Here is a 72,089-nt window from a genome sequence, read left to right as displayed (position 1 = left end):
CTGCCCTTACTGGTGCCAACATGGCACTTTCTTGCAGTAGTCTTTTTGCTATGGGGAAAGCCACTACTTATGCCTGAGATTGGTAACATGGAATCTTGCACCTCTAGGAGTCTGCCAGGTACTTGTGATCTGGATTGGATACTGCAGTCTGCCCAGTCAAGATTCTTCCACTTTGGTATATATTTTTCTTACATTTGTACCCCGCGCTTTCCCACTCATAGCAGGCTCAATGCGGCTTACATATTATATACAGGTACTTATTTGTACCTGGGGCAATGGAGGGTTAAGTGACTTGCCCAGAGTCACAAGGAGCTGCCTGTGCCTGCAGTGGGAATCGAACCCAGTTCCCCAGGACCAAAGTCCACCACTCTAAACCACTAGGCCACTCCTCCACTTCATATAACCAAACAAATTCCCAAATGCAAATTAACACAAGCTCTCTCTAGTGGAGGAGTAGCCTAGTGGTTAGTGCAGTGGACCTTGATTCTAGGGAACTGAGTTTGATTCCCACTGCAGCTCCTTGTGACTCTGGGCAAGTCACTTAACCCTCCATTGCCCCTGGTACAAAATAAGTACCTGAATATACCATGTAAACCACTTTGAATGTAGTTGCAAAAACCTCAGAAAGGCGGTATATCAAGTCCCATTTCCCTTTCCCTTATGACATCACAATATCAGAAGTGAGCCAAGTATCGGGCAATCAAGCCATTGTGACATCACTGATGAGGTTGGCTCTTATTGGTGGAATGAGTGGAGGAGTAGCCTAGTGGTTAGTGCAGTGGACTTTGATCCTGGGGGACTGTATTGGGCAATCAAGCCATTGTGACATCACTGATGAGGTTGGCTCTTATTGGTGGAATGAGTGGAGGAGTAGCCTAGTGGTTAGTGCAGTGGACTTTGATCCTGGGGAACTGAGTTCGATTCCCACTGCAGCTCTTTGTGACTCTGAGCAAGTCTCTTAACCCTCCATTGCCCCTGGTACAAATAAGTACCTGAATATACCATGTAAACCGCTTTGAATGTAGTTGCAAAAACCTCAGAAAGGGGGTATATCAAGTCCCATTTCCCTTTCATCCTACATTTTATCTTTTACCTGACCTCTTACCCTTTAGAAAATACTGTCTTCAATATTCTTTCCCAAATATTAACAAAATTTGTTAATAAACTAGACTGTTAAGAGTAGAATTGTCTTTGGTATCAACTCTGAAGATGTGAACTAAAGGTCCATTGGTTCCTAATGATTTTTGATCAATGTTGGGTCCAGGGCACTGTTGATTATAGTTGGAGAATTGGTGAAATAGACTCTTTCTCCCATGGATGTTTGTGTTAGCTATGTGACAGTCTTAAGATGTTCCACTTATCAATGTTGGAGGGTCAAGAGCATAATGCTTAAAATTTCAGTAATTGTTGCCTTAGATGAAAATCTGGGTATGTTTAAGAAATATTCTGAATCTAGAAGTATATACTCATCTGCTAGTGAATACTTGAAAGGTATTAATCCGCAAAAAATTCTTTTCCGGAGATGGGAAGGCAGTAGAACGAGAGGACATGAAATGAGATTGAAGGGGGGCAGACTCAAAATAGATGTCAGGAAGTATTTTTTCACGGAGAGGGTGGTGGATGCTTGGAATGCCCTCCCGCGGGAGGTGGTGGAGATGAAAACGGTAACGGAATTCGAACATGCGTAGGATGTGCATAAAGGAATCCTGTGCAGTAGGAATGGATCCTCGGAAGCTTAGCCGAAATTGGGTGGCAGAGCAGGTGGGGGAAGAGAGGTTGGTGGTTGGGAGGCGAGGATAGTGGAGGGCAGACTTATACGGTCCGTGCCAGAGCCGGTGATGGGAGGCGGGACTGGTGGTTGGGAGGCGGGAAATACTGCTGGGCAGACTTGTACGGTCTGTGCCAGAGCCAGTGGTGGGAGGCGGGGCTGGTGGTTGGGAGGCGGGAAATACTGCTGGGCAGACTTATACGGTCTGTGCCAGAGCCGGTGGTGGGAGGCAGGACTGGTGGTTGGGAGGTGGGGATGGTGATGGGCAGACTTATACGGTCTGTGCCAGATCCGGTGGTGGGAGGCGGGACTGGTGGTTGGGAGGCGGGAAATACTGCTGGGCAGACTTGAACGGTCTGTGCCCTGAAAAAGGCAAGTACAAATAATGGTAAGGTATACACATATGAGTTTATCTTGTTGGGCAGACTGGATGGACCGTGCAGGTCTTTTTCTGCCGTCATCTACTATGTTACTATGTTACTACATAAGTACATAAGTAGTGCCATACTGGGAAAGACCAAAGGTCCATCTAGCCCAGCATCCTGTCACCGACAGTGGCCAATCCAGGTCAAGGGCACCTGGCACGCTCCCCAAACGTAAAAACATTCCAGACAAGTTATACCTAAAAATGCGGAATTTTTCCAAGTCCATTTAATAGCGGTCTATGGACTTGTCCTTTAGGAATCTATCTAACCCCTTTTTAAACTCCGTCAAGCTAACCGCCCGTACCACGTTCTCCGGCAACGAATTCCAGAGTCTAATTACACGTTGGGTGAAGAAAAATTTTCTCCGATTCGTTTTAAATTTACCACACTGTAGCTTCAACTCATGCCCTCTAGTCCTAGTATTTTTGGATAGCGTGAACAGTCGCTTCACATCCACCCGATCCATTCCACTCATTATTTTATACACTTCTATCATATCTCCCCTATATGTAATACAGCCTTCAAACAGATCTATACCAACTCTAAAATAAATAAATAAATAATAAGAAATAAATTCAAGCAGAGCAAAGCTTATTTGGTAGCTTTCTAGATAGTACAAGAAGACCATTACATTAGAAACATATCGATGTGGAAGTAGTTTAGATTTGTATATCACAAATATGCTAAAATACGATTTCAAAAAGAAAGGAAAGGTAAACATCCCTCTGAAACCCTCCAAAATAAATCAGAAGCAAGGTGTAGGGATGAGGTGGCAGGTTCCAAACCTGGGTCAAATGTAGCTGGGAGTCAAAGTATTGGTAAAAATATATACGGTTTTATTATATTATATCCAGAGGTATGGTACAACAGATCAGACTCCATACTAGACGTAAATCACAATTGCACTTTGTAAATCTGAAAGATTACAACTACTTCACCAGGACTGTACTAAAAAGGCACTAAAATGACACCCTCAATTGTGTCTCTGATGCTGACACTGCATCATGGAGTACTGAGTAATAATATGCAAATACGTGTAAAGCAGTTTATTACTATATACATTTTATAATGCATCTTATGATGAACATTGCAAGCTGTGTTATAGCTCAAAAAATAACCCCAGTTAAAGGTGAGGGTTTTTATAAGCACAATATACTGGCTGAAGGTGCAGGCAAGGGCAGAAGCAACTGAGGACTGCTCCTGGCCGAGGATCCACTATACCAACAGGAACATCCTGGTAGGTCCACATGGGGTTGGGGAGTCTTTAGGGTGTGGGACTTTTGAACCTTGGGTGTGTGTAATGTTCAGGAAGGTAGAGAAGGTGATCGAGGGGAAGGGGGTGAGTGATGTTTTCTGGTGGGAAGGACAGCACCCCAGCTCTTTTAACATGCAGCCTGGGGGTATTGGACAACGTTTTGAGGTCCAGTGTTCCAGAGACACTAGAATAATGCTGCATGTGAGGTGCCTCGTAAGCAGCATTATCCTATATAATAAAACGCACCTCCAACATTCTGACGCTGACTGCATGGCTGAGGCATTCCTGCTCTCTGTGTCCATCTCCTGAATTGACATCACGTACTTCCGGGTTCGTCACAAGCAGAAGTGACCAACCACACGAGGTTTCTCGGCTTCAGAATGTTGGAGGTGCATTCTATTAAATAGGATTGGTCACTTCCTTGAAGCACAGCCAGAGCTCAGCGTCCTGCACAGTAACGCTCAGACACCAGAGAGAGAGGGGGGCTGACACCAGAGAGGTGGGGGGATGTATCTCTGTCACACACACTCTCTCTCTCTCTCTCTCTCTCACAGTCAATGTCTTTCTCTCTCTCACTCTCACACACTGTCTCTCACACACTCTGTCTCACACTGTATCACATTCACTCTCTATGTGTTGCACAGTCACTCACACACTCTCTTGGTCTCATACACTGTCTCACAGAGAGTCTGTGTCTCACACACACTCTCTCTCTCTCGCACACACAGTATCTGTGTGAAACACACTCTCTCACACACTGTGTCTCACATACGCACTTGCACACACTCTCATTTTCATACACACACTCTCTCTCTCACAGACACACTCACACCCAGACTCACTCTCACTCACACACTCACATTCATTCTCTCTCTCTCACACAGTCACTCTCACATACACTCTCTCAAACATACACCCTCCGAGGAAAACCTTGCTAGCGCCCGTTTCATTTGTGTCAGAAACGGGCCTTTTTTTTACTAGTTCATTAATAATGGGAGTCAGCAACCTGCAGTACTGAGGCTGGTTATTCCAATGGTAAAATCACCCTTTTTACAGCTCCTTGATAACTACCCCCTTAATTTGTAGTACTTACATATACAAGTTTGTAATATGGAGCAGCTGATTATATGTGGAAGTTGTGGAATCCCCGAATCCTACATCCAGAACTGCTAGATCCATGCCATTCATGTTTTCAATGCATATATTCCTAAAATGGCTTCTTCCATAATGCACCTGCTTGAAAAATACATGTGCACTCTTCCAGGTATTTTAGAAAAGGCCCTGCATCAGCAGATCTTTTTTTATAAATTCTACTGGAACCAAGCAGACCCACAACTCTATGTTGTATTTACACTGGGACTTTTTATGTTAAAATGGATATCCTGAAATCATGACTAGTTGCGGGGTCCCAGGGACAGATGTGAGGAGCATTTTACTATATATATACTAGTAAAACAGGCCCATTTCTGACACAAATGAAACGGGCGCTAGCAAGGTTTTCCTCGGAGTGTGTATGTTTGAGAGAGAGTGTGTGTGTGAGAGAGAGATAGAGTACGTGAGAGAGAGTGTATGTGAGAGACAGAGAGTGAGTGCGGGTGTGTGGCTCCAAGTTCCATGACACCCTCCTTGCCTCCTTCCCTCTCCTCCCCTCCGAGTTCCAGGCCCCCCTTCTGTCCAAGGTGCAGGCCTCCCTCCCTCTCCTCTCCCCTCCTCTCCTCTCCCTCTCTCTCCTCCCTCTCTCTCTCTTCTCCCCTCCGAGTTCTTGGCCCCCCCTTCCCTCCGAGTTCCATGCCCTCCTTTCCTCAGAGTGTGTATGTTTGAAAGAGACTGTGTGGGTGAGAGATGGAGTGTGTATGTGAGAGAGAATGAGTGAGAGTGAGACAGACAGAGTGTGTGTGTGTGTTTGTGTCAGAGAGAGAGAGAGTGTGTGTGAGAGAGAGAGAGAGAGAGTGTGTGTGAGAGAGTGTGTGTGTGAGAAAGTGAAGCCTTCAAGCCTTGAAGTATTCGTGCACTCTGTAAGGCTCCATCTCCTCAATTGATGACACATAGTTCCGAAACGTTGCAGGAATGCTTCAAGGCTTGAAGGCTTCACTTTCTCGGCTTCAGAATGCTGGAGGTGCGTTTTATTATATAGGATAATATAGACAAGCAGAAGAATCAGTTCTCACAGTCGAATCATCTTCTTCACAACCTTCAGGACCTCCTTGTTCCTTAGGGTGTAGATTACTGGATTCAATAGAGGAATCAAAACCGTATAGAACACAGCTATTACCTTATCTATTGGAAACGGATGGTTCCCTGATGGCCTAATGTACATATACATAACACATCCAAAAAAAAGAGACACCACAATGAGGTGGGAGGCACAAGTAGAAAAGGCCTTACGACGACCAGATGAGGATCGGATTCTTAATATGGTTCGTATAATGAAAGCATATGAGATGAAGGTAAAAGAGGCATTACTAAAGATCAATAGGGAGATATATACAGTAAGGACCACTTCCGTTGAATAGTCCCTCACACAAGAAAGTTCCAGGAGAGGCCCTGGATCACACAGGAAATGATTAATATTATTTGGGCCACAGAATGGTAACTTTGAAATTAATATTATAGGAAACAAAGACCAGAGGAATGCACCAACCCAGCAAGAAGCAGCAAAGAAACAACATTTTTTAGTACTCATTAAGACATTGTAGTGGAGAGGATGGCAGATGGCTAGGTATCGATCATAACCCATGACACTGAGAAGAAAGTGCTCAGTTGCCCCACAGCTGAAGAAGAAATAAAATTGTGTAATGCAACCTTTGAAAGAAATAGAGTTAATTCTAGACAGCAATCCAGAAAGCATTTTTGGAATAGTTGTGGTTGTGTACCAGATTTCAACGAAAGACAGGTTGCTAAGTAAAATGTACATAGGTTTCTGGAGGGAAGTGTTGGACCATACCAACATGATGATAGATATATTTGAGGTCAGTGTGAGCGTGTAGGTCACCAGGAGCAGTGTAAAGAGAATAGACTGTGCACCTCCATTGACGGTGATTCCATGAAGAATAAATTCTTTCACATAGGTTTGGTTTCCTCCTTGCATCCTGTAAATACTTAACCTGAAAGTCATAAGGAAAAAAATAATAATTAAGAATTCTTTTTAGTAAAGGGCGTTAAGACCTTAACTCAAGTTTATTGCACATCAAAAGGCTTCATTATTGATTTTTTTTTAACATACATATATAGGAGGGTGTGTGTCAATGTAGGAAGTGGGCATGGAAGCAGGGGTATGGATGAATTAATTAGGTATCACACTAACACCTGATTCTACAAAGCTACAAAATTCTACAAAAATTGCACGCACAAATTGTTGAAATTTGTACGTCAATGATAAACACTTTTCAAAAGCAGAACACTGACTGAAGTGACATGAAATCTGAATCACTTCAGAAAAGAAGAAAGAAGTGAAACTGCCCACATAGCAGGTCTACGTCAGAGTGTGTTGTCTGAGTGTGTTATCACTGTGATGCCTACTTGGGTTTCTGATCAGTGCTGAAACACTTCAGGTTTCCAAGTGGTTTTAAGCAGAGAATTGTGATTGCCGTGTCAGTCCATTCCAATATGTAGAAATAAGGGTCAACAAGCAAGTTATAGGCAATACCTTTTTCTAAATATTATTTTTAAATACTGAAATTACAAATTCACAAGTTTTCACTTGCTAAAGCAATACAAAGCAAAGAAAATGGAGTGGAGGAGTGGCCTAGTGGTTAGGGTGGTGGACTTTGGTCCTGAGGAACTGAGTTTGATTCCCACTTCAGGCACAGGCAGCTCCTTGTGACTCTGGGCAAGTCACTTAACCCTCCATTGCCCCATGTAAGCCGCATTGAGCCTGCCATGAGTGGGAAAGTGCGGGGTACAAATGTAACAAAAATAAAATAGATTCTATTGGAGATTCTACATGGAATGTTGCTACTATTGGAGATTCTACATGGAATCTTGCTACTATTGGAGATTCTGCATGGAATGTTGCTATTCCACTAGCAACATTCCATGTAGAAGGCTGCGCAGGCTTCTGTTTCTGTGAGTCTGACGTCCTGCACATACGTTCAGGATGTCAGACTCACAGAAGCAGAAGCCTGCGCGGCCACATTGGTGATCTGCAAGGGCCGACTTCTAGTGGAATAGCAACATTCCATGTAGAATCTCAAATAGTAGCAACAGTGGAGGAGTGGCCTAGTGGTTAGAGTGGTGGACTTTGGTCCTGGGGAACTGAGGAACTTAGTTTGATTCCCACTTCAGGCACAGGCAGCTCCTTGTGACTCTGGGCAAGTCACTTAACCCTCCATTGCCCCATGTAAGCCGCATTGAGCCTGCCATGCGTGGGAAAGCGCAGGGTACAAATGTAACAAAAATAAAATAGATACTATTGGAGATTCTGCATGGAATGTTGCTACTATTGGAGATTCTACGTGGAATGTTGCTATTCCACTAGCAACATTCCATGTAGAAGGCTGCGCAGGCTTCTGTTTCTGTGAGTCTGACGTCCTGCACATATGTGCAGGACGTCAGACTCACAGAAGCAGAAGCCTGTGCGGCCACATTGGTGATCTGGCTAGTGGAATAGCAACATTCCATGTATTTCTCATAGTAGCAACAGTGGAGGAGTGGCCTAGTGGTTAGGGTGGTGGACTTTGGTCCTGAGGAACTGAGTTTGATTCCCACAGCTCCTTGTGACTCTGGGCAAGTCACTTAACCCTCCATTGCCCCAGGTACAAAAAAGTACCTGTATATGTAAGCCGCATTGAGCCTGCCATGAGTGGGAAAGTGCGGGGTACAAATGTAACTAAAATAAAAAAATCAACGTCAATTTTATTTTGCGCCAAATGTAGAATTTAGTCCCCCAGCTATTAATACTACCGGTATGTAGTACACTTATTCATATCCATACCACTTTCCTGGATGCAGAAGGCATGTGAAACTGCATGCACTCAGTAAAGAATTCCCATTTTTTGAATAATTTTTTTTTTGTAGTGGATTTCAGGTGGTGATTTTTCAGGTCTTTTTGATCGTCTTCTTCTCTCTCTCTCTCTCTCTGATAAAAAAACTCATTTTTAAAATGGAGGTTCTAAATGGCCATGCACAAATAAAAAAACCTCCACTGACGTGCGGCCATTTCCTGTCTGAGGTGGTAAGCGTTCACACACTACTCATGCAGTAACGGGCAGTGAGTGGGGATGGCCATGCACTGCCCGATTACTCCTAGTCATGGCCCCCTCCCCATGCTAGAAAATACATTTATTTTTCAGGGCACGGAAAACGGCACCTGCTACATAACTACCGCTGGGCACCTGGGTTCGCCCACCCGTACTGCTGTTTCCCTGCATGCTACCTGCACAGTTCCCCTACCGCCCTTTGGTAAAAGGGACCCTTAATGAATTTAACTCTTGTGAACCTAAAAAAAGAACGTGTGTTGTGATAACTAACAACGATTAAAAGAAATGTGTAGAATAAATGGATAAAAATCATCATCAATTATTATTATTATTTGCTGCATTTGTATCCCACATTTTTCCCACCTCTTTGCAGGCTCAATGTGGCTTACATTATGCCGCAATGGCGATCGCCATTATCGGAATGAGAAATGCAGAATATTATTACATTTAACTAGGGTTAAAGTCCAAATGAACCAAAAATTAACCGTCAATTTTTGATTTGTGCTCAGTGTTTCAATGTTGCTGTATTTTTTAGTGTTTTATCTAGGCATCATTGAATTCAATTTATATAATTTAATTAAATTACTGCTAAGACTGAACATTGCTATGGAGCTGCAAGATATAATCAGTGATGCACACATGAACATAAAAGAGATTACCTGCTCTAAAGTACACGCGATTTATTCAAGATAAACAGGAGAAATTCTGCTACTTACTGTGAGTGAGTCTCCATGATGTAATGAATTTTTTGGCTATTGTCTTTTCAACTCTAGAAAGCAGATGGATAAAAGATTTGATTGGAAAGATGATGAAGTTGGCTTCTTAAGACCACATTTTCCAGTTTACTGAAGTCAGAAGCTTGCACGACAGTCTTTCATTTTCCACTCCTCTAACTTTAAGCTCATGAATCAGACTGAGACTCTCCTTCCTATTTCAGAAGAACTCAAATGGCAAAGACATTCCCCATCTCATCTTTATAAAGGTTTTGATCTCTTGTAGCACGGCAGTCCCAGAACAAATGAACTGCAAGTCTTAGATCATCAAAGATTCCTTAACTTTTAGAAGTGCTGTGCCCAGTGGAGGTCATTAATTCTTCTGTAATTATGTGCATAGCTTAACCCAGAAAATTGTTTCACACAGTACTAAATATCTGGTTGAAGATTTATATTTCACTAACTCTGGGACTGGGTACAAGTGTAGGTTGGGGAGTGAGCAAGTACAGGATCCAGAACTCTTCCCAAAATCAAAAATGAGTACACCACAAACTGACACTCATTTATGTCCCAGATGAATATCGGCTAGAACCAGCCAGCAAGTTACCAGTGTCCTTCCCTCCCTCCCACCTCTATGACAAGGCTCAGGCCCTCTCTTCCACCCCCAACAAAGCTCATATCACCCTCTCCCCACTTCAAGGCTCAGATCCTCCCTCCCTCCCTCCCTCCCTCCCCTCTGACAAGTTTCAGCCCTTTTTCCCCTCCCTTACCAGTCAGAATAGTCCCCATGAGTCTATATTCACCACATTGGTGATCCAGTGGGGCGAAGTGGGCAGGTCGGAAGTCCATTCATTCCTGCCCCTAATGGTTGTATCTTTAAAATGACCATCATGACCTCTACATTTTGGTAACCTTTTCAAGATGCAGCCGCTAGGGGGAAAAGCCAATGAGCCACCAATGAGATGAAAAAAGGCCCAGAAAGCCTTGTCTGTGGGGGAGGAAGGGAGAGAGGAAGAGCTTGAGCCTTGGAGGGGGGAGGGGAAAGGATCTTAGCCTTGTTTTGTGGAGAGTTGAAGGGCTTCAGTGCTGTCTGGGGGGGGGGGGGGTGGAATGGAAGGGTTGACATCGATAACATGCTGGCCAACAGTCAGTGCCAGCACCCATCATTGTGTACTACTGGCACCTGAATAACTCCCAACTCTTCCCTAATTCCACCCCTGCCCAGCTCAAAAATGGCTGTTTTGAGCCGATATTCCATGGCATCCTCAGCTAAGTACCACAGAATATCAGCAGTTAGCAGGCTCCATGTGATTTAAGTGGGCAAGAGTCTCTCTTGCTTGTTTAAATCGCTTTGAATATTGACCAGAATGTATCAACTGATAAATAGAGGACATTATTAAGTAATAGGGAATACTATTGTTCTATAAGGTGTACTGTCTGGTCATCAGTGTGTTCTTATTTGGAAACCTGACCCCTAGCAGTATTATAGAGAAACGATTTGGAACCCAATGTCAGAAAGGGTGGGAGCAAAGGGGACTGCGTCTTCTCCTTACCACAGGACCATTACACATTTTGTAAATCCAGGAGATAGGTGGAGGTCAGAGGGGAGGGTCCAGGGTAGAGAGATGGTTGGTTTGTGGATCAGAAGGAGGGATTTTATTTCATATAAGGACTTGGTGAGGGGATTCGGGGGATCAAAGGATCTGATCAGAGGATGGGATCGGAGATGGGATCTCATTGGGGGAATGAGTATCAGAAGGGGGGGTCTGATCAGGGATTGGAATCTCAGAGCATTAAACAGCATTTGAGGGATCAAAGATATCATGCAAGGGGGGGGGGATAATTGGAGGATTGGGAGGTTACACAGGAGGGTAGATCAGAGATTTGGGGGAGAGATCAGAGTGCCGTGTTCAGACGGCGTTTTGATGAGAGTAAGCTCTTGCATGGTTAAACACATTGGGCTGATAGTGTAAAAGGTCCATGGTATCAGTCCATGCATGTAACATGACACCCTGGGGTAACTTTCTGCAAAAGCTGGGCATTCCTTGTGCATTTACCACACTCACTTTGCACTTGCTGTACATTAATTGTCACGTTTATGACCGTTTCCTTGTCTGTGCTCACCTTGCCCCCTGGTGGCCAGAACCGGTGGCTGCTGTGAACTGTCACACATTCCAGACTTCAGCCCAGTCCGTTCCGGATCTTCCAGGCTGCCAGACTTGCTTTTCTTGTTTGTGCCTGAACAGCACCTGTAGCTGCCTTGTGATTCCTGCAGCTGAGCTTCTGAGCTGATGGTCTTTATTAATCACCTGGAAACTTCTGTGTTTGCCTTTGCTTTGTCTAAGGTCCCTAGTATGTGGGTGTACGCTGTGCACTTCTGCCTGATCCAGTTCTAGTCTGAGTTCCTTGTCTGGTTCTAGTTTGTTTGTGTGTTGTTAGCTTTGATTTTATTGCTTAGTTCCTAGTCTTGTTTCTGGTCTGCCTTTCCTTGTCTTGTGTTTGTGTTTCTTGCTTAGTGGCTGCTTGCAGCTTTCAGTCCTGACTCTCTCCTGTCTGTGTTTATCTCTTAGTGGCTGCCTGGCAGCTTTTAGTCCTAACTCTGTTGTGCGTTGCCTGTTGGTATCCAGCTCCTGCAAAGTCCTGCCGGCCGCCTGCACCCAGGGGCTCAACTCCTGGGGAACGGCGGTCAAGTGCAGGTGAAGCCTAGCTGTTTCCTGCTCTGCCTGTTCCAGCTTGTTTGCCTCTGCTGCATCTCCAGTCCGGGGTTCCAGTCCTGTTCTGCCCTGTCTCTGCCCTGTGGTTTGCCGCTCCTCGGCAGTGGTCCAAGGGCTCACAAACTCTGTGCTTCCATGAGAAGCCTGATATTAATTTTTGCTGTTAAAGCATGATAAATGCAAAACACACTTTAGAAAAAGAGCTCCACAAGGTTTTTTTTTTCTCTTAATGCTCTTTTCAGACAGGGCTTTGCATGAGGTATTAAGGGAGTCATTCTCCTTAATCCCATATAATTCATGTTCATTTAAAAAATTGTTGACTTTCTTCTTAATCGGTAGAACTTACATGTGTTGTAAGCTTAAGTGAGGGCTTAACACCTTCCAGTAAAAGAAATCCTTTAATGAAATTGAGCTTGTGCATCTTAGCAAAAGACCCACTTAGTGTAGCTATAAAATGGCCATATTTTCCATTTGTTCCAATTAGACTGTGACCAGTAGCATGTGACTCCTTATCGACATCTGGGTGGGAAGGGCTCATGTCTAACCACATGCTGATTGGTTAACACATGGTGATGCAATTACTCTGATTAGTGCTGGTCACGCCTACTCTCTGCTCCCAAATATACCCACAGTGCTAAAAAATATTTTCTATATTTAAGCACGTGGGAAGTACGTGCCGATCCCAAACTACTGCGGGACGCATCAGTGTGCCCGGCGGTGGGCATTTTTATCCTGCAGTAAGCACACAATAGAGCTTCTTGCAGCGTATTAAAAGGACCCTTTAATGCACAACCTGCACATAAAAAATAGAAAAATGCCTTATTTATTACCTTGGTACAAATGGGTTTAGCATGTGAGAAAGTCCCAAGTTAGGACACACTAAACCCAGACTTTGCCACAGCTTAGTAAAAAAAAAAAAATTCCTAAATAAATATATCTAGAATTTGATTAGCAGACAACATACGAAACTTACATTGCAACTCCCAAAATTAATAAGCACAGATTAACAAAAGTTAAAACAAATTGTAACATTTCTATAAATAAATAAATAAATAAATAACAATACTCCTGGTACTTGCCACTGTTATGTATCATCAGAAATCCACCTAAGGCAAGTATAACTCTCTGTCTAATACTTTCTTGAATATAAAGGAAAAGACATCAGAGACTCGGTAACAGCTGATGTCTGTTTCATTAGTGCAGCCGACCGCTTTGCTCTGCGTGAGCTTAGTTTAATGCTCACGTTGGCGAGTATCGTCATCAGTCATAAAAACCTCTATTAACATTCACTGTATTGGAATCTTAAATACAATATATTATCCAGTGTATCGTACAAAATTAGTACTTAGCTGTGGTCTATGCTGAGACTGTTGAGAATGCCCACGCTCAACAGCAAGTTCCTGTTTTGCTCAGTGCTCCATAAGGAGCTGGACCTCACGTCTTCTCACAGCAAACTGAAACAATAAAAATACTATCATGAGAGAAAGGAAAGTTCTTGGGACAATATAACTCACAGTTCTGTATCCTGCCTTTCAGAGCTACAGATTTTCCTTTTTGGAACCGCCGCTGCACATAGGAGCCAGCTCTGTGGGTGCTTTGGGTGCTTGAGCACCCCCAATATTCAGAGAATTCCTTGTATATGTCCAGGAAGGGATTATTTCCATTAGGCTTAGCACCCCCAATAATACTGAGAAGTTGTCCACTATGGGAACCGGTATTCAAAAAATGGTGGTGGAAATTTAACTGACTTCCTACCTACCATCAGCCAATCAGGAGGCATTAAAGTTTTAAAGGGACCTCCTCTAGTACAATTACGGACGCGATGTGAACCTGCAACTAAAGGAAGGCTTTCCATTCCACTCGGTTGTTTAGACCATGTGGTATTAAAGACTTCAATCGATAATTCCAGCGTTGTTCTTTCTGTATTAGGCATCTGTCTCTATCTCCCCCTCTGATTGACTTGGGGATGTGGTCGATCACCACACACTTGATATCCTCAAATTTTTTTTTTTTTAAATAATTTATTTATAATTTTTTCATTTTACAAGGATCACTTGCAAGAAATCCTCAAATTTATGTGAGTTCTACAAACTGTGTAGAACCATTGGAGCTTCTACACGAGAGTATTTAAGATTGTTTGTGATCGCTTAGTCTGTTCTTAAGCGGGCGGGTAGTTTTGCCTATATATAGCTTCAGACAAGGACACACCATTATATATACGAAATGGGTAGATTCGCAGTCCGTGTCAAAATGTAAATTATACACTCTACCATCTATGGGATTATTAAAGGTTCTTGTCTCCAACATCATGGGACAAAATTTACATTTAGTGCAAGGGACCTTTAAACTATTTGTTTATATGAACAACGGTTTTGGACACCGGAATATCACTTTGAAGTTACAATGTAAGAAAACAATGATAATGGGTAAAAACCAAATTGGCCAATCCAGTCTTCCCAGTTAAGATTCTACCACTTTGGTAGATAACCAAATAAATTCCCAAATGCAAATTAACACAAATGCTCTCATCCTGGGTTTGATCTTTTACCTGACCTCTCACCAACTACTGTCTTCCATAATCTTTCCCAAATATGAGCAACATTTGCTAAGATACTGGATTGTTAGGAGTGTTATTCTCCTTGCTATCAACTCCGAAGATGAGAACTAAAGGTCCATTGGTTCCTAATGATTTTTGTTCAATGTTGGGTCCAGGGCACTGTTGATTATAGTTGGAGAATTGGTGAAAGAAAGACTCTTTCTCCCATGGATGTTTTGTGTTAGATATGTGACAAGACTGTTATAGGGCCAAGAATATAACGCTTAAATTTCAGGAATTGTTGTCTTAGATGAAAATCTGGGTATGTTTAAGAAATATTCTGAACCTAGAAGTATATCCTCATCTACTAGTGGATACAGCCTTCAAAGATTTGAAGCTGTCCGGACCAAACAGATCTAAACCAACTCTAAAAAAAATATATAAGAAATAAATTCAAGTAAAACACAATTTATTTTATAGCTTTCTGGATAGTACAGTACATTAGGAACATATCGATGTGGAAGTAGTTTAGATTTGTATATCAGAAATATGTTTAAGTACGATTTCAAAAAGAAAAGGAAGGTAAACATCCCTCTGAAACCCTCCAAAATAAGTCAGAAGAAAGGAGTAGGGATGAGCTGGCAGGCTCCAAACATGGGTCAAACATAGCTGAGAGTCGAAGTTTTGGTAAAATATATATATTTTTTTATTATGTCCAGAGGTATGGTACAATAGAGCAGACTCAACACGGAGCCGTGTTTTGGCAATTAAATGCCTGCTTCAGGAATATTATCTCTGCTCCATACTAGACGTAAATCACAATTTGCACTTTGTAAATCTGAAAGATTACAACTACTTCACCAGGACTGTACTAAAATGGCACCTTGGTGCTATTGAATTGTGTCTCTGATGCTGACACAGCATTATCTTAAAGCAGCATGGCGTACAGAGTAATAATATGCAAATACATGTAAAGCAGCTTATTATTATATACATTTTATAATGCATCTCATGATAAACATTGCAAGCCAAGTTGTAGCTAACATAACCCCAGCTAAAGTTTGGTTTTTTTTTTACCGCAGGGCTACTTATAGGCACGATATATTGGCTGAAGGTGCAGGCAAGGGCAGAAGCGACTGAAGATATCTCCTGGCCAGGGATCAGCTATAACAACAAGAACATTCTGGTAGGTCCACAGGAGTTGGGGAGTCTTTAGGTTATGAGACGTTTGAGCTTGGATGCTCATAATGTTCAGGGAGGTGGAGAAGGTGATCGGGATGGGGTGAGTGATGTTTTGTGGTGGTTAGGCAGCACCCCGACTCTTTTAAGATGTGGCCTGATATCATTGGACAATATTTTGAGGTCCAGTGTTCCAGATCCACTGGAATAATGCTGCATGTGAGGTGCCTCGCAAGCAGCATTATTCATTTACAATGACAGCAACCTTCATTACTGAAATTGGTTATTCCCATGGTTAATCAAGGTGCAGTAAAAGCCCACTTTTTACGACTCCTTGATAAATACCCCCCTTAATTTGCAGCACTTACATGTACAAGTTTGTAAAGTGGAGCAGCTGATTACATGTGCCAGTTGTAGAATCCCCAACTCCTACATGCAGATCTCCTACATGCAGAACTGCCAGGTCCCCAACTCCTACGTACATCCTGGACTCCTACATGCAGAACTGCCAGGTCCATGTCATTCACTTTTCCAACGTACATATTGCTAACATGGCTTCTAGACACCAAGAAGTAGCTAGATCAACAGGACCCATGTGCCTAGTACATTTTCCAATCACTAGTCTTTTTAAAGGCTTGATTTGGTTTGCTCTTTCTTATGCTCCAACTATTGTTACATACAGACTCCTCTGAAACACAGTGTTGTGTTGAATCTCATCCACTATTAAATAACCATGTTTTATTATTCGTCTCCTTGGGTTTTTTTGGAAGTGTCCTGTTGATCACCCTACTTCTTGGTTTCTACATTTTCCCTCATAGTGGATCCAGTTTCTCCACTTCGGTGGTTGCTTTTTGTTTTGTTTCCTAAAATGGCTTCTGCCATAATGCACTTGCTGGCAAAATACGTGTGTACTCTTCCAGGTATTTTAGAAAAGGTTTTGCATCAAGAAATCTTTTTTTTTTAATTCTACTGGACTTGAGCTTCTCAATTGCAAACTCTATATTGTATTTACACTGGATCTTTTTATGTTAAAAAAACATGTTGCATTTACATTGGGAGTTTTTATGTATTGACTAGTTACGGGGTCCCTAGGACAGACTTGAGAAGCATTTTACTAACTATATATATAATACAGACAAGCAGAAGAATACATTTTTTTTATGATCGAATCATCTTCTTCACAACCTGCCAGACCTCCTTATTCCTTAGGGTGTAGATTACTGGATTCAATAGTGGAGTCACAACCGTGTAGAACACAGTTACTACCTTATCTAATGGAAACGGATGGTTTCCTGAAGGCCTAGTATACATATACATAATACATCCAAAAAAGATGGACACCACAATGAGGTGGGAGGCACAAGTAGAGAAGGCCTTACGGCGACCGGATGCGGATGGGATTTTTAATATGGTTCGTATAATGAAAGCATATGAGATGAAGGTAAAGAAAGAGTTACTAAAGACAAATAGGGCAATATATACAGTAAGGATCACTTCTGTTGAATAGTCCCTCACACAAGAGAGTTCCATGAGAGGCCCTGGATCACACAGGAAATGATTAATCTTATTCGGGCCACAGAATGGCAACTTTGAAATTACTATTACAGGAAACAAAGTCCAGAGGAATGCACCAATCCAGCTAAAGGCAGATAAGAACCAGCATTTTTTAGTACTCATTAAGACATTGTAGTGGAGAGGATGACAGATGGCTAGATATCGGTCATAACCCATGAAACTGAGAAGAAAATGCTCAGTTGCACCAGAGCCGAAGAAGAAATAAAATTGTGTAATGCAACCTTTGAAAGAAATAGAGTTAATTCTAGACAGTAAGCCAGATAGCATTTTGGGGACTGTGCTGGTTGTGTACCAGATTTCAACGAAAGACAGATTACCAAGGAAAATGTACATAGGTTTATGGAGGGAAGCGTTGGACCATACCAACATGATGATGGATAAATTTGCAGTCAATGTAAGTGTGTAGGTTACCAGGAGCAGTATAAACAGAATGGACTGTGCACCTCCATTGACGGTGATTCCATGAAAAATAAATTCTTTCACATAGGTTTGATTTCCTTCTTGCATCCTGTAAATATTTAACCTGAAAGTCATAAGAAAAAGAATAATTAAGAATTCTTTTTAGTAAAGGTCGTTAAGACCTTAACTCAAGTATATTGCACGTCAACAGGCTTTATTACCTTTTGCATGTGCTCTCCCACACGTTACTGATTTTTTAAAACATATATATTTAGGAGGGGAGGGGGTGTCCAGGTAGACAGTGGGCATGGAAGCATTAACTAGATAATGCACTAACCCCTGATTCTACAAAACTCATCAAAACTTGCACGCAGAAATCATTAAAACACTTATCAAAAGCAAAACACACAGGAATGACTTGAAATTTGAATCGCTTCAGATAAGAAGTGAAACTGTCCATGTTTCATCCGTATAGCAGGTCTCCCTCTGAGTGTGTTGTCCTTGCTGTCTCTGTGCTTTACCTGTATCACTGTGATGCCTACTTGGGTTTCTGATCAGTGCTGAAACATTTTAGGTTTCCAAGTGGTTTTAAGCAGAGAATTGTGATCGCCATGTTAGTCTAGTTCAATATGTAGAAATAAGAGTAATACCTTTTTTTTTTAAAAACAATATTTTTAAATATTGAAATTACAAATTCACAAGTTTTCACTTGCTAAATCAATACAGAAAAGAAAAACTAAGGGCCCTGTTTACTAAGGTGCCCTACGGTTTTTAGGGTGTGCTAAAAATGAGCACGTAATAACTGTATAGACGCTCATTGGAGCATTATGGGCATCTACACGGTTAGCAGGCTCTAATGCTTAGCATGTGTTAAAAACACTAGCTTGGCTCTAGCGTGGCTTAGGAAACATGGCTCTAAATATCGAAGAAACAAATATACAATTAAATCTTTCTTTATTAGGCTGAAATGTATTTGTCTCCTGAACAAGTATTTGAGCATTATCTAAGCTAGGACCACTCCCAGTGAGGTTATGTCGACAAATCCCATTCGCTTTGCAAGGGCATAGTCGGCATTTCCGTGTGGGAACCAGTAGCATGGCTTCATAAATGAGGCCCCTTATAAAGAGAGGATAACTCTTGAAAGCTTATCGAAGATGTATGATATTAATCAAATAAAAAAGATTCATGTACAAATTTGTTTGTATTCTGTGTGTATTTGATAAGGGGAGGTTGGTAAACATTTCTAAAATGTACAAATATATATATATATTTATTTATTTATTAGGATTTATTTACCTCCTTTTTGAAGGAATTCGCTCAAGGCGGTGTACAGTAAGAATAGATCAAACATAAGCAATAGGCAATTACAGCTGTAAAAATATTCAAGTAACAACAAAGTACGGCATGGTATACTACCCGCAATGACTACACAATACGTAGTAGAACATTATAATTGGAAGTGAAGAGATAGGCAAAGTTGTAACATAGAGATGAGTAAGAAAGTAGGAAGAGTTAGAAAGTAAGGTGATTGATTTGAAGAAAGTTGCACGTGAGGTCAGAGAGATTGTTAAATATTATTTCAGCTAGGGTAGGAGTGGATAAACATGTCCCGCTGCAGTATGTGCAGCCCGAGTCAATCCTTGTGTGTGTGAATGAGACTAGCAAATTAGTTACTTCTTCCATTAAAGGCTTGGTTGAACAGCCAAACTTTCACCTGCTTCCTGAAGTACAGATAGTGTTGTGTATTCTAAACAATACAATGAGAAGTCTTGTATTCTTTAATTTAATTTTAAACTTTCAAAAGAGTCATCTTGGAACGATGCTGGCTTTGCATAATTAGGAGGAAATACTATAAAGGGGTCTTTTACAAAATTTTAGCTTGAGTTATATGCAGCAGGGGCCCATTTTATTCCTATGGGCCCTGATACAGATAACGTGAGCTAATCGTTAGTAAAAGACCCCGTAAATGAATGCCTTCTGTTTGGTGTCCTGATGGGGCACAAGAAGTGCTTATTCGATAATAACATTTGTGCACCTGTGTTCATTTACAGAAAGCAATAGTAAGCACACATTGGGGTTCCTAAATGTACAGCACAACCATTACATAGTAACATAGTAACATAGTAGATGACGGCAGAAAAAGACCTGCATGGTCCATCCAGTCTGCCCAAGAAGATAAATTCATATGTGCTACTTTTTTATTTGTACTGTCCTCTTCAGTGCACAGACCGTATAAGTCTGGCCAGCCCTATCCCCGCCTCCCAACCACCAACCCCGCCTCCCAACCACCAGCTCTGGCACAGACCCTATAGGTCTGCCCAGCACTATCCCCGCCTCCCAACTACCAGTCCCGCCTCCCACCACCAGCTCTGGCACAGACCGTATAAGTCTGCCCAGCACTATCCCTGCTTCCCACCACCGGCTCTGGCACAGACCGTACAAGTCTGCCCAGCACTAGTCCCGCCTCCCAACCACCAGCCCCAGCTGTGGATTGCGAAGCATTGCAGGAAGAGCTTAGGAAGCTGAAGAACTGGGCATGCAAATGGCAGATGAACTTTAATGTAGACGAATGTAAAGTGATGCACATTGGGAAGAATAATCTGAATCATAGTTGTCTAATGTAGGGTCCACTTTAAGAGTCAGCACTCAAGAAAAAGACCTATGTATCATTGAAGACAATACGCTAAAATATTCTGCCCAGTGTGCAGCAGCAGTCAAAAAAGCAAATAGGATACTAGGAATTATTAGGAGAGGGATGCAAAATAATACCAAAAATATTATAATGCCTCTGTATTGCTCAATGGTGCGACCTCACCTTGAGTATCGTGTTCAATTCTGGTCGCCGTATCTCAAAAAAGATAGAGTGGAATTAGAAAAGGTTCAAAGAAGACTGATCAAAATGATAAGAGGTGATGGAACTGCTCCTGTATGAGGAAAGGCTAAAGCCCATGGCTAAAGCCCATGGCAGACATTAATGTGGACGCCTAAGACAGAATACAATGTGGCTCTTTTACTAAGGCACACCCAAAAATGGCCTGTGCTGGTGTAGGCACATGTTTTGGATGTGCTCAGGTCCATTTTTCAGTGAGCCTGCAAAAAAGACCTTTTTTTGTGGCCGAAAATGGACGTGCGGCAAAATTAAAGCCAGCGCACGTCCGTTTTCGTCCCGAGACCTTACCACCAGCCATTGACTTAGCGGTAAGATCTCATGTGTTAACCAGGCAGTAAACGTCAGAGTGCGTACACTGCCGATTACCATCGGGTAAGCTCCCCACGGTAGAAAGTTTCTACCACATGTTTTGGACGTGCATCAAAAAGAGAATTAACGCCTGAATCATGCGGTAGCCAGGCATTAGTTCCAATTTGATATGCGTTAGATGTGCATAGGCGCCTACGCACCGTAGTGAAAGAGCCACAACTTCTAGTATTCTGTACGGTGTGTGCATAAGTGGTATCCTTGACCGTGCCTATCACATGCTCTGCCTATATGTATCCCCCCTTGAATTTATGCTCAGTCCCCGGATTACGTATATGGCGCCTAGAGTTACATATGCAAATCAGCGCACATAGCCAATTTGTTTGCATTACTTAGTTGAGAAATGAGCTTATCAGTGCCAGTAAATGGACGTTAAAAATTGTTGGCGCTAATTGGCACTAATTAGAATTTACCCGAACAACTTGCTAAGTGTATTCTATAAAGTAATGCATGCAACGTCTACCGTTCATATCTCAAAAAGGGATATGGCAATGGTAGGAACACTAGGCGTGCTGTGGGCATTCCTAGAATTTACATGCAGTGTTATAGAATAACCCATTCCATGCCTAAAGTTAGGAGTCGGCATTTATATCAGGTTTTCATTGGTATAATTTCCTGTGCCTACTTTCTAGGTACGTGGACGTGCTTAGGCGTATTTTATAAACCGCACTTAACATTAAGCACAGTTTACAGAGTACACCTAAGCGTGCTTTTTATCGGTGTCAGGTTTTTTTTGCGCCAAATGTAGAATTTAGCATCATAACTATCAATACTATGTAGTACGCATTCATATACACGCCACTTTCCTGCATATTTACATGCACAAGGCATGTGTAACTGCAAGCATCAGTACAGATTGGCCTTTTTTGAATAATGTTTTGTAGTGGATTTCAGATGATGATTTTTCAGGACTTTTGATCTACTTCTTCTTTCTGTCTCTCTCTCTCTCTCTCTCTCTCTTTCTCTCATAAAAACTCATTTTTAAAATGGAGGTCATAAATGGACATGCACAAATTAAAAAAACATTGACGTGCAGCAATTTCCTGCCTGAGTCCTTACTGCTTCCTATTTCGAAGGTGGTAAGGGTTCACACATTACTCATGCAGTAACGGACAGTGAGTGGGAATGGGCATGTACTGCCCCATTACTGCTAGGCACGCCCCCCCCCCCATGCTAGAAAACCAGCGCCCTGATGCGCCCAGCAGTACTGCTGTTTTCCTGCATGCTACCTGCGCAGTACCTCTACTGCGTTTGATAAAAGAGACCCTTAATGAATGTAAACATCAGTTTAACTCTTATGAACCTAAAAAAGACCGTGTGTTGCGATAACTAACAATGATTAAAGGAAATGTGTGGAATGAATGGATAAAAACCATCAACAATTAGAGTTAAACCCGGTTGAACCAAAAATGAATTGTCAATTCTTGATTTGCAAAGAAGAAATTATTAAGAAACTCCAAACTGCACAAAACACGGCAGCCAGACTCATATTTGGCAAAACGAAATATGAAAACACCAGACCCTTAAGAGAGAAACTACATTGGCTACCACTAAGAGAACGCATTGCGTTCAAGGTCTGCACTCTGGTTCACAAAATCATACACGGTGAAGCTCCGGGGTATATGTCAGACCTCATTGACCTACCAACCAGGAACTCTACTAGTTTATCACGTACGTTCCTGAATCTCCACTATCCCAACTGCAAAGGAGTAAAATACAAACTAACATATGCATCCAGTTTCTCCTATATAAGCACGCAAATATGGAATGAATTACCAAAATACATAAAAACAACCCATGACATAATTAATTTCTGTAAATTATTGGAAACCTATCTATTCAAAAAAGCATACCACAATAATCTATCCTAATTGCCAGTTAACAAATTTACACTGGATCTACACAATGACCTAACTCTCTATTTCCTAATTGTCCGAACTAATTTTATCATGATTTGAAGTTCATATTCCTGATTGTTCAAGCTAAATTATCACGTATGAAGTTTAATCCAATACCTTTTATTTCTTATTATGAAAATGAACTTTCCTTAACTGAATACCTAATCCACTCTGTCTCCTCCACCTTAACTATGTATTTCTCTTTTCCGGAATTGGTGATCACCATTACGGAACAATGTAAGCCACATTGAGCCTGCAAATAGGTAGGAAAATGTGGGATACAAATGCTACAAATAAATAAATAAATTTGTGCTTGGCGTTTCAATGTTGATGTATTTTTAGTGTTTTATTTAGGCACCATTGAATTCAATTTATATAATTTAATTAAATTACTGCTAACACTGAACATTGCTATAGAGGTACTAGACATAATCAGCTATGTAATTATAAAAGAGAATCCCTGCTCTAAAGTACCCATGATTTATTCAAGATAAACAAACAGGAGAAATGTTGCTACTTACAGTGAGTGAGTCTCCATGGTGTAATGAAGTTTTGGGCTACTCTTGAAAGCAGATGGATAAAAGATTTGATTGGAAAGATGATGAAGTTGGCTCATGAATCAGACTGAGACTCTCCTTCTTATTTCAGCAGAACTCAAAAGGCAATGACATTCCCCATCTCATCTTTTTAAAGGGTTTGATCTCTTGTAGCATGGCAGTCCCAGAACAAATAAACTGCAACTCTTAGATCATCAAAGTTTCCTGAACTTTTAGAAGAAGTGCTGTGCCCAGTGGAGATCATTAATTCTTCTGTAATTATGTGGATAGCTTAGCCCAGAAAGTTTTTTCCGACTGCACCAAATAAGTTGGTTGAAGATTAATAGTTCAGTAACTCTGGGAATGGGTACAAGTGAAGGGTGGGGAGGGAGTAAGTACAGGAGCTACAACCCCTCCCAAAATCAAAAAAGGGTACACCACAAACTGATCAGATACTCATTTATGTCCTGGCTGAATATCGCCTAGAACCGGCCAGCATGTTACTAGTGTCCTTCCCTCCCTCCCACTTCTATGACAAGGCTCAGGTCCTGCCTCCCACCCCCAACAAAGCTCATATCACCCACTCCCCACCTCAAGGCTCAGATACTCCCTCCCTCCCCTCTGACAAGGTTCAGGCCCTTTTCCCCCTCCTCTGTCAAAATAGACCCCATGATCCTATCTTTACCACATTGGTGGTCCAGTGGGGTGAAATGGGCAGGTCAGAAGCCCATTCATTCCTGCCCCTAATGGCTCTGTCTTTAAAATGGTCATCATGACCTCTAGACATTTTTGCAATCTTTTCAAGATGCAGCTGCTAGGGGCAAAAGCCATTGGACCACCAATGAGATGAATAAAAGTCCAGAAAGCCTGTGGGAAGGTAGGGAGAGAGGAAGAGCCTGAGCCTTGTAGTGTGGAGAGTGGGAGGTGTTCAGCCCTGTCAGAGGGTCTTTAATGACGTGGTTGACATTGATAACATGTTGGCCAAAAGTCAATGCCAGCACCCATCAATGAATACTACTGGCACCTGCATAACTCCCAACTCTTACCTAATTCCATCCCCGTAATGCCCCTGTGCAGCCCAATTGCTTTGAATATTGACCAGAATGTATCAGCTGATAACTAGAGCATATTATTGAGCAACATTGAAAAGTATTGTTCTATAAGGTGTACTGTTTGAGCAACTGTGTGTCCTTATATGGAAACCTGACCCCTAGCAGCTCCTATCAGTAGTACAGAGAAACCATTTTGAACCCAATTTCAGAAGGAGTGGGACTGCTTCTTCTCCTTATCACTGGACCATTTCACTTTTGGTAAATCCTGAAGATAGGTGGAGGTCAGAGGGAGGGTCCTGAGTCAATAGATGCTTGGTTTGAGGACAAGTAGGTGGGGCTTTATTTCATGTAAGGACTTGGTAAGTAGATTTGTTGGATCAGAGGATCTGATCAAGGGATGTGGCTTAGAAATAGGACAGGGGCGTATCTGCATGGGGATACAGGGGTCTGGGCCCCTGCAGGTTTCACCCTGGACCCCCCTACCGCCACCAACCCTCCCCCGCCGTTGCCGTGGGTACCTTTGCTGGCGGGGGATCCCAACCCCCGCCAGCCGAGGTCCGCTTCCTCCTGCCGCTTTTAAGTTCTTCTTCGTCCTAGGCTCCGTCACTCCGTGCTGTTCAAAGAAGCTGGCGCTGCTACCTCAATCCACTTTCGGAGTGTGACGTCGCTGCACGTTCAGGACGTCAGACTCACAGACTCAGTTTCTGTGAGTCTGACGTCCTGCACGTACAACGTGCAGTGACGACAGACTCCGAAAGTGGAATGAGGTGGCAGTGCCAGCTTCTTTGAACAGCACAGAGTGACGGAGCCTAGGACGAAGAAGAACTTAAAAGCGGCAGGAGGAAGCGTACCTGGGCTGGTGGGGGTTGGGGTCCTCCGCCAGCAAAGGTAGGTGACGGCGGCAGGGGGGTCGGAAATGGTGGCGGCGGGGGGGGGGCTATAATGTGCCCCCTCACGCTGGCTCCAGCCCCCGCTACCGCCGACTTTCAGATACGCCCCTGAAATAGGATCTGATTGGGGGAATGAAGATCAGAAGAGGAATCTGATCAGGGGGTTAGAATTTCAGAGCATCAAACAGGATCTGAGGGATCAAAACTGAGGTGAATTGGAAGTTAATTGGAGGATTAGGAGGTTGCCTGTGAGGGTTGATCAGAGACTTGGGGTAGTGTTTAGAGGTCCTGTTATGATGAGAGTTAGCTCTTGGGCATTGTTAAATACATTGGGTTGATAGTGTAGAAGGTCCATGGTATCAGCCCAAACATCTAACATGCTACCCAGGGGGTAACGTTCTGCAAAAGCAGATCATTCCTCGTGCATCTACCACACTCACTTTACACTTGATGGACATTTATTTTTGCTGTTAATGTGCGATAAGTACAAAACACTATCACACTTTAGAAAAAGAATTCCACATGATTTGTTTTTTTCTTTTAATGCGCTTTTCAGCCAGGTCTTTGCATAAGGTATTAAGGGAGTCATTCTCCTTAATCCCATGTAATTCATGTCCATTTCAAAAATTGTGGCCTTACTTCTTAATTGGTGGAACTTACATGAGTAGGTTTGTAGACTGGGAAAGTATAAGTGTGTGTGTGTGTGGGGGGGGGGGGGTTATAAAATTGACATTTCCACGTGTAAGTACCTGGACCTTTCCATGGAAGCTGCCGGCTCCTTGCTGATCATTTTCTCGATGTATATCCTTGTAAAATGGCCACACCCACTGTAAGTGCACATACGTGTGCAGTCTTGCAGTTGTTTTAGAAAGGTCTCTACGTTGGCAAACACATTCTTGGAAAGGGAGAGAGAGAGCAATTTTTAAACTTGAAAGGGGGGTAGAGGCTACAGCTGCCCAGGAGCGCATGGTTCGGACATTTAGGGAATCCCAGTAGAGAGGTTTCAACACTGCAGAAAGTAATCTAGGTGTGCTTATTGCAAATTATCCCCTTCAATTTCTTTTTTTTTTTCTTTCATTTTTATTGTTATTTAAATTATGAATTAACAAACATAAGTAACCAAGCAAAACCTACTTGTACGGAAAAATCTAATTTCCAATTAGACTGTGACCATTAGCATGTGACTCCTTACCAGGGCTTTTTTTGAGGGGGTACTGAGTACCGGCACCTTTTCCATTGTCTGCTAAAATTGACCTATGGTCCCCATGTTTTAATGAAACAGCTGAGGCCCTACACATCAATTCTGCCTTGTCATAGATTCTGTGAGTATTTGCAGGGGGCCTGGCTATTGTGGGGTGAGTACCTCAATTATCACCCCACACCTGAAGGGTGGCCTGGCATTTGAGGACCAGCACCTTTTTCACTAGAAAAAACACACTGCTCCTTACCGACATCTGGGTGGGAAAGGCTCCTGTCTAACCACATGCTGATTGGTTAACACGCGGCGATGCAGTTACGCTAACTGATTAGTGCTGGTCACGCCTACTCTCTGCTCCCAAATATACCCCCAGCGCTAAAAAGTATTTTCTGTTTTTCAGCACGTGGGAAGTGCGTGCCGATCCCCAACTACTGCGGGACGCATCTGTGTGCCCCACGGTGGGCATTTTTATCCTGCGGTAATCACACAATAGAGCTTCTTGCAGCTTATTAAAAGGACCCTTTAATGCACAACCTACACATAAAAAATAGAAAAATGCCTTATTTACTACCTTGATACAAATGGGCTTAGCATGTGAGAAAGTCCCAAGTTAGGACACACTAAGCCCAGACTTTGCCACAGCTTAGTAAAAGAAAATCCCTAAATAAATATATCTAGAATTTGATGAGCACACAGCATGCAAACCTTACATTGCAACTCCCCAAATTAATAAGCACGTATTAACAAATCTTAAAACAAAATTGCAACTTTTATATAAATACATACATACAATAAGTACCAAATCAATGAAAAACGGGTGTAGGACTTCAAACTTCACCAGACCTGGACAGAATGGATAAATAGAGTGAAACGGTAACTTGATTACAAAGATATCCACATATTATAGACCCAGGAGAAGGAAAGTGTAATTTTCCTATGATTTTTAAAAAATGTTTTTGTATTTGTTCCTATGATTTGTTTTTATCTCTCATGTGCAATTTGACACTTTTTATCATTTTCAAGTTTTGTTTCTACCTGCTTATTAATTTGGGGAGTTTCAAAGTAAGTTTTGCATTTGGATTCATTCGTTCCAAGTATACATGAATATTTGATTTTAGGTTTGGTATTTCAGTTTATCAAGTTCCTGACCCAGCCAGATTTTAGCAAAACATGGTTATGTCTGGCAATTGTATTTGAATCCTGGGAGTTTTTATGAATTAATAGACATTTCTTGTTCACAAGATCTGCTTCCTGTGTTGTTTTCCACATTTGATCCAGGGGCGTATCTGAGGTTCGGCGGTAGGGGGGGGGCAGGGGCTAGAGTGAGGGGGCACATTATAACCCCCCCTACCGCCGCCCCCGCCCGCCACCGCCGTCGTCGTCGTCAACCCTCCCCCCCTACCGCCGTTAACCCTCCCCAGCCTACCGCCAGCCCTTTCCCCGCCTACCGCCGTGACCTACCCCGAGGTCCGCTCCTGCCGGCTTTTTAAACTATTACTTCAGCTGGCAGGGGACCCCAACCCCCGCCAGCCCAGCCGAGGTCTTCTTTAACTTCTTCATCCTCGTGCTGTTAAAGCTGCATGATGCATCCTTCCAGTTGGACGGAGTTTGACGTCGCAGCACGTTGACGTCCGTAAAACATGCTGCAACGTCAAACTCCGTCCAACTGGCCCCTGTGGCCCCACGCAGATACGCCCCTGATTTGATCTAGTGGACTGCTTCCCTTGCTGTTTCCTTGCATTGGGCCTAAAAGGTGTAGCCTAATACTCTCAGGCAGCATCTTGAAGGGACAATGGTACTGTCACCCTCTATCTGCAAACATTAGTAGCATGCACCAATCAGAAGCTTCACCCCCAAACATCATATGTACCCACGATCAAAAGCTCCACCCCTAAACAAACCCCCCCTCCCCCCCCATACGCATAGTTGGTCTCTGGGCCAGAGCGATCCCAGGTTGCTCCTGCCCTTGCTGCTGCCATCATGGCACTTTCTTGCTATAGACTTTTTGCTATGGGGAAAACCACTACGTATGCCTGAGATTGGTAACATGGAATCTTGCACCTCTAAGAGTCTGCCAGGTACTTGTGTTCTGGATGGACGCTCTTAAAAGTTTTTATGTTCTCTCTTCCAGATCCAGTCTGGACCTAACAAACATTTCTCCCCTGCATGCTGTATATGTCTTCAGTCTTGATTTTATGACAGGCTTCCAGTTACTTACCTTATTGTTCCATGGCCAGACCTTTTCTATTCCAAATTATTAAACATCTCGTACATTTTCATTGTAAATATCCTGAAAGCCTGACTGGCTGTGGTGTCCACAGGATAGGTTCATGAGGCACTGGTTTAATATATACAAGGCTCCTGAAGTCATGCATTGAACCACAATTTCTGCTTACGTTGAATACAATTCATACCTGAATGAAGATGACCCAAAGATAATGTAGACATATCAATAGTATGTTTGGATGTGTGTTCAGAAAAGGGAAGGGAAGAGAAATGGGATTTGATATACTGCCTTTCTGTGGTATTTTACAACTACATTCAAAGTAGTTTACATATATTCAGGTACTTATTTTGTACCTGGGGCAATGGAGGGTTAAGTGACTTGCCCACAGTCACAAGGAGCTGCAGTGGGAATTGAACCCAGTTCACCAGGATCAAAGTCTGCTGTATTAACCACTAGACTACTCCTCCACAGGAAGAGAAAATAGCGTTAAGGGACCTTTAAACTATTTGTTTATATGAACAAAGTTTTTGGACACCGGAGAAACACTTTGAAGTTACAATGTAAGAAAACAATGATAATGGGTAAAAACCAAATTGGCCAATCCAGTCTTCCCAGTTAAGATTCTACCACTTTGGTAGATAAGCAAATACATTCTCAACTGCAAATTAACATAAATGCTCTCATCCTGCGTTTTATCTTTTGCATGACCTTTCACCAACTACTGTCTTCCATATTCTTTCCCAAGTATGAACAAAATTTGTTAATAAACTAGACTGTTAGGAGTGGAATTGTGTTTGGTATCAACTCTGAAGATGAGAACTAGAGGTCCATTGGTTCCTAATGATTTTTTTTTATCAATATTGGGTCCAGGGCACTGTTGATTCTAGTTGGAGAATTGGTGAAAGAGACACTCTTTCTTCCATGGATGTTTTGTGTTAGATATGTAACAGACTTAAGATGTGGCATTTATCAATGTTAAAGGGCCAAGAATATAACGCTTAAATGTCAGTAATTGTTGTCTTAGATGAAAATCTGGGTATGTTTAAGAAATATTCTGAATCTAGAAGTATATCGTCATCTGCTAGTGGATACAGCCTTCAAAGATTTGAAGCTGTCTGGACCAAACAGATCGAAATCAACTCTAAAAAAATATATATAAAAAATAAATTCAAGTAAAACAAAGTTTATTTTATAGCTTTCTAGTTAGTACAGTACATTAGAAACATATTGGTGTGGAAGTAGTTTAGATCTGTATATCAGAAATATGTTTAAGTACGATTTCAAAAAGAAAGGGAAGGTAAACATCCCTCTGAAACCCTCCAAAATAAGACAGAAGAAAGGAATAGGGATCAGCTGGCAGGCTCCAAACATGGGTCAAATATAGCTGGGAGTTGAAGTATTGTTAATATATATATATATATATATATATATATATATTTTTTTTTTTTTTTTTTTTTTATTTTATTATGTCCAGAGGTATGGTACAATAGAGCAGACTCAACACGGAGCCGTGTTTTGGCAATTAAACGCCTGCTTCAGGATTTATTATCTCTGCTCCATATTAGACGTAAATCACAATTTGCACTTTGTAACTCTGAAAGATTACAACTACTTCACCAGGACTGTACTAAAATGGCACCTTGGTGCTATTGAATTGTGTCTCTGCTGCTGACACAGCATTATCTTAAAGCATCATGGCGTACGGAGTAATAATATGCAAATACATGTAAAGCAGCTTATTATTATATACATTTTATAATGGATCTCATGATAAACATTGCAAGCCATGTTGTAGCTCAAAATATAACCCCAACTAAAGGTGTTTTTTTTTTTTTTTTAACCGCAAGGCTACTTATAGGCACGATATATTAGCTAAAGGTGCAGGCAAGGTCAGAAGTGACTGAAGATTTCTCCTGGCCAGGGATCAGCTATAACAACAGGAACATTCTGGTAGGTCCACAGGAGTTGGGGAGTCTTTAGGTTATGAGACGTTTGAGCTTGGATGCTCATAATGTTCAGGGAGGTGGAAAAGGTGATCGGGATGGGGTGAGTGATGTTTTGTGGTGGTTAGGATGTGGCCTGGTATCATTGGACAATATTTTGAGGTCCAGTGTTCCAGATCCACTGGAATAATGCTGCATGTGAGGTGCCTCACAAGCAGCATTATTCATTCACAATAAGAGTCAGCAACCTTCATTACTGAAATTGGTTATTCCCATGGTTAATCAAGGTGCAGCAAAAGCCCACTTTTTACAACTCCTTGATATCTACCCCCCTTAATTGCAGCACTTACATGTACAAGTTTGTAAAGTAGAGCAGCTGATTACATGTGGTAGTTGTAGAATCCCCAACTCCTACATGCAGATCTCCTACATGCAGAACTGCCAGGTCCATGTCATTCACTTTTCCAATGTACATATTCCTAACATGGCTTCTAGAAACCAAGAAGTAGCTAGATCAACAGGACCCATGTGCGTAGTACATTTTCCAATCACTAGTCTTTTTAAAGGCTTGATTTGGTTTGCTCTTTCTTGTGTTGAATTTCATCCACTATTAAATACCCATTTTTTATTATTCGTCTCCTTGGGTTTTTTTGGAAGTGTCCTGTTGATCACCCTACTTCTTGGTTTCTACATTTTCCCTCATAGAGGATCCAGTTTCTCCACTTCGGTGGTTGCTTTTTGTTTTGTTTCCTAAATGACTTCTGCCATAATGCACTTGCTCGCAAAATACGTGTGTACTCTTTTTTTTTAAATTCTACTGGACTTGAGCTTCTCAATTGCAAACTCTATGTTGTATTTACACTGGGTCTTTTTATGTTATGACTAGTTGTGGGGTCCCAGGGACAGTGAGAAGCATTTTACTAAATATATATAATACAGACAAGCAGAAGAATACATTATTTTACAATCGAATCATCTTTTTCACAACCTGCAGGACCTCCTTATTCCTTAGGGTGTAGATAACTGGATTCAGTAGAGGAGTCACAACTGTGTAGAACACAGTTACTACCTTATCTAATGGAAACGGATGATTTCCTGAAGGCCTAATATACATATACATAATACATCCAAAAAAGATGGACACCACAATGAGGTGGGAGGCACAAGTAGAGAAGGCCTTACGGCGACCAGATGCGGATGGGATTCTTAATATGGTTCGTATAATGAAAGCATATGAGATGAAGGTAAAGAAGGAGTTACTAAAGACAAATAGGGCAATATATACAGTAAAGATCACTTCTGTTGAATAGTTCCTCACACAAGAGAGTTCCAGGAGAGGTCCTGGATCACACAAGTAATGATTAATCTTATTCGGGCCACAGAATGGCAACTTTGAAATTAATATTATAGGAAACAAAGCCCAGAGGTATGAACCAATCCAGCTAAAGGCAGATAAGAACCAGCATTTTTTAGTACTCATTAACACATTGTAGTGGAGAGGATGACAGATGGCTAGATATCGATCATAACCCATGAAACTGAGAAGAAAATGCTCAGTTGCACCAGAGCTGAAGAAGAAATAAAATTGTATAAAGCAACCTTTGAAAGAAATAGAGTTAATTCTAGACAGTAAGCCAGATAGCATTTTGGGGACTGTGCTGGTTGTGTACCAGATTTCAACGAATGACAGATTACCAAGGAAAATGTACATAGGTTTATGGAGGGAAGCGTTGGACCATACCAACATGATGATGGATAAATTTGCAGTCAATGTAAGTGTGTAGGTTACCAGGAGCAGTATAAAGAGAATATACTGTGTACCACCGCTGACGGTGATTCCAAGAAGAATAAATTCTTTCACATAGGTTTGATTTCCTTCTTGCATCCTGTAAATATTTAACCTGAAAGTCATAAGAAAAAAAATAATTAAGAATTCTTTTTAGTAAAGGTCGTTAAGACCTTAACTCAAGTATATTGCACGTCAACAGGCTTTATTACCTTTTGCATGTGCTCTCCCACACGTTACTGATTTTTTAAAACATATATATTTAGGAGGGGAGGGGGGTGTCCAGGTAGACAGTGGGCATGGAAGCATTAACTAGATAACGCACTAACCCCTGATTCTACAAAACTCATCAAACCTTGCACGCAGAAATCATTAAAACACTTTTCAAAAGCAAAACACACAGGAATGACTTGAAATTTGAATCACTTCAGATAAGAAGAAAGAAGTGAAACTGCCCACATAGCAGGTCTCCCACTGGGTGTGTTGTCCTTGCAGTCTCTGTACGTTACCTGTATCACTGTGCTGAAACATTTTAGGTTTCCGAGTGGTTTTAAGCAGAGAATTGTGATCACCATGCTAGTCTAGTTCAATATGTAGAAATAAGAGTAATACCTTTTTTAAAAAACAATATTTTTAAATATTGAAATTACAAATTCACAAGTTTTCACTTGCTAAATCAATACAGAAAAGAAAAACCAAGGGCCCTGTTTACTAAGGTGCCCTACGGTTTTTAGGGTGTGCTAAAAATTAGCACATAATAACTGTGTAGATGCTCATTGGAATATTATGGGCATCTACACGGTTAGCAGGCTCTAATGCTTAGCATGTGTTAAAAACACTAGCGTGGTTCTAGCGTGGCTTAGGAAACATGGCCCTAAATATCGAAGAAACAAATATACAATTAAATCTTTCTTTATTAGGCTGAAATGTATTTGTCTCCTGAACAAGTATTTGAGCATTATCTAAGCTAGGACCACTCCCAGTGAGGTTATGTCGACAAATCCCATTCGCTTTGCAAGGGCTTTGTCGGCATTGCCGTGCGGGAACCAGTAGCATGACTTCATACATGAGGCCCCTTATAAAGAGAGGATAACTCTTGAAAGCTTATCGAAGATACATTATATTAATCCAATAAAAAAGATTCATGTACAAATATGTGTATTTGATAAGGGGAGGTGGGTAAACATTTCTAAAATGTACAAATATATTTATTTATTAGGATTTATTTACCGCCTTTTTGAAGGAATTCACTCAAGGCGGTGTACAGTAAGAATAGATCAAACATGAGCAATAGGCAATTACAGCAGTACAAATAATCAAGTAACAATACAAACTATGGCATGGAGGGGCATAATCTTACGTGGACGCCCATCTCCATGGGCGACTATCTCTGAGGACGGGTACGCAAAGGGGCGTATTTTCAAAAAAGATGGGCGTCCATCTTTTGTTTGAATAATACAGTTGATGCCGGGCAAATGCATTGGATTTGGGCGGATTTGAGATGGGCGGTATCGGTTTTCAGCGATAATGGAAACTGAAGGCGCCCAGCTCAAAAACGAACACATCCAAGGCATTTGGTCTTGGGAGGGGCCAGGATTCATACTGCATGGGTCCCCCTCACATGCCAGGACACCAACCGGGCACCCTAGGGGGCACTTGTAAAAATTTAAAAAAAAAACAGTAAAATACCTCCCAAGTCCATAGCTCCCTTCCCTTGGGTCCTGAGCCCCCCAAACCCCCCCCCCCCAAAACCCACTCCCCACAACTCTACACCATTACCATAGCACTTATGGGTGAAGGGGGGCACCTACATGTGGGTACAGTGGGTTTTGGGGTGGGTTTGGAGGGCTCCCATTTACCACCACAAGTGTAACAGGTAGGGGTGTGTAGGCCTGGCTCCACCTGCCTGAAGTGCACTGAACCCACTAACCACTGCTCCAGGGACCTGCATACTGCTGTCATGGAGCTGGGTATGACATTTGAGGCTGTAATACAGGCTGGAAAAAAAATGTTTTTAAAGTTCTTTTTTTTTTGGTGGGAGGGGGTTAGTGACCACTGGGGGAGTCAGGGGAGGTCATCCCCGATTCCCTCCGGTGGTCATCTGGGCAGTTGGGGCAAAAGTGGCCCAAATTCTCGCTACTGCCGCCCTTCTTTTTTCCATTATTGGCCGAGGGCACCCATCTCTCCTCAGCCAATAAACACGCCCCAGTCCCGCCTTCACCATGCCTCTGACACGCCCCGTGAACTTTGTCCATTCCCACGACAGACTGCAGTTGGAGGCGCACAAAATCGGCTTTTCGATTATACCGATTTGGGCGCCCATGGGAGAAGGGCGCCCATCTCCCAATTTGGGTCGGAATATGGGCACCCCTCTCTTTCGAAAATGAGCTGGATGGTATACTACTTACAATGACTACACAATACGAAATAGAACATTATAATTGGTAGTGAAGAGTAAGGCAAAGTTGTAACATATGGATGAGTAAGAAAGTAGGAAGAATTAGAAAGTAAGGTGACTGATTTGAAGAAAGTTGTACATGAGGTCAGAGAGATGGTTAAATATCACCTCAGCTAGGGTAAGAGTGGATAAACATGTCCTGCTGCAGTATGTGCAGCCCAAGTCAATCCTTGTTTATGTGAGTGAGACTAACAAGTTAAGTTACTTCTTCCATTAAATGCTTGGTTGAACAGCCAAACTTTCACCTGCTTCCTGAAGTACAGATAGTCTTGTGTATTCTAAAGAATACAATGAGAAGTCTTGTATTTTTTAATTTTAAACTTTCAAAAGCAAGGTGATGCATGTGGGAAATAAGAACCCGAATTATAGCTACGTCATGCAAGGTTCCACGTTAGGAGTTACAGACCAAGAAAGGGATCTGGGTGTCGTTGTCGATAATACAATGAAACCTTCTGCTTAGTGTGCTGCTGCGGCTAGGAAAGCGAATAGAATGTTGGGTATTATTAGGAAAGGTATGGAAAACAGGTGTGAGGATGTTGTAATGCCATTGTATCGCTCCATGGTGCGACCGCACCTTGAGTATTGTGTTCAATTCTGGTCGCCGCATCTCAAGAAAGACATAGTAGAATTGGAAAAGGTGCAGCGAAGGGCGACTAAAATGATAGCGGAGATGGGACGACTTCCCTATGAAGAAAGACTAAGGAGGCTAGAGCTTTTCAGCTTGGAGAAGAGACGACTGAGGGGAGACATGATAGAGGTATATAAAATAATGAGTGGAGTGGAACAGGTGAATGTGAAGCGTCTGTTCACGCTTTCCAAAAATACTAGGACTAGGGGGCATGCGATGAAACTACAGTGTAGTAAATTTAAAACAAATCGGAGAAAGTCTGTCTTCACCCAACGCATAATTAAACTCTGGAATTCGTTGCCGGAGAACGTGGTGAAGGCGGTTAGCTTGGCAGAGTTTAAAAAGGGGTTAGACGGTTTCCTAAAGGTCAAGTCCATAAACCGCTACTAAATGGACTTGGGAAAAATGCACAAGTCCAGGAATAACATGAATAGAATGTTTGTACGTTTGGGAAGCTTGCCAGGTGCCCTTGGCCTGGATTGGCCACTGTCGTGGACAGGATGCTGGGCTCGATGGACCCTTGGTCTTTTCCCAGTGTGGCATTACTTATGTACTTATCTTGGAACAATGCTGGCTTTGCATAATTAGGAGGAAATACTATAAAGGGGTCTTTTACTAAATTTTAGCTTAAGTTATATGCAGCAGGGGCCCATTTTATTCCTATGGGCCCTGATGCAGATAACTCAAGCTAATCTTTAGTAAAAGACCCCGTAAGTGAATGCCTTCTGTTTGGTGTCCTGATGGAGCAGAAGAAGTGCTTATTCAATAATAACATCTGCGCACCTGTGTTCATTGACAGAATACAATGGTAAGCACATAATGGGGCTCCTAAATGTACAACACAACCATTAACGCCAAGCCCATGGCAGGCATTAATGTGGACGCCTAAGGCAGAATACAATGTGGCCCTTTTATTAAGGCATGCCAAAAAATGTCCTGTGCTGGTGTAGGCACATGTTTTGGATGTGCTCGGGTCCATTTTTCAGTGAGCCTGCAAAAAAGACCGTTTTTGTGGCCTAAAATGGACGTGCAACAAAATTAAAACCAGCGCGTGTCCATTTTCATCCTGAGACCTTACCGCCAGCCATTGACTTAGTGGTAAGATCTCATGTGTTAACCAGGCAGTAAACGTCAGTGCGCGAGTACACTGCCGATTACCGCCGGGTAAGCTCCCCACAGTAGAAAATTTCTACCGCATGTTTTGGACACGCATTAAAAATAGAATTACCGCCCGAGTCATGCGGTAGCCAGACAACAGTTCCAATTTGATAAGCGTTGGATGTGCATAGGCGCCTACGCACAGTAGTGAAAGAGCCGCAACTTCTACTATTCTGTACGGTGTGTGCATAAGTGGTATCCTCGACCGTGCCTATCACATGCTCTACCTATATGTATTCCCCCTTGAATTTATGCACTATCCCTGGATTACGTATATGGCACCTAGAGTTACATACACTAATCACTGCACATAGCCAAATTGTTTGCATTACTTAGTTGAGAAATGAGCCAATCGGTGCCAGTAAATGGATGTTAAAAATTGTTGGCGCTAATTGGCAGTAATTAGAATTTACCCAAACAACTTGCTAAGTGTATTCTATAAAGTAATGCATGCAACGTCTACCGTTCATATCTCAAAAAGGGATATGGCTAAGGTAGGAGCACTAGACGTGCTGTGGGCATTCCTAGAATTTACAAGCAGTGTTATAGAATAACCCATCCCATGCCTAAAGTTAGGAGTTGGCATTTATATCAGGTTTTCATTGGCATAATTTCTTGTGCCTAAATTCTAGGTACTTGGACGTGCTTAGGTGTTATTTGTAAACCGTACCTAACATTAAGTACGGTTTACAGAGTACGCCTAAGAGTGCTTTTTATCGGCACCAGGTTTTTTTTGCGCCAAATGTAGAATTTAGTCCCATAACTATGTAGTACACGTATTCATACCAGCAGATCAGTATAATGTCAGTATAATATCCAAAAAGACTTTATTGAGGATACCGTGTATGAAACAAATGCCCGACACAGGCCGTGTTTCGCCCAACAATAGGGCTGCGTCAGGGCTATAATAAATAACAAACATATAAGATCTGCTGGTTTGTTTTCCACGTTGGATTTTGCAGATCGTTTGCCTTGTTGCTTTCTGGTTCACTTATTCATATACATGACACTTTCCTGCATATTTACATGCACAAGGCATGTGTAACTGCATGCACTTAGTATAGAATTGCCCTTTTTTGAATAATTTTTTGTAATGGATTTCAGATGATGATTTTTCAGGGCTTTTGATCTAGTTATTCTTCTCTCTCTCTCTCTCATAAAAACTCATTCTAACTCAACAGTGTTTAACGATAAACTGGCTCTTCATAGGAAAATCAAGCAGATAGAAAATTACAATAGGCGTTTGAACCTTCATATTGAATTTCCCAAAAGTACCGGAATTACCTATAGACCTATTTAAAAGGTACTTGTTTGAAAATTTAAAGATTCCTTTGAATGCTATTTCTCCGATAAATAAGATTTACTATCTTCCTAAAAGACCTGGGAAAAATGATGGGGAACACAGGCCCGAAGTTGAAAATATTGATCTGAACAATTTATCTGCAATTCTGGAACAATCGATAGATAATGCACTAGAGAGAGCTACTTTACTAGTCTGCTTTGTATTTGAACAAAGATCTCAATAACATCTTAAGACTTTACTTTAATCATTCTAAAGAACTGTTTCGAGGTGGGAAAATTTGGATCTATCCAGATGTTACTAAAGTGACTCAAGATAGGAGAAAGACTTTCTTGGCCATGAAGCAGCAAGTGCTTGATCTTGGGGCTACGTTTTTCTTTGCTTATCCATGTAAATGCTTGATACGATTGGGAGATACTAAGTACATATTCTATACACCTGAACAATTAAAAGTTTTTTCTAGATTTGAAAACATTAAAGTAATGTTGGATAAGTAAAACATAGAGTCCCCACACGTAGCCTTAAATATGTTAGAATTTCCTAAGATACTCCTATATTTTCCTTTCACGTCTCTCAAAATGTGGTCTAAGAAAGCTGAAATACTTATAGTTCTGATTTTTTTTAATTTTCCTTATTAATAGTTTCTTATGCTGTGTTGCTGTTAACAAGTGAATGACTTGTAAAGAATTGTAAAAATAAATAAAAAAAAAACCTCATTTTTAAAATGGAGGTCATAAATGGCCATGCACAAATAAAAAAACATTCACATGCAGCAATTTCCTATCTGAGCCCTTACCGCCTCCTATATCAAAGGTGGTAAGGGTTCACACATTACTCATGCAGTAACGGACAGTGAGTGGGAATGGGCATGTACTGCCCGATTACTGCTAGGCACGCCCCCCCCCCAATGCTAGAAAACCAGCGCCCTGATGCGCCCAGCAGTACTGCTGTTTTCCTGCATGCTACCTGCGCAGTACCTCTACTGCGTTTGGTAAAAGGGACCCTTAATGAATGTAAACATCAGTTTAACTCTTGTGAACCTAAAAAAGAATGTGTGTTGCGATAACTAACAATGATTAAAGGAAATGTGTGGAATGAATGGATAAAAACCATCAACAATTAGGGTTAAACCCGGTTGAACCAAAAATGAATTGTCAATTCTTGATTTGTGCTCGGCGTTTCAATGTTGCTGTATTTTGTAGTGTTTTATTTAGGCACCATTGAATTCAATTTATATAATTTAATTAAATTACTGCTAACACTGAACATTGCTATAGAGGTACTAGACATAATCAGCTATGTAAATATAAAAGAGAAGAAGACACTGTGGTACTTACTGTGAGTGAGTCTCCATGATGTAATGAAGTTTTCGGCTATTGTCAACTCTTGAAAGCAGATGGATAAAAGATTTGATTGGAAAGATGATGAACTTGGCTCATGAATCAGACTGAGACTCTCCTTCTTATTTCAGCAGAACTCAAAAGGCAAAGACATTCTCCATCTCAGCTTTATAAAGGGTCTGATCTCTTGTAGCACGGCTGTCCCAGAACAAATAAACTGCAACTCTTAGATCATCAAAGTTTTCCTGAACTTTTAGAAGAAGTGCTGTGCCCAGTGGAGATCATTAATTCTTCTGTAATTATGTGGATAGCTTAGCCCAGAAAGTTTTTTCCGACTGCCCCAAATATATTGGTTGAAGATTAATAGTTCAGTAACTCTGGGAATGGGTACAAGTGAAGGGTGGGGAGGGAGTAAGTACAAGAGCTACAACTCCTCCCAAAATCAAAAAAAGGGTACACCACAAACTGATCAGACACTCATTTATGTCCCGGCTGAATATCGTCTAGAACTGGCCAGCATGTTACTAGCGTCCTTCCCTCCCTCCCACCTCTATGACGTCTCAAGCCCTCCCTCCCTCCCACCCCCAACAAAGCTCATATCACCCTCTCCCCACCTCAAGGCTCAGATACTCCCTCCCTCCCCTCTGACAAGGTTCAGGCCCTTTTCCCCCTCCCCTACCGGTCAAAATAGATCCCATGATCCTATCTTCACCACATTGGTGGTCCAGTGGGGCGAAATGGGCAGGTCAGAAGCCCATTCATTCCTGCCCCTAATGGCTCTGTCTTTAAAATGGTCATCATGACCTCTAGACATTTTTGCAATCTTTTCAAGATGCACCTGCTAGGGGCAAAAGCCATTGGACCACCAATGAGATGAATAAAGGCCCAGAAAGCCTTGTTTGTGGGGAGGAAGGGAGAGAGGAAGTACCTGAGCCTTGTAGTGTGGAGAGTGGGAGGTCTTCAGCCCTGTCAGAGGGTCTGTAATGGAGGGGTTGACGTTGATAGCATGCTGTCCAATAGTCAATGTCAGCACCCACCAATGAGTACTACTGGCACCTGCAAAACTCCCAACTCTTACCTAATTCCACCCCTGTAATGCCCCTGTGCAGCCCAGCTCCAAAATGGCTGTTTTGAGCTGATATTCCATGGCATCCTCAGCTAAGTACCACAGAATATCAGCAGTTAGCAGGCTCAATGTGATTTAAGTGGGCAAGAGTCTCTCTTGCTTGTTTAAATCGCTTTGAATATTGACCAGAATGTATCAACTGATAAATAGAGGATATTATTGAGCAATAGGGAAAAGTATTGTTCTATAAGGTGTAATGTCTGGGCAACAGTGTGTTCATATTTGGAAACCTGACCCCTATCAGTAGTACAGAGAAACCATTTTGAACCCAATTTCAGAAGGAGTGGGAGCAAAGCGGGACTGCTTCTTCTCCTTATCACTGGACCGTTTCGCTTTTGGTAAATGCTGGAGATAGGTGGAGGTCAGAGGGAGGGTCCTGAGTGGAGAGATGCTTGTTTTGAGGAGAAGTAGGTGGGGCATTATTTCATGTAAGGACTTGGTAAGTAGATCTGTTGGATCAGAGGATCTGATCAGGAGATGTGACTTAGAAATAGGATCTGATTGGGGAAATGAAGATCAGAAGGGGGGGGTCTGATCAGGGGGTTGGAATTTCAGAGCATCAAACAGGATCTGAGGGATCAAAACTGAGGTGAATGGGAAGTTAATTGGAGGATTAGGAGGTTACCTGTGAGGGTTGATCAGAGACTTGGGGCAGTGACGATCCTAGGTCAGCTGCACCCCCCCCCCATGTGCAGCATGACCCCCCCCCCCCCCGGCGCAATGACACCCCCCTCGGCGCTTCAACCCCCCACCCCGGGTGCATTTTTTGCTGGCTCCCTCTGCCCCAGAACAGGAAGTAACCTGTTCCGGGGCAGAGGAAGCAGGGAACCAGCGGAGCCGACAGGCATGCGGCTGCTCTCTGTACCCCCCCCAGCAGCGTGCAACCGGGGAGGACCGCCGCCACAGCCCCGCCCTTGGTACACTGCTGACTTGAGGTAGTGTTCAGAGGTACGGAATCAGGCGGCACCTTTTGGTGGGCAGCTGTCATGATGAGAGTTAGCTCTTGGGCATTGTTAAATACATTGGGCTGATAGTGTAGAAGGTCCATGGTATCAGCCCAAGCATCTAACATGCTACCCAGGGGGTAACATTCTGCAAAAGCAGGTCATTCCTCGTGCATTTATCACACTCGCTTTGTACTTGCTGCACATTAATAAACACTTTAGAAAAAGAATTCCACGTGATTTGTTTTTTTCTTTTAATGCTCTTTTCAGCCAGGTCTTTGCATAAGGTATTAAGGGAGTCATTCTCCTTAATCCCATGTAATTCATGTCCATTTAAAAATTTGTGGCCTTACTTCTTAATTGGTGGAGCTTACATGAGTAGGTTTGTAGACTGGGAAAGTATAAGTGGGGGGTTATAAAATTGACATTTCCACGTGTAAGTACCTGGACCTCTCCATGGAAGCTGCCGGCTCCTTGCTGATCATTTTCTCCATGTATATCCTTGTAAAATGGCCACACCCACTGTAAGTGCAAATACGTGTGCAGTCTTGCAGCTGTTTTAGAAAGGTCTCTACGTTGGCAAACACATTCTTGGAAAGGGGGAGTCTGTTCTGAAAAAAGGGGCTCCGCCTTAACCGGGATGGAACCAGACTGCTGGCACTGACTTTTAAAAAGGAGATAGAGCAATTTTTAAACTTGAAAGGGGGGTAGAGGCTACAGCTGCCCAGGAGCGCATGGTTCGGACATTTAGGGAATCCCAGTGGAGAGGTTTCAACACTGCAGAAAGTAAGCTAGGTGTGCTTATTGCTATTTAAATTATGAATTAACAAACATAAGTAACCAAGCAAAACCTACTTGTACGGAAAAATCTAACTTCCAATTAGACTGTGACCATTAGCATGTGACTCCTTACCAGGGCTTTTTTTGAGGGGGTACTGAGTACCGGCACCTTTTCCATTGTCTGCTAAAATTGACCTATGGTCCCCATGTTTTAATGAAACAGCTGAGGCCCTACACACCAATTCTGCCTTGTCATAGATTCTGTGAGTATTTGCAGGGGGCCTGGCTATTTTGGGGTGAGTACCTCAATTATCACCCCACACCTGAAGGGTGGCCTGGCATTTGAGGACCAGCACCTTTTTCACTAGAAAAAATCACACTGCACCTTACCGACATCTGGGTGGAAAGGGCTCCTGTCTAACCACATGCTGATTGGTTAACACACGGCGATGCAGTTACGCTAACTGATTAGTGCTGGTCATGCCTACTCTCTGCTCCCAAATATACCCCCAGCGCTAAAAAATATTTTCTGTTTTTCAGTATGTGGGAAGTGCATGCTGATCCCCAACTACTGCGGGATGCATCAGTGTGGCTGGCGGTGGGCATTTCTATCCTGCAGTAAGCACACAATAGCGCTTCTTGCAGCTTATTAAAAGGACCCTTTAATGCACAACCTGCACATAAAAAATAGAAAAATGCCTTATTTACTACCTTGATACAAATGGGCTTAGCGTGTGAGAAAGTCCCAAGTTAGGACACACTAAGCCCAGACTTTGCCACGGCTTAGTACAAAAAAAAAAAGGCCCTAAATAAATACATCTAGAATCTGATTAGCAGACAACATACGAAACTTACATTGCAACTCCCAAAATTAATAAGCACGTATTAACAAATCTTAAAACAAAATTGTAACTTTTATATAAATACATATATACAATAAATATCGTAAGAGCAAATTGTAACAAATCAATGAAAAAAGGGAGGGAGATGGCTTTCCTATCTGGTGTAGGACTTCAAACTTCACCAGACCTGGACAGAATGGATAAATAGAGTGAAAGATGTCCACATATTATAGACCCAGGAGAAGGAACGTGTAATTTTCCTATAATTTTTTGTAAGTTTTTGTATTTGTTCCTATTATTTATCTCTCATGTGCTATTTGACTCTTTTTATCAGTTTCAAGTTTTGTTTCTACGTGTTTATTAATTTGGGGAGTTTCAAAGTAAGTTTTGCATTTGGATTCATTCGTTGCAAGTATACATAAATATTTGATTTTAGGTTTGACATTTCAGTTTCTCAGTTCCTGACCCAGCCAGATTTTAGCAACACATGGTTATGTCTGCTTTTGACACTGTTGATCACAGCATACTTCTCGATACCCTGTCCTCACTTGGATTCCAGGGCTCTGTCCTTTCCTGGTTCTCTTCCTACCTCTCCCTCCGTACCTTCAGTGTTCACTCTGGTGGATCCTCTTCTACTTCGATCCCTCTGCCTGTCGGCGTACCTCAGGGTTCTGTTCTTGGTCCCCTCCTCTTTTCTATCTACACTTCTTCCCTTGGTTCATTAATCTCATCCCATGGCTTTTCCTACCATCTCTATGCTGATGACTCCCAAATCTACCTTTCTACCCCTGATATCTCACCTTGCATCCAAACCAAAGTTTCAGCGTGCTTGTCTGACATTGCTGTCTGGATGTCTCAACGCCACCTGAAATTAAATATGACCAAAACCGAGCTTCTCATTTTCCCCCCCAAACCCACCTCCCCGCTCTCCCCGTTTTCTATTTCTGTTGATGGCTCTCTCATTCTCCCTGTCTCCTCAGCTCGAAACCTTGGGGTCATCTTCTCTCTCCTTCTCTGCTCATATCCAGCAGATTGCCAAAACCTGTCGTTTCTCTCTTTACAACTTCCGTAAAATCCGCCCCTTTCTTTCCGAGCACTCTACCAAAACCCTTATCCACACCCTTGTCACCTCTCGTTTAGACTACTGCAATCTGCTTCTTGCTGGCCTCCCACTTAGTCACCTCTCCCCTCTCCAGTCGGTTCAAAACTCTGCTGCCTGTCTCATCTTCTGCCAGGGTCGCTTTATTCATACTACCCCTCTCCTCAAGACCCTTCACTGGCTCCCTATCCATTTTCGCATCCTGTTCAAACTTCTTCTACTAACCTATAAATGTACTCACTCTGCTGCTCCCCAGTATCTCTCCACACTCGTCCTTCCCTACACCCCTTCCCGTGCACTCCGCTCCATGGATAAATCCTTCTTATCTGTTCCCTTCTCCACTACTGCCAACTCCAAACTTCGCGCCTTCTGTCTCGCTGCACCCTACGCCTGGAATAAACTTCCTGAGCCCCTACGTCTTGCCCCATCCTTGGCCACCTTTAAATCTAGACTGAAAGCCCACCTCTTTAACATTGCTTTTGACTCGTAACCACTTGTAACCACTCGCCTCCACCTACCCTCCTCTCTTCCTTCCCGTTCACATTAATTGATTTGATTTGCTTACTTTATTTATTTTTTGTCTATTAGATTGTAAGCTCTTTGAGCAGGGACTGTCTTTCTTCTATGTTTGTGCAGCGCTGCGTACGCCTTGTAGTGCTATAGAAATGCTAAATAGTAGTAGTAGTAGTCTGGCAATTGTATTTGAATCCTGGGAGTTTTTGTGAATTAATAGACATTTTTTTTGCCACGAGATCTGCTTCCTGTGTTGTTTTCCACATTTGATCTAGGGGACAGCTTCCCTTGCTGTTTTCTTGCATTGGTCCTAAAAGGTGTAGCCTTATGCTCTCAGGCAGCATCTTGAAGGGACAATGGTGCTGTCACTCCCTATCTCAAAACATTAGTAACATGCACCAATCAGAAGCTTCTCCGCCAAACATCACATGTACCCCTGATCAGAAGCTCCACCCCTAAACAACCCCCCCCCCCCCCCCCAATAGGCATAGTTGGTCTCTGGGCCAGAGCGATAACAGGTTGCTCCTGCCCTTGCTGGTGCCAACATGGCACTTTCTTGCAGTAGTCTTTTTGCTATGGGGAAAGCCACTACTTATGCCTGAGATTAGTAACATGGAATCTTGCACCTCTAGGAGTCTATAGTAAAAAAATAAAAATAGGTTTGCATTTTTTACCTGAAATATCTATATATTGCTATAGTGCTTCTACCTTGCTCTAGGAGTCTGCCAGGTACTTGTGATCCGGATGGACGCTCTTAAAAGTTTTTATGTTCTCTCTTCCAGATCCAGTCTGGACCTAACAAACATTTCTTCCCTGCATGCTGTATATGTCTTCAGTCTTGATTTTATGACAGGCTTCCAGTGACTTATCTTATTGTTCCATGGCCAGACCTTTTCTATTCCAAATTATTAAACATCTCATGCATTTTCATTGTAAATATCCTGAAAAGCCGACTGGCTGTGGTGTCTCCAGGAGAGGTTCATGAAGCAGTGGTTTAATATATTCAGGGCTCCTGGAGTCATGCATTGAACCACAATTTCCGCTTATGTTGAATACAATTAATACCTGAATGAAGATTACCCAAAGATAATGTAGATACATCAATAGTATCTTTGGATGTGTGTTCAGAGCAGTAACAGAAAATGGATTTAAGGGACTTTTAAACTATTTGTTTATATGAAGAAAGTTTTTGGACGTCGGAATATCACTTTGAAGTTACAATGAAAGAAAACAATGACAACAGGTAAAAACCAAATTGACTAATCCAGTCTTCCCAGTCAAGATTCTTCCACTTTGGGTAGATAACCAAATAAATTCCCAATGCAAATTAACACAAATTCTCACATTCCGCATTTATGCCTATGTTTACTAATGTACGCTATAGGCACGTTAACGTTTTTAAAGCACGCTTAAACACCCATAGAGATGTATAAGCACGTTAGCATTTAATACAACTTAACTTTAAAGGTGCGTTAGAAACGCTAATGCACCTTAGTAAACATGCCCCTTTCTGTTTTACCTGACCTCTCACTCTTTACCAACTACTGCCTTCCATAATCTTTCCCAAATATGAGCAACATTTGCTAAGATACTGGGTTGTTAGGAGTGTTGTTCTCTCTGGTATCAGCTCTGAAGATGAGAACTAAAGGTCCATTGGTTCCTAATGATTTTTGATCAATGTTGGGTCCAGTGCACTGAGGATTGTAGTTGGACAATTGGTGAAAGAAAGACTCTTTCTCCCATGGATGTTTTGTTTTAGATATGTGACAGTCTTAAGTTGTGGCATTTATCAATGTTATAGGGCCAAGAATATAACGTTTAAATGTCAGTAATTGTTGTCTTAGATGAAAATCTGGGTATGTTTAAGAAATATTCTGAACCTAGAAGTATATCGTCATCTACTAGTGGATACAGCCTTCAAAGATTTGAAGCTGTCCGGACCAAACAGATCTAAATCAACTCTAAAAATATATATATAAAAAATAAATTCAAGTAAAACAAAGTTTATTTTATAGCTTTCTAGATAGTACAGGAAGACCATTACATTAGAAGCATATTGATATGGAAGCAATTTAGATTTGTATATCGCACATATGTTTAAATACGATTTCAAAAAGAAAGGGAAGGTAAAGATCCCTATGAAACACTCAAAAATAAGTCAGAAGAAAGGAGGAGGCAGGTTCAAACATGGGTCAAATATTGCCGGGAGTCAAAGTATTGGTAAAAATATATTTTTTTTATAATGTCCAGAGGTATGGTACAATTGATCAGACTCAACACAGACCCATGTTTTGGCAATTAAATGCCTGCTTAAGGAGTTTTCGCTACTCCATTCTTCATGTAAATCACAATTGCGCTTTGTAACTCTGAAAGATTACAGCTACTTCACCAGGACTGTAGTAAAATGGCACCTTTGTGCTATTGAATTGTGTCTCTGATGCTGACACAGCATTTATTTGAAGCATCTTGGAGTATAGAGTAATAATATGCAAATACATGTAAAGCAGTTTATATATATATGTATATATATATATATATATATATATATAATGCATCTCATTGTAAACATTGCAAGCCACGTTGAATCTCAAAATATAACCCCCAGCTAAAGGTGGGTAATTTTTACCACAAGACTATTGATAGGCACGATTTATTGGCTGAATGTACTGGCAAAAGTAGAAGTGGCTGAGGATTGCTGCTTGCCAGCAATCCACTATACCAACAGGGAACATTCTGGTAGGTCCACAGGGGTTGGAGAGTCTTTAGCGTGTGGTCTTTTTGAGCTTGGGTTCTCTTTATTTTCAAGGAGGAAGAGAAGGTGATCGGAGGGTTGAGCAATGTTTTCTGGTGGGGAAGACAGCACTCTGGCTCTTTCAAGATGCAGCCTGGGAGCACTGGACAATGTATTAAGGACCAATGTTTCAGAGCCACTGGAATAATGCTGCATGTGAGGTGCCTCCCAAGCAGCATTATTCATTTACAACGGGAGTTGGCAACCTACAATACTGAGGTTGGTAATTCCAATGGTTAATCAAGGTGCATTAAAAGCTCACGTTTACAGCTCCTCGATAACTACCCCCTTAATTTGCAGTACTTACATGTACAAGATCCTTAAATGGAGCAGCTGATTATATGTGGAAGTTGTGAAATCCCTGACTCCTACATCCAGAACTGCTAGGTCCATGCCATTCATGTTTTAAATACGTATATTCCTAAAACGGCTTCTGCCATAATGCACCTGCTTGAAAAATGCATGTGCAGTCTTCCAGGTATTTTAGAAAAGGCTCTGTAGCAGCAGATCTTTTTTAAAAATTCTACTGGAATCAAGCAGACCCCCAACCTGAGCAGCTCAATTCCCTGGGACTTTTTATGTTAAAATGGATATCCTGAAACCATGACTAGTTGCGGGGTCCCAACGACAGACATGAGAAGCATTTTACTAAATATATATGACATAGACAAGTAGAAGAATCGATTCTCACAATCGAATCATCTTCTTCACAACCTTCAGGACCTCTTTGTTCCTTAGGGTGTAGATTACTGGATTCAATAGAGGAGTCACAACTGTGTAGAACACAGCTATTACCTTATCTATTGGAAACGGATGATTCCCTGAAGGCCTAACATACATATACATAACACATCCAAAAAAGATGGACACCACAATGAGGTGGGAGGCACAAGTAGAGAAGGCCTTACGGCGCCCAGATGCGGACGGGATTCTTAATATGGTTCGTATAATGAAAGCATATGAGATGAAAGTAAAGCAGGCATTACTAAAGATAAATAGGGCGATATATACCGTAAGGATCACTTCTGTTGAATAGTCCCTCACACAAGAGAGTTCCACGAGAGGCCCTGGATCACACAGGAAGTGATTAATCTTATTAGGGCCACAGAATGGCAACTTTGAAATTAATATTACAGGAAACAAAGTCCAGAGGAATGCAAAAACCCAGCATGAAGCAGCAAAGAAAGAACATTTTTTAGTACTCATTAACATATTGTAGTGGAGAGGATGGCAGATGGCTAGATATCGATCATAACCCATGACACTAAGAAGAATATGCTCAGTTGCCCCACAGCTGAAGAAGAAATAAAATTGTGTAATGCAACCTTCGAAAGTAATAGTGTTAATTGTAGACAGCAAGCCATAAAGCATATTGGGGACTGTGGTGGTTGTGTACCAGATTTCAAGGAAAGAAAGATTGATCAGTAAAATGTACATAGGTTTATAGAGGCAAGTGTTGGACCATACCAACATGATGATGGATATATTTGAGGTCAACGTGAGTATGTAGATCACTAGAAACAGGGTAAACAGAGCAGACTGTGCAGTTCCTTTGACAGTGATTCCATGAAGAATAAATTCTTTCACGTAGGTTTGGTTTCCTCCTTGCATCCTGTAAATATTTAACCTGAAAGTCATGAGAAAAAGAAATAATTAAGAATTCTTTTTAGTAAATGGCGTTGACCTTAACTCGCGTTTATTGCCCATCAAAAGGCTTTATTACCTTATGCATGTGCTCCCCCACACATTATTGATTTTTTAACATATATATATATATATATATATATATATATATTTAGGAGGGGGGGGGGGGTGTCCAGGTAGACAGCGGGCATGGAAGCATTAACTAGGTAACGCACTAACCCTTGATTCTACAAAACTCATCAAAACTTGCACGCACAAATTGCTCAAATTTCTATGTCAATGATAAACACTTTTCAAAAGCAAAACACTTACCGAAGTGACATGAAATTAGAATCATTTCGGGAAAACAAGAAAGAAGTGAAACTGCCCACATAGCAGGTCTCCATCTGGGTGTGTTGTCCTTGCAGTCTCTGTGTTTTACCTGTATCAGTGTGATGCCTACTTGGGTTTCTGATCAGTGCTCAATCTCTCTCTCTCGCTCTCTCTCTGATAAAAACTCATTTTTAAAATGGAGGTCATAAATGACTATGCGCAAATAAAAAAACACTGACGTTCGGCCATTTCCTGCCTGAGACTTTGCTGCCTCCTATTTCAAAGGTGGTAAGGGGTCACACACTACTCATGCAGTAACAGGAGGCAGCAAAATCTCAGGCAGGAAATGGCCGAAAGTCAGTGTTTTTTTTATTTGTGCATGGACCATGCGCAACTAAAAAAAACACTGAGGTTCGGCCATTTCCTGCCTGAGACTTTGCTGCCTCCTATTTCAAAGGCGATAAGGGTTCACACACTACTCATGCAGTAACAGGAGGCAGCAAAGTCTCAGGCAGGAAATGGCCGAACGTCAGTGTTTTTTTATTTGTGCATGGTGCACAAATAAAAAAAAACACTGACGTTCGGCCATTTCCTGCCTGAGACTTTGCTGCCTCCTATTTCAAAGGTTGTAAGGGTTCACACTCTACTCATGAAGTAACAGGCAGTGAGTGGGGATAGCCCCGCACTGCCCGATTACTACTGGGCACGTCCCTGTGCTAGAAAATAAATTTTATTTTCTGGGCATGAAAAACGGTGATCGCTAATAACAGAATGACTGCTAGGCACCTGGGTGCTTCTGACAGTTGTGCTGTTTTCTCACATGATACCTGCGCAGTAGCCCTACAGCTGTTTGGTAAAGGGTCCCTTAGTGAAAATAAAAAATCTTGTGAACTTACAAATGAATGTGTGTTATGATAACTCCCTTCAATGCTGAAGCTCTGAGCCATGAGAGTCAGCTGTTAGATATTGCTATCGCGGAGCCTCTAACAGCCATATCATAGCTGTCATTTGCAGCACGAATCATCTGCTTAGAACAATCTTCAAAATGTGCTAAAATCAACTGGAAAGAAGGTTTGTTAGCTTCTGATAATCCTTCCACTAACTGATTCAAGTTATCCATAACAGTATGTAAATATTGTACATAATGATAATTATGCACTGCAATGTGAACAGCGAGCATGGAATTTTGGTACGTTCTTTTACCCATTAAGTCTATAGATTTAAGGTCCTTGTTTGGAGAATAAGGCATACGGTCTTTAGATGTTTTGTTCCTCCTCATTGCAGATTTGACTATCAAAGAAACATGAGACAATTGTTGCTTGCCGTGTCCTAAAACTTCCTACACTCAATATTTATTATCTGAATTTCGTTTAGTTGGTCTAACTGAATTAGGAGTTGACCAAATGGATATGTACAGGTCTTGAAGTATTTCATCTCTAGGGAGCCGCAATACTCTCCTTATGAAGGTCATATAATGGACATAGAATAACTCTTCCTCTCTACGATTCCCTAATGTGTCTGTACACACGAACCTTATTTTACCACAACATTACTGTATTTGTTCATACCGGAATTGGCCAACGCCGTTACGGTACTATGTAAGCCACATTGAGCCTGCAAATAGGTGGGAAAATGTGGGATACATGAAAAGCATCAACAATTAGGGTTAAAGCCCAAATGAACCAACGTTAAACTGTACATTTTTGATTTGTGCTAAGCGTTTCAATGTTGCTGTATGTTTCAGTGTTTTATTTAGGCACCATTGAATTCAATTTGTATAATTTAATTAAATTACTGCTAACACGGAACATTGCTATAGAGGGACTAGACATAATCAGCTATGTAAACATAAAAGAGAATTCCTGCCCTTTAGTACCCATGAATTATTCAAGATAAACAGGAGAAACTGTGCTACTTACTGTAAATGAGTCTCCAGGATTTAATCAAGTTTTTGACTATTGTCTCTTCAGCTCTGGAAAGCAGATGGAAAAGAGGTTTGATACGATAGATTATGAAATTGGCTTCTTAAGACCAAACGTTTCATATTACTGAAGTCAGAAGCTTGCACGACAGTCTTTCATTTCTCGCTCCACCAATATTAAGCTCGTAAATAAGTCCGAGACTCTCCTTCATATTTCAAGAGAACGCAAAAGGCAATGACATTCCCCATCTCATTTTTATAAAGGTTTATGCCACTAGTATCACGGCAGTCCCAGAACGAATAAACTGCAAGTCTTAGATCAGCCAAGAATGTTGAACTTTTAGAAGAAGTGCTGTGCCCAGTGGAGATCATTAATTCTTCTGTAATTATGTTCATAGATTAGCACAAAGTTTTGTTAAGGGTCTTTTTAGTTCAACTGTTTCTGACAGCACCAAATAAAGTGGTTGAACATTAATATTTCAATAACCTGGGTACAACTGAAGGAGTGGGCGTGGGCAAGTGCAGGAGCCAGAACCCCTCCTGGACACTTAGTTGTGTCCTGGCTGAATATCGGTTATGACCCACTTAACTTCTAGTATATACCAGCATGTTACCAGTGTTGTCTCTTCCCTCCCACCTTCCATTGCAAGGCTCATGCCCTCCCTCCCACCCCCAAGAAAGCTCATATCATCCTCCCCCACCCCAAATATTAGGTCCTCCCTCCCTCTTCTCTGACAGGCTCAGGACCTCTCTCCCCTTCCCTACCATTCAGAATAAACACCATAATCCTCTCATCACCTCATTGGTGGTCCAGCAGGGCAACATGGGCAGGAGAAGCCCACTCGTTCCTGCCCCTAGTAGCTATCCCCCCAATCTTCAAAAGCACTTAATCGACCAGGATTGGCAGCTGACCAGTTAAATAGCCCATAGCTGGCTATCTGCACATTTTCAGCAGGAAATGGCCAATCATTACCAACTGAAAATTCACGGTTAGTGGCTAGCGGCTAGCCAGTTATACCACATGATGTAACCAGCTATACACCAATTTTCAGTTTGGTAGCCATATTTGGCTGTGAATACCAGGCTTATCTTTCAGCTAGTACTGAATATTGGCTTGACAAGTTAAGGGGCCCTTTTACTAAGGAGTGTAGGCGTGTCCAACATGGGCCAAATTGGAACTACCACCTGGCTACCATGTGCCCTTGGTGGTAATTCCATTTTTGATACGTGCCCAAAACACACGGTAGAAAATACTTTCTATTTTATACCTTGTGGCGCTTACCCAGCACTATTCGGCAGTTTACTCACACTTGTCACTTACCAACGGTTAGAACATGAGACCTTACTGCTAAATCAATGGGTGGCAGTAAGGTCTCAGGCCGAAAATGGACTGCAAGTCCATTTTCGGCCGCAAAAAAAAAGCGCCTTCTTTTCAGGAATGCTGAAAAATTGACCTTCATGCACCTAAAACATACACCAACACCAGCGCAGGCCACTTTTAGGTATGGCTTAATAAAAGGGCCCCTAAGTTAGAACTGACCAAAAATACTATGGATAATCAATGTTAATCACCAAAAACGGCCCAGCATTGAAAATCTGGGCTCAGCGCCAACCACAGGAGTTAGCCAGTCCGAATATCGGGCCTTAAATCTTCAAAATGGCCATCATAACCACTAAGGGCAGGAGCCACTTGACTACCAATGACATGAAGATAGGCCCAGGAAGCCTTGTATGTAGAGAGGAAGGGGGAGAGGAAGGACCTGAGCCTTGGGGGGGGGGGGAGGGGAGGAGGGAGGGAGAACCTGAGCCTTGTTGGGGAAGATCTGAACCTTGTTGGGGGAGGGTTAGAGGGCTTGAGCCCTGTCAGGGGAGTTGGAATGGAGGGGAGGACTTTGATAACATGTTGGCTAGTTCTGAAAATTATACAAATGCTGGCCAATATTCAGTGCCAGCACCCATCACTGAGTACTACTGGTACCCACATAACTCTCGGCTGTTCCTTAACTCCACCCTCGTAATGCCCGTGTGCAGCCCAACTCAAAAATGGCTATTCTGTGCCATTATTCAGTGGCATACTCAGCTAAGTGCTGCAGAATGTCAACAGTTAGTTTGGCTCCATGCCATTTAAGTGGGCAAGGGTCTCTCTCGCTTGTTGAAATCGCTGTGAATGTTGACCAGATTGCACCTACTGAGAAATATAGCACATTATTGAGACAGGGAAAACTATTGTGTTATTAGGTGTACTATTTGAGCAACACTGTGTCCTTTTAGATGGAAACCTGACCCCTAGCAGTAGTACAGAGAAACCATGTCAGAAAGAGTGGGAGAAAAAAGGGAACTCCTTCTTCTCCTTACCACTGGACCGTTACACTTTTGGTAAATCCAGGATGGAGGTCAGAGGGAAGGTCCAGGGTGGAGAGATGCTTGGCTTGAGGACAAGTAGGATGGGCTTTATTTTATATAGGGACTTGGTGAGAGGATTTGGGGGCTCAGGGGATCTGATCAGAGGATGGGATCGGAAAAAGGATCTGATTGGGGGAATGAGGATCAGAAGGGGAATCTGATCGGGGGGGGGGGCATCAAACAGGATGTGAGGGTTCAAAACTATAGTGCATGGGAGTTTAATTGGAGGATTGGGAGGTTACATAGGAGGGTTGATCAGAGATTTGGGATAGTGATCAGACTGCCGGGACCAGGTGGTGCCTTGGTGACTAGCTGGCATGATGAGAGAGCTCTTGGGCAGTATTGAATACATTGAGCTGAAAGTGTAAAAGGTCTATGGTATCAGCCCAAGCATGTAACATGACACCCATGGAGTAACTTTCTGCAAAAGCAGGACATTAACCACACACAGTTAATGCACGATAAGTGCAAAACCCTATCACACTTTAGAAAAATAGCTCCACAAGGGTTTTTTTTTAATGTTCCTTTCAAACGGGGCTTTACATGAGATATTAAGGAAGTCATTCTCCTCAATCCCATATAATTCATGTCCACTTCAAAAATGAACCAATATTAAAATTATGACCTTACTTCTTAATTGGTTGGATTTACATGTGTAGGTTTGTGGACTGGGATGGGTATAAGTGGGGATATAAAACAGACATGTCCATGTCTAAGTACCTGAACCTCTCCATGGAAGCTGCCTGCTTCTTGCTGTTCATTTTCTTAACGTATATCCTTGTACAATGGCCACACCCACAGTAAGTGCAAATACATGTGTATTCCTGCAGGTGTTTCAGAAAAGTCTCTACGTTGGCAGATTCTTTTCTAAAGTATCATTGAAAATGAGCATATGCTGACCTGGAGATCTCAATTATGATCTCTACGTTCTACGTAAAATAAGGATCTACCAGAAAACGAACTGACTCATGGCAACACTGTATCTTCTGGACAGTAAACATGAAAGGTTGTCTGAATTTTGCCTCCACTGTGCGAATGGTAAATGCAGGACATAAAATTAATCAGTCAATAGCTCAGCAACGAGATGAGTGATCTGGTGAAGTCTTCCCAAGTATGCTGTATCATTTATCGTTTATTTATTTACTATACCGTTACTTCTTACATAGCAAATCAGAACGGTTTACATCTTTAAAAGTAGATGTAACATACAATAATATTCTAACATAAAAGAAATCCATTTTGTGATAGGACAGCTGTAACAAAAACTTCCATACCAAAGAGGACAAAACAATTAATTGTATCATTCATACACATCACATCGGACAATACTATTTCCATTGAATAGTATATATTCCCTGTTTGCATAACCATATTTCCGTTTCTTTTCTGAGTGGTTCTCTAGAAAGACAGCGCTAAATTTCAAAAGCTTGGATATAATGAACATGTCTCCCCAGGATGCTGAACATATGTTTCCCTGTTATCTGCATAGTTATATACGGAACAGTTGGAACAGTGGTATGTGGTAATACCCCCTCCCCCATTCTAATTCTCAGGCAAGACCACTCCTCTCTTTGCTTCATATACAATTTCTCATTCATAATAAATTGTTAAACATCCATGGTTATCCCAGTATGTTTATGATACTGTATTGTAAAATTGGATTACTTTCTTATGCATTATTCTTTGTTATGTATCCTATACTGGTTATTTAATTTATTTATTTATTTATTAGGATTTATTTACCGCCTTTTTGAAGGAATTCACTCAAGGCTGTGTACAGTAAGAATAGATCAAACATGAGCAGGAGGCAATTAGAGCAGTAAAAATATTTGAACAACAATACAAAGTATGGCATGGTATACTACTTGCAATGACAACACAATATGTACTAGAACATTATAATTGGTAGTGAAGGGTAAGGCAAAGCTGTAACATATAGATGAGTAAGAAAGTAGGAAGAATTAGAAAGTAAGGTGATTGATTTGAAGGAAGTTGCACGTGAGGTCAGAGAGATGGTTAAATATGGTCTCAGCTAAGGTACGAGTGGATAAACATGTCCCGCTGCAGTATGTGCAGCCTGAGTCAATCCTTGTGTGTGTGAGTGAGACTAACAAGTTAGTTACTTCTTCCATTAAAGGCTTGGTTGAAGAGCCAAGCTTTCACCTGCTTCCTGAAGTTATTGTAAGCCACATTGAACTCAAACTCTCTTGAATCCCATCTAGTCTAATTTCATCTCCAATATAAAAACAAATAAAAATCATGGCCTCGCCACTTAATTGGTGGCACTTACAAGTATAGATTTGCAAAATTAAATGTGGAAGTTGTAGAATCGCTACTTCCATGTGTAAGAGCTCATATGTTTCAAGTGGAAATTGCCGGGTTGGTGCCATTCATTTTTTCAAATGGGTATATTTACAGAATGGCTTTCCCCCTTCACATGTTGTCAAATACAGTTGCGTTCCTGAAGGTATTACAGAAAAGATTCGGCATCATCAGATCGTTTTCCAAACTCCCACTGGAACTGATCAAGCCCCGACCTACACATCAAAATTTAGATTTCTAAGTTTTATGTAAAATGGTGCTATTTTTGTTATAAATTCATATCTTTATAGCCTGACTTGCTGTTGAGTCACCAGGATAGGTTTGTGATGCCCATATACTATATAAAATTGTCAGACCAAAGAATAAATTCTCATAATCTTAACACCTTCTTCACTGCCACTAGGACCTCCTTGTTCCTTAGGGTGTAGATTACTGGATTCAATAGTGGAGTCACAACTGTGTAGAACACAGCTATTACCTTATCTAATGGAAATGGATGATTCCCTGAAGGCCTAATATACATATACATAACACATCCAAAAAAGATGGACACCACAATGAGGTGGGAGGCACAAGTAGAGAAGGCCTTTCGGCGACCAGATGCGGATGGGATTCTTAATATAGTTCGTATAATGAAAGCATATGAAATGAAGGTAAAGGAGGAGGTACTCAAGCTAATTACGGCAATATATACAGTAAGGATCACTTCTGTTGAAGAGAACCTCTCACATGAAAGTTCCAGGAGAGGCCCTGGATCACACAGGAAATGATTAATCTTATTCGGGCCACAGAATGACAACTTTGAAATTAATATTATAGGAAACAAAGCCCAGAGGAATGCACCAATCCAGCAAGAAGCGGCAAAGAAAGCACATTTTTGAATACTCATTAAGACATTGTAGTGGAGAGGATGACAGATGGCTAGATATCGATCATAACCCATGAGAGTGAGAAGAAAGTGCTCAGTTGCACCACAGCTGAAGAAGAAATAAAATTGTGTAAAGCAACCTTTGAAAGAAATAGAGTTAATTGTAGACAGTAAGCCAGAAAGCATTTTTGGGACTGTGCTGGTTGTGTACCAGATTTCAACGAAAGACAGATTGCCAAGTAAAATGTACATAGGTTTATGGAGGCAAGTGTTGGACCATACCAACATGATGATGGATATATTTCCAACCAACGTGAGTATGTAGATCACTAGGAACAGTGCAAAAAGAGCAGACTGTGCACCACCATTGACGGTGATTCCATGAAGAATAAATTCTTTCACATAGGTTTGGTTTCCTCCTTGCATCCTGCAAATATTTAACCTGAAAGTCATAAGAAAAGAAAATTAATTAATCACATTTTATTAAAAGGGCCCCTAACTCAATTAAAGGTGGGGATTTCACTAATGTGGTATTAGGCTTAAACCACCTTTCAGAAGCTGTACCAAGGCGGTGTATAATACAATATGTAAAACAGATTACGTAAAGCAGGATTTATCTAAACATCAACTACATCTGAAGAAAATTAAAGGAATAAATAAATTACCCTTACAAGGGAATCACAAAAAGTAGGGTAGTGTATAGCACAACAATTATAGCAATTATTGGCACTAATCTGAATTAATTAATCTGCGCCTAAATTTTACGCATGAGTCAAAAAAGGGGCTGTGGAAATGGGAGGCTCATGGGCGGAATGGGGCATTCCATTCAGTTACAGATATAATTATAGAATACATTTCCATGGCCGCACCTAAATGTAGTCATGTTTCTTGGGTGTAAGCGCTATTCTATAAATCTTACCTAACTTTAAGTACAGGTTATAGAATAGTGCTGAGTTGGGGGGGGGGGGGGGGTTAGCGCCATTTTTTTTGGCACCATATAGAGAATTTGGTCCTTAATGTCCTGTATGAATGTCATGGTCATATATGGTTAATGTGGGTTGGTTTGTGGCTGGAGTTTCGATAGAGCCGAAAGTCACCTGGAGGGGCATAATCGAACGGGGCTGGCCATCTATAAAGGCGGCCATCTCCAATGACTGCCCCATAAAGCAGCGCACCCGACCGTATTATCGAAACAAGATGGCCAGCCATCTTCCGTTTCGATAATACTTTTGGGGCCGGCCAAATCTCAACATTTTGGCCGCCCTTAGAGATCACCAGCGTTAGAGATGGCCGCCATCGGGTTTCGCTGATAATGGAAACCAATGGCGGCCATCTCAAACCCAGCCATTGGGTCATGGGAGGAGCCAGCATTTTTAGTGCACTGGTCTCCCTCACATGCCAGGACACCAACCGAGCACTCTAGGGGGCACTGCAGTGGACTTCACAAAATGATCCCAGGTGCATAGCTCCTCTACCTTGGGTGCTGAGCCCCGCAAAACCCAATCCCCACAACTGTACAACACTACCTTAGCCCTAAGGGGTGAAGGGGGCACCTAGATGTGGGTACAATGGGTTTCGGGTGGGCCTTGGAGGGCTCCCACTTACCACCACAAGTGTAACAGGTACGGGGGGATGGGCCTGGGTCCGCCTGCCTGAAGTGCACTGCACCCACTAAAAACTGCTCCAGGGACCTGCATACTGCTGTGATGGAGCTGGATATGACATTTGAGGCTGGCAAAAAAATGTTTTTTTACATTTTTTTGGGTGGGAGGGGGTTGATGGCCACTAGGGGAGTAAGGGGAGATGATCCCCGATTCCCTTCGATGGTCATCTGGTCAGTTTGGGCACCTTTTCAAGGTTTGGTCGTGACCAAAAAGAGACCATGTAAAGTTGGACGGCCTTCTTTTTTCCATCCTCTGCATGGTTGTTTTGTGCTGTGTGGTGTGAAGCTACCTTAATCCAATCAATGTATGATGCCTGCCTTGACCTTCAAATAAGCACAATTGCACTCCAGTTTCTGTTAGGGTTAAAACCACGTTATAGCTATGTTAAGGTTGGGAAGAAATAGATTCTATTAAATCACAAATGTGGTGTACAACATTTTAAATTATGATGGAAAAGCTCATAATAATCTCTTTTTCATTGTCTTGTGTTTCGGCTGATCAAGTTTTCAAAGGGTAGTTCTGTGCACGTGCAAATAATTGTCTACTATGGAAATCATTTTGAACCTTTCCTCATAAAGTATGATTAAAACCACAGATATCTAATAAGCAGGATGCCTTCAAAACTCAATACTCATACACAGTTAATAATGGGCAGCGCATAGGATGACCAATGGCTATGCAGAAAAATTCAGACTAACAGCTTTGTATTAAGATGAATCCAGCTATCATTACTGCTCCAAGAGATCTGTATTAAAATTACTAAAAATTCTATGGTTAGTGATGAACACTTTTCAAAAGCAAAGCACTTACCAAAGTGACCTATATTTTAAATCACTTTGCCGAGATTGGGTGGCGGAGCCGGAGGTGGGAGGCGGGGCTGGTGGTTGGGAGGCGGGGCTAGTGCTGGGCAGACTTCATCAGTGTGTGCCCTGAAAATGACAGATAGAAATCAAGGTAAGGTATACACAAAAAGTAGCACATATGAGTTTATCTTGTTGGGCAGACTGGATAGACCGTGCAGGTCTTTTTCTGCCGTCATCTACTATGTTACTATCCAGCTTATTTTAGAACGAGAAGGCCGGTGATCTTCTGACACAAATCGTTAGATGGCCGGCCATCTCCTGAAGCCGGCGAAATCGATATAATCGAAAGCTGATTTTCGCCGGCTTCAACTGCATTCCATCGCAGCGCCGGCCAAAGTTAAAGTGGCATTTCGGCGAGGTAAGGAAGGTGGGACGGGGGTGTGGTTATCAGAAGGCCGGCTTCGGATGATAATGGAAAAAAGAAGGCTGGCTCTGACGATCATTTGGCTGGCTTCACTTGGTCCATTTATTTTTAGGACCAAGTCTCAAAAAAGTGCCTCAACTGACCAGATGACCTCCGGAGGGAATAGGGGGATCACCTCCCCTTACTCCCCCAGAAGTCACCAACCCCCTCCCACCCCAAAAATAATTTTTTTACAACATTTTTTGCAAGCCTCTATGCCAGCCTCCAATGTCCCTCTATGCCAGCCTCAAATGTCATACCCAGCTCCATGACAGCAGTATGCAGGTCCCTGGAGCAGTTTTTAATGGGTGCAGTGCACTTTAGGCAGGTGAACCCAGGCTCATCCCCCCTACCTGTACACTTGTGGTGGTAAATGGGAGCCCTCCAAATCCTCCCCAAAACCCACCGTACCCACATGTAGGTGCCCCCCTTTTATCACTAAAGGCTATGGTAGTGGTGTACAGTTGTGGGGAGTGGGTTTTGGGGGGGATTTGGGGGACTCAGCACCCAAGCTAAGGGAGGTGTGCACCTGGGAGCAATTTTTGAGGTCCACTGCACTGCCCCCTAGGTTGCCCGGTTGGTGTCCTGGCATGTCAGGGGGACCAGTGCACTACAAATGCTGGCCCCTCCCACGACCAAATGCCTTGGATTTGGCCGGGTTTGAGATGGCCGGCATCGGTTTCCATTATCGCTGAAAACCGATGGCCATTTCAAACCAGGCCATCTCTGACATTTGGCCAGCCCCAACCGTATTATCGAAACAAAAGATGGCGGCCATCTTTTTCGATAATACAATTCAGGACCGCTGTTTGCAGCGCCAGCTATATAGATGGCCGCCCATATAGATGGCCGACGCAGTTCGATTATGCCCCACCAAGTGGTTTTAAGCAGAGAATTGTGATTGCTGTGTTAGTTCATTTCAATATGTAGAAATAAGGGTCAACAAAGAAGTTGTAGGTGATTCCTTTTTTTAAAAAAATTATCTTTCAATTTTGAAATTACATATTCACAAGTTTTCACTTGCTAAAGCCATACAGAGCAAAGAAAGCAAAAACTAAATATTGAAGAAACAAATATACAATTAATTTTTTTGTTTATTAGACTGAAATGTATTTGTTTCCTGAAAAAGTATTTGAGATTATCTAACTTAATAAAGAGAGGATAATTCTTGAAAGCTTATCAAGTATACATTAAATTCATCCAATAAAAAAGAATCACCTACAATTTGTTTGTTGACCTTTATTTCCCAATAAGATAATATCTCATATTAGTATCAAATCTGTGTTCAATATGATCAATATTTACTATCTCCATTTCTCTAATCAATTTCTTTGTAAAATTCTAATGTTTTTCTGAAGTGCTATATGTATTTCTGGAAAATGTGAGATATAAGCACCTGTAAATAAATAAATAATAATTTAGGAATCAATTACTCCCGTGTATGTGATAAAGGGAGGTGGGTTGAAATTAATAAAAAAAAATACAAACATGTTCTAAAGAATACAATGAAACGTCTTGTAGACATTTCATTTTAAACATTCAAATGAGACATCTTAGAAAGAAATTGGCTTTGCAAACTTACATGACAATTCTATAAGTGGCTGCATCCTGCTTGGTGCCCGGGTGTGGCACAGGGAGTGTCTATTCAATGACGACATCTGCACACCCGTATTTATTTATACAATACTACAGTAAGCCCACATTTGGGACTCCGAAATGTACAGAGCAACCATCAACGCCAAGTCCATGGCAGGCATTAATGTGCCTGCCTGAGACAGCATACAATGTGCATATCTTCCATTATTCTGTATGGTGTGTGCATCAATGGTATCCCCGTCCATGCCTGTCCCGTGCTCTGCCAATATGTATTACCCCTTGCATTTAGCTTCTTTGCAAACCCTTCTATAATACTGTGTAGTACACTTATTCATATACATGCCACTTTCTTGCATTCTTAGATATATAAGGCATGTGTAGCTAAATGCACTCAGTATAGAATTGCCTTTTTCGAATATTTTTTTAGTGGATTTCAGGTGGTGACTTTTCAGGACTTTCACATCCAGAAATAGGAATGGAAAGAGAATGGTCTAGAATAGTGAGAGAATGGCAGTGACTCTCCTGGTTGTAATATCACCGGTGCTCTGCATCTGTTGTACATTGCGTGTGTTTTTTATGAGATGCTCCTGTGGCACATTTTGGGGATTAGTCATTTCTTAGCACACTATATCGGGCTCATAAGCATGCCTTCAACAATTTTGTGCACGTAATTATCAATTTAACTCTTGGGTGTTATGATAACTAACGCTGATTAATTAGATTATAAAAAAAACATCAAGAATTGGGGCTAATGCCCACATAAATTAAAAATGAGCTGTCGATTTTTGATTAGTGCTTCAGCTTAATTCAAACACCTACTCACTTAGATATAGCGTAGCATAGGATCAGTTACTCGGTATATCTCTGTATGTTTCCAATGTCATGAACTTCTATGTGTTGTTATAAAGCCTCAACAGACTCCTGAAACTTAGCTCTATGGCGATCAATTCATAGGACTTCTATCTGTCATCACAGGCTTCAAAAAACCTCCTCTTCTTTATCGTTTATACTTATTAAGAGTCAAAACTCGCACTTACCTTAGGTTTGACTTGACGTTGCTCTCCTTAACGCTCAGTCTTTCCTTGCCACGGCTTAATTCAAAGCTAATGTTACAATATTTTTTTAGTGTTTTATTTAGCCCCGTTGACTTTATTTTGTGTAATTTAATGACATGACCACTAATACTGAACATTGCTATAGAGAAAAGCACTAAAAATGAAGTTACTTAAGAACTTTCTTTACAGAGTTTGTAAATATATAGTACTTTCTTTGGTCTTGTTTATGCTTTATTTGTAATTAGAAGTTATAGTTTTAGACTTTCTTGTGTCTTCCCAGGTATGCCTGGCTCTTGACATTTCTAATCCACATTAGTCGTAGCGGTATTAAAGTTCTTTTTAGTTTAGTTTGGTTTGGTTTTCCAGTACACGTAAGCAATGATGTACACATATACCGAAAAGAGGATTCCTGCTCAAAATACGCAAGATACGCAAACAGGAGAAACTGTGCTACTTACTGTGAATAAGTCTCCAGGATATAATGACGTTTTTGACTATTGTCTCTTCAGCTCTAGGAAGCAGATGAATAAGAGATTTGATAGGAATGATTATGGAATTGGCTTCTTAAGACCACATTTTTCCATATTACTGAGTCAGAAGCTTGCAGGACAGTCTTTCATTTCTCACTCCGTTAACTTTCAGCTCGTGAATCAGGCTGAGACTCTCCTTCTTATTTCATGAGAACTCAAAAGGCAATGACACGGCAGTCCCAGAACGAAAAAACTACAAGTCTTAGATCAGCAAATAATCCTGAACTTTTAAAAAGATGTGCTGTGCCCAGTGGAGGTCATTAATTCTTCTGTAATTGTGTTGCCTAGATTAAGATAGAAAGATTTTTTTGAGGGTATTTCTATTTCAGTTGTTTCAGACAGTACAAAATAAAGTGGTTGATGGTGAATATTTCAATAACCCTGGGACTGGTTACAAGTGAGGGAGTGGTGGGAGGGGCCAAGTACAGGAGCCAGAACCTCTCTCCCGATCAAAATGAGTACACCATAAACTGATAAGACACTCATTTGTGTCCCGGCTGAATATCGGCTAGAACCGGCCATCAGGTTACCAGTGTCCTTTCCTCCCTCCCACCTTCCATGACAAGGCTCAGACCCTTCTTCCCACCTCTGACAAAGTTCATATCACCCCCCCCCCCCCCCCCCACACACACACACACACACACACACACAAGGCTCAAGTCCTCCTCTCTCCACTCCCATACTGGTAAGAATGGGTCCCATGATCCTATCTTGACCTCATTGTGGTCCAGCTGAAAGAAATAGGTAGGAGAGAAGCTCACTCTTTCCTGCTCCTAGTGGCTGTCTCCTAATATTCCTAAGTGTCTAACTGGCCAGAATTGACACCCAGTCAGTTAAATGACCCATAACTGACTATCTGATAATTTTCAGTGGTACATGGCCGTTCATGACACGCTAAAAATTCACAGTTAGCGCTGATGTTCAGGGTAAGTTAGGCTACCATATTTGGCTGCGTGAATACCAGGCCTTTCTTTGGCTGATTCAAAATTAACTGGCCAGCAGTGAAGATCGGCCTGTTAAGTTTGAACCAGCCAAAAATAAACTAGATATTCAATGCCGGTCACCAGAAATGGCCAGGCATTGAATGTCCAGACTCAGTGTGGACCACGGGAGTTTGCTGGACTAACTCCTCTGGTTTGAATATTAGGCCCTATGTTTTCAAAATGGCCATCATGACTTCTAGAGTTTGTGGTGAACTTTTCAAGATGCAGCCGCTATGGGCAGGAGCTGCTGGACCACCATTGCACTGGGTTGCATGGGAGGTTAATTGGAGCATTGAGTGGTTACAGAAGAGGGTTGATCAGAGGATTGATGGTTGATCCGAGATTTTGGAGAAGTGATCATAGGGCTGGAACAAGCGGCACCTTGGTGGGTAGTTGTCATGTTGAAAGTTAGCTCTTGGACAGTGTTAATTACATTGGGCTGATAGTGTAGAAGGTCCATGGTATCAGCCCAAGCATGTAACATGCCACCCAGGGGGTAACTTTCTGCAAAAGCAGATCATTCCTCGTACATTTACCACACTCACTTTACACTTGATGCACATTTATTTTTGCTGTTAATGCACAAGTACAAGACACTATCACACTTTAGAAAAAGAGTTCCACGTGATTTTTTCTTTTCTTTTAATGCTCTTTTCAGACAGAACTTTGCACAAGGTATTAAGGGAGTCATTCTCCTTAATCATATGTAATTCATGTCCATTTCAAAAATTGTGGCCTTACTTCTTAATTGGTGGAACTTACATGTGTAGGCTTGTAGACTGGGGCAGGTATAAGTGGGGATATAAAATTGACATTTCAACATTTAAGTACCTGCACCTCTCCATGGAAGCTGCCAGCTCCTTGCTGTCCATTTTCTTAACGTATATCCTTGTACAATGGCCACACCCACTGTAAGTGCAGATACGTGTGCACTCCTGTAGGTGTTTTAGAAAAGTCTCTACTTTGGCAGATCCTTTTCTAAAATATCATTGAAAATGAGCATATCCTGACCTGGAAATCTCAATTCTGATCTCTATGTTCTGTATAAAATAGGGATCTTGCAGAGAATGGACTGTCTCATGGCAACAATGTATCCATTCATCCTCTGGACAGTTAACAAAAGTACCCGAACTGACCAGATGACCACCAGAGGGAATCGGGAATCACCTCCCCTGACTCCCCCAATGGTCACTAACCCCCTCCCACACTCAAAAAAACAACTTTAAAAACTTTTTTTGCCAGCCTCAGATGTCATACTCAGGTCCATCTTAGCAATGTACAGGTCTCTGGAGCAGTTTTAGTGGGTGCAGTGGACTTCAGGCAGGCGGACCCAGGCCCACCCCCCCCTTCCTGTTACACTTGTGGTGGAAAATGGGAGCCCTTCAAAACCCACCCGAAACCCACTGTACCCACATGTAGGTGCCCCTCTTCATCCCTTAGGGCTATGGTAGTGGTGTATAGTTGTGGGGAGTGGGGTTTTTTTTTGGGGGGGGGGGGGTTGGGGGGCTCAGCACCCAAAGTAAGGGAGCTAATTTAAGTTTTTTTAAAACTTTTTAGAAGTGCCCCCTAGGGTGCCCGGTTGGTGTCCTGGCATGTCAGGGGGACCAGTGCACTACAAATGCTGGCCCCTCCCACAACCAAATGCCTTGGATTTGGCCGGGTCTGAGGTGGCCGGCTTCAGTTTCCATTATGGGCAAAAACCAAGGCCGGCCATCTTTAACCCGGCCATCTCTGACATTTGGGCGGCCCCAACCGTATTATCGAAAAAAAAGATGGCTGGCCATCTTTTTCGAAAATACAGTTGGCTCCGCCCACTTGCAGAGCCAGCCCCGGAGATGGCCGGCCTTGTTCGAAAATGCCCCTCTAAGCCACGCTAGAGACGCATTAGTATTTTTAGCATAATATTCCTATAGGCGTCTACACGGTTATTGTGCGCTAAAAACGCTAACGCATCTTAGCAAACTTGGCCTGTGAAGAAACAGTGTGTTTTAAGCCTATAAAATGTATTGGATATTTTCCTGCCTAAATTTATTTTGAAGAGTATTTTTCTGCTTTGGCCAGCAGATGGTGCATTTTATGCTTAAAGCTGTTACAGAGGACTGAATGTTCTCTTTCTTTAACACTAGCAGGAAGCAAGCAACAGACTGGGTTCTGATTGGCCTGGAGTTTCAAATTACCCAGCAGATGCTGGCTGTTGCTTCAGTTTCAGCCTGGGAGAAGAGAGAGAAAGATCTCTTTGCTGAAGATCTGTAAACAGATATATGCCCTGATCTCCCCAGGTACTTTGTAGAAAATATGCAAATGTTTACTTAGTTTTCTAATTGATCCATTTTTCAGTTACTTGTTACTGTTTGCTATTTGCACATTTTTTTGTCCACTGTTCCAAGTTCTGAGAATAAACACATTTGTTTGTTCATTCTGCCTGTCTGGACTGATAAAGAATCCTAGTGGTTTGTGTGTTGGGTCTGTGAGTGCTTTCTGGGAACTGTGGGACCACTGGGAATGTAGCTCCAGTAACCTAGAAATCACCGGGAATAATCTGAAAGCGGAAGACTCACCCAGAGGTGGTTGTGACCCAGTCAGTGGGAGGAGCTAGTGTAGAGCATGAGCAGTAGGTGCAGGCAGACCTGAGATGTGCTGGAGCTAGACCCTCTAAGTGGCTGTGGGGTAACCCCAGGTGGGTGGCTAGGCATTTCATGACAGAGCCCTTTGTGTATCTTTCAATTAAAAAATGATAGACATCAACCCCTATAGACTGAACAATTTTTATGCTTTTTTTACATTTCACAATTATAAAAGTCAGTTCTATCTTTATGCAGTTCACCATAGCCGATTAAGTGCTCAATATTGCACTTAACTGACTATGCTTTTGGCATCTCCATAAATCTGGAAATTCAATGTTGGAGTCCAGATATAGCCTGGCATTGAATTTCCAGGGATAGCACCGGCAGCAGTGAGCAAAATTCTGATCACCGCCTGCTGAATATTGGGTCCAAGATTTTTAAGAAAAACATTCTGAATTTAGAGCAGTGGATAAGGCCTTCAAAGATTTGAAGCTGTCAGGTCAAAAAGATCTAAAGGAAATATATATTTAAAAAACAGAGGAAATAAATTGAAGTAACCCAAAGTTTATTGTGGAGCTGTCTAGGTAGTACAGTAAGGCCATTACATAAGAAACATATCCATGCGTAAGTAGCATGTATATCACAAATACATTAAATACATTTCACAAAACTACATAAGAAGATCCACATCATACAGAAATTTCAAGCAGGCATGGTTTGGGTGGACCTTGTACAAGACTGAAATCTGCATATCTATTCGCCATCTTATGAAGGAAAAAAATGTGTATGGGGAAAATTTTCCATGTCAGGTTTTAAACCAGCTCAAAGACAGATATAGGTTTTAAAAAGTTGCTCGTTTTGGCCAATGTTTTATATAAGGGACGAAGGGAGTCATTCTCCTTAATATCATGCAGTTCATTGATATTACCAAAATGAAATCTAGTTATAATTACATCCTCCATTTCTTGGAGGGGGGGGGGGGGGTAGTTATCAATCTGCCCTTTAACACACGTAAAAAGCACTAACTCATGTTAAATTTCCATAAAACAGCATTATTTAAAGCACCATGGGTGGCTTAGTAATTAGATGCAAATGCATGTAAAGTACCTCATTACTATGTAAATTCTATAATGCAACTTGAGCTGAACCTTTTAACCCATGTTATATCAAAAAGGTGAGATTATTTTTCCATGAGATTATCCCTATGGGTGCCTTATTGGCAGAAGGTGCTGCATGGGAAGGACCGACTGGCAATCGCCCCTGCCTGGGTACTCACTACATCACTGGTAAGTCCATCGGATACAGGGGTCTTTAGGGGGTAGGGGCTTCTGATATGGGAATTATAGGTGATGGTTGGAGGTGGGGTTTCTTTTCAGGGATTTCTGGTGATTTGGGGGGGGGGATGTTGATCAGAGGGGTGATGGAGATGTTTAGAGATGGGGAATCAGCATTACAACCCTTTTAAGATGTGGTCCTGGAACATCGAGTTGTGCTTTAAGGTCCAGTGCTCCTGAGCCACTGGAATATTTTATTTTTGTTACATTTGTACCCTGCGCTTTCCCAGTCATGGCAGGCTCAATGCGGCTTACATGGAGCAATGGAGGGTTAAGTGACTTGCCCAGAGTCACAAGGAGCTGCCTGTGCCTGAAGTGGGAATTGAACTCAGTTCCTCAGTTCCCCAGGACCAAAGTCCACCACCCTAACCACTAGGCCACTCTTCCACTCCCACTCTTCCACAGCGCTGCCTGTGAGGTAGCTGGAAAGCGACGCTATTCATTTACCATTTAAGTCAGCAACCTGCGGTTCTGAGATACAGCAGGTTGGTTACTCCAGTGGTAATTCAAAGTATTATGAAACTTTACTTTTTTACCACACCTTCATAACTACCCTCCTTAACTGGCAGCACTTTCATGTACACATATATCAAATGGGGAAACAGTTTAAATGTGGAAGTTGTTTAATCACTGCTTCCATGTGAAAGTATTGACACCTACATGTGGGAGCTTCCAGATCTGTGCCGTTCATTTTTCCAATGGGTATATTTGTAAAATGGATTCTCCCTCCACCCACGTGTGCTTGCAAATGCTTAGGTCCTCCTCCAATTATCAAGGCTCTGAAATTGAACATGCCCTGATCTGCACATCTCAATTCCAATCTCTAGGTTCTATGTGGAAATATCTCCTGAAAATTTGACTGAATCTGGGGGATAACCAGGATAGATTTGAGAAGCAATGTATTGTATATGTACAAAATAGATAGAAGAAAGAAAATTCCTACAGTCGCATCATCTTTCTGAACACCTCCAGGACCTCCTTGTTCCTTAGCGTGTAGATTACTGGATTCAATAGAGGAGTCACAACTGTGTAGAACACAGCTATTACCCTATCAATGTCAAGTAGATGATTCCCTGATGGCCTGACATATATATACATAGCACATCCATAGAAAATGGTCACCACAATGAGGTGGGAGGCACAAGTAGAGAAGGCCTTACGGCGCCCAGTTGAAGATGGAATTCTTAATATAGTTCGTATAATGAAAGTATATGAAATGTAGGTAAAGAAGAAGGTAATGAAGACAAATAGACCAATATGTGCAGTAATGAATACTTCTATTGAATGGTGTCTCTCACAAGAAAGTTCCAGGAGAGGTCCTGGATCACACAGGAAATGGTTAATCTCATTGCCACAGAATTGCAGCTTTGATATTAATATTACAGGAAACAAAGACCAGAGGAAAGCGCCAATCCAGCAAGAAGAAACAAAGAAACAGCATTTATTAGGGCTCATTAAGATATTGTAGCGGAGAGGGTGGCAGATGGCTAGATAGCGATCATAACCCATGATGGTGAGGAGAAAACACTCAGCTGAACCAAAGATGAAGAAGAAATAAAACTGTATGAAGCAGCCATTGAAAGAAATAGAGTTAATCTTAGATAGCAAGCCAGAAAGCATTTTTGGTACAGTGCTGGTTGTGTACCAGATTTCAACAAAAGAGAGATTGCCAAGAAAAACGTACATGGGTTTATGGAGAGAAGCGTTGAACCACACCAACATAATGATGGTTATATTCCCAATCAATGTGAGAGTGTAGATCACTAGGAACAGTGTAAATAAAGCAAATGGTGAACCCCCGTTGGTTGTGAATCCACGAAGAATAAATTCTTTCACATTGGTTTGATTTCCTCCTTGCATCCTTCCAATGCTTAATCTGAAAGACGTAAGAAAAGCTGAACCATAGAAAAAAAGAAATGACTTAATCAGTTTTGGGGGCATTTGTTAACGTGCATTAGGGGAATAACTTCCAAGTTATGTCAAATAGTGCATGTTAAAGACATGAATTTTCATCATAATGCATGTTATTTTACCACACTTTAAGCTACATAGGAATGAGGTGCAAAGCACACAAATGCTTGAATAGCGCCCCAATATTCAGTAAATGAAATATCACAGTTATTACCCACGTAGACTATTGCAGCAGTGTTTTCTTAGGATGTAAGACCCAGATCCTGAAAAAAACTTCAGACTACCCAGAACACGGCAGCCAGACTTATCGTTGGCAAATCAAGATTTGAAAGCGCATCACCACTTCGACAGAAGCTTCATTGGCTCCCCATCAGAGAAAGAATACACTTCAAAGTCCATACAATGATTCATAAGATCATATAGGGAGAATCCCCTAGCTACATGAATGACCTGATCGACCTCCCAATCAGAAACCGATCAATGTCCTCACGTTCTTACCTCAATTTACCCCTTCCCAACTGCAAAGGAATTAAATACAAAACCTCCTATGCATCCAGTTTCTCATTTTTGGGCAGCCAGCTTTGGAACGCTCTACCAAGATCCATCCAAACAATTAACGACTATCTACCCTTCAGGAAAATGTTGAAGACACATCTCTTCAAGCAAGTTTACCCTAACGACCCAACTTAATCTTATAAGCCCACCCAAACAACTCCTGCTCTGAAGATGATTATACCTTAAACCATGTCTCCCAAACTCCTTATTCTCATCCCCCAGTCTTCTCGTCTCCATCTTCCCTACACCATACCCTTCCCAGTCTCTTTCCTTTTGCCTATCATGCCTTGTTTACCTTTCCATGTTCAATTCACATATTTTCTAAAACCTTACTATTACTATGTTTATTACAATTTCTAATATTCTCCTTACAATACTATGTAACTCTATTTACTTTGTAAGCTGCATTGAACCTGCTGTGTGTGGGAAAGCGCGGGGTACAAATGTAATAAATAAATAAATAAACACAGCTTGGGATAAATTCAGGAAAGGTTGGCTATACAGCATAAGCCTGCATTCTCAGGTTAATTTTAGATGCGAATGCTTACGGCAGCTGAAAGGCTGATGGAAATGCTAATGTTTACCTACTAGGACCCTTCCATAACGAGTAGAAATTCATCTTTCAAGATGAGTTCCATGTTTATGATTACTGAGGTACATTATGGAGAGGAAGTATTTATTTATTTATTTATTTAGATGAGTCACACAGCTAGCTAGCTAAAAGAAGCTTTTAAGTACAACTTTTTTTTAGATCCAGACAATTCTAAATTTATACTGCTCGATATTTAGCACTATTTAACCAGCCAGAAATGGCTCCTGGCCGGTTAAATAACCTTAAGATGGCTAAGCGCTAATATTTAACGTCAGATATCTGACTATCTCGGCTGAATATTAGTCATGTCACACGACATAGTTGGTTAGCACCAATATTCATTGGCTGACTGACTAATTTTAATGGTTTCATAGACCCACATAAATAGCAGGTCTATCTTTGGCTGCTATAACTTAGCCGGTCAGCTGATAAATATCGGCTTAATTGGCAATGTGCATAGCAAGCCAAAAAAAGAAACATGAAATTTAATGCCGGTCACCAGACACGGTGCGACATTGAATTTCCATGTTCGCCGCTGACTGTTGGAGGCAGCCTGGATAACTGCCGTGAGTATCGGCCTCATACTACTACTACTACTACTTATCACTTCTATAGTGCTACAAGGCATACGCAGCCTTCCGGAAGTTACTGAAGACCAACCTGTTTGAGAAGACATATCATATTGAGCCATCATAAATGACCTAACATCAAAACTCTATTAGAACCAGATAAAACCGTATTCTCTACACCTGATTGTATCAATCAGTTTGTCGCTAATGAACATTAACGCATTACCCCCTTATCTCTTATGCCTGTAACGAACTGTTTATCCAATCTACTTTATAATTTACTTTAACATTTGTGAACTTTAATGTAACACTACTTTGTAATTCTCATTCCGGAAATGGCGATCGCCATTACGGCATAATGTAAGCCACATTGAGCCTGCAAAGAGGTGGGATAATGTGGGATACAAATGCAATAAATAAATAAATACATTGTTTTTTTCAAATATTTTTACTGCTCTAATTGCCTCCTGCTC

General features: G+C 41.8%; 6 protein-coding genes across 6 annotated transcripts; all 6 read right to left on the bottom strand.

The window, feature by feature from the left end:
• Nucleotides 1–5,612: 5,612 nt before the first annotated feature.
• Nucleotides 5,613–6,536, bottom strand: LOC115457970 (olfactory receptor 11H6-like). The gene has a single exon (XM_030187700.1). The coding sequence runs from the start codon at nt 6,534–6,536 to the stop codon at nt 5,613–5,615; it is 924 nt and encodes a 307-aa protein (XP_030043560.1).
• A 10,410-nt stretch (nt 6,537–16,946) lies between these two features.
• LOC115457087 (olfactory receptor 11H6-like) lies at nt 16,947–17,870 on the bottom strand. The gene has a single exon (XM_030186511.1). The coding sequence runs from the start codon at nt 17,868–17,870 to the stop codon at nt 16,947–16,949; it is 924 nt and encodes a 307-aa protein (XP_030042371.1).
• Nucleotides 17,871–31,723: 13,853 nt separating this feature from the next.
• On the bottom strand, nt 31,724–32,647 carry LOC115457915 (olfactory receptor 11H6-like). Its single transcript, XM_030187613.1, has one exon. It carries the CDS (start codon nt 32,645–32,647, stop codon nt 31,724–31,726), a length of 924 nt encoding a protein of 307 aa, XP_030043473.1.
• A 15,567-nt stretch (nt 32,648–48,214) lies between these two features.
• Nucleotides 48,215–49,138, bottom strand: LOC115457916 (olfactory receptor 11H6-like). Its single transcript, XM_030187614.1, has one exon. It carries the CDS (start codon nt 49,136–49,138, stop codon nt 48,215–48,217), a length of 924 nt encoding a protein of 307 aa, XP_030043474.1.
• A 7,361-nt stretch (nt 49,139–56,499) lies between these two features.
• Nucleotides 56,500–57,423, bottom strand: LOC115457914 (olfactory receptor 11H6-like). Its single transcript, XM_030187612.1, has one exon. It carries the CDS (start codon nt 57,421–57,423, stop codon nt 56,500–56,502), a length of 924 nt encoding a protein of 307 aa, XP_030043472.1.
• Nucleotides 57,424–68,928: 11,505 nt separating this feature from the next.
• LOC115457086 (olfactory receptor 6M1-like) lies at nt 68,929–69,849 on the bottom strand. Its single transcript, XM_030186509.1, has one exon. It carries the CDS (start codon nt 69,847–69,849, stop codon nt 68,929–68,931), a length of 921 nt encoding a protein of 306 aa, XP_030042369.1.
• Between the last annotated feature and the right edge of the window lie 2,240 nt (nt 69,850–72,089).

This window comes from Microcaecilia unicolor, chromosome 14 (assembly GCF_901765095.1).
Source record: "Microcaecilia unicolor chromosome 14, aMicUni1.1, whole genome shotgun sequence".
Classification (NCBI taxonomy): domain Eukaryota; kingdom Metazoa; phylum Chordata; class Amphibia; order Gymnophiona; family Siphonopidae; genus Microcaecilia; species Microcaecilia unicolor.
The sequence above is the reverse complement of the archived record's forward strand: the minus strand, read 5'-3'. Positions and strand labels throughout refer to the sequence as shown.

Bases quoted from the DNA above. Each gene is read 5' to 3' on its own strand.
- LOC115457915 (XM_030187613.1), bottom strand. From the start codon at position 32,647: ATGCAAGAAGGAAATCAAACCTATGTGAAAGAATTTATTCTTCTTGGA.
- LOC115457916 (XM_030187614.1), bottom strand. From the start codon at position 49,138: ATGCAAGGAGGAAACCAAACCTACGTGAAAGAATTTATTCTTCATGGA.
- LOC115457086 (XM_030186509.1), bottom strand. From the start codon at position 69,849: ATGCAAGGAGGAAATCAAACCAATGTGAAAGAATTTATTCTTCGTGGA.
- LOC115457970 (XM_030187700.1), bottom strand. From the start codon at position 6,536: ATGCAAGGAGGAAACCAAACCTATGTGAAAGAATTTATTCTTCATGGA.
- LOC115457087 (XM_030186511.1), bottom strand. From the start codon at position 17,870: ATGCAAGAAGGAAATCAAACCTATGTGAAAGAATTTATTTTTCATGGA.
- LOC115457914 (XM_030187612.1), bottom strand. From the start codon at position 57,423: ATGCAAGGAGGAAACCAAACCTATGTGAAAGAATTTATTCTTCATGGA.